This window comes from Callospermophilus lateralis, chromosome 1, assembly GCF_048772815.1.
Source record: "Callospermophilus lateralis isolate mCalLat2 chromosome 1, mCalLat2.hap1, whole genome shotgun sequence".
Taxonomy (NCBI): Eukaryota; Metazoa; Chordata; class Mammalia; order Rodentia; family Sciuridae; genus Callospermophilus; species Callospermophilus lateralis.
In genome coordinates this window covers 97933540-98005628 of record NC_135305.1, presented here as the reverse complement: position 1 = coordinate 98005628, position 72089 = coordinate 97933540, and positions in this window count along the sequence as shown.

Genomic DNA, 72089 nt, shown 5'->3' with positions numbered 1-72089 from the left:
GCATATTACTATCAAGAAGTCTGAGCCTAGTCTGATTTTCTTTCCATTTCAAATGGCATGGCCTTTTCTGCCTGAAGATTTTTTTCCTTTCTTGTTAAAGTCTTAAGAGTTTTGCTGAAATGTTTTGTGTTGACAGCAATGTATATTGTAACCATTTTCAATACATAGATTCAAATATCTTATTTTTAGAAAGTTGTCTTGGATTGCAGTCTTAAGTGTGCTCAAATAAAATACATGTTGGATTATCTATGCATTTTTTTCTCATATCCCTTTGATCTCTTTATGTGCTTTAGCTATTCTCCTCTTCAATGGTTTTCATCCACCTCTCTATTCCTTTGGGTACTTTCTAATTTGGTCTTCATTTCTGAATTGCTTTTCTTCATTTCATTTTTCATTCTCTTCCTTTCCTGAGTTTGATTAACCATTTCACATCTTTGTGCTTTCTATTCATTCCTTCACTGAGTTTTGAATATTTGATTTCAAAGGAGTACCTTTACTCCTTCATTAAACAAGTCATCAAACAAATATTATTATATAATAACATTTAACTTATGTTGGAATGCTGTGTTAAATTTCCTATATCTTCCCAATTTAGCATTGATTATGTGTTTTTAGTAGGTAAGGGAAAAGTGATGGATGGCTTGCTAGATTTTTATGATTAATTTTATGTTCCAAATTGTTTGGTCTATCAGGGGCCCAGGTAGCTGGTTGAACATTATTTCTGGGTGGACCTGTGAAAGGTTTCCAGAAGAGAATAACTTTGGAATTGGTAAACTGAATAAAACAGACAGAGTGCCCGGAAGTGGGTGGGTATCATCCAATCTATCTGAATAGAACAAAAAAAAAAAAAATGGAGGAAGGAGGGATTTGCTCTCTGCTTACTGTTTGAGCTGGTACATGAATCTTTTCTCTATTGGTGCTTCTGGTTCTTAAGCCTTCAGACTGGGATCTACACCACTGGCTTTCTACCTGTCAACTATCACAGACTTCCTTGGATCTCCAGCTTGCAGATAGAAGATTAGGGGGCAGCCATCATAATCTCATGAGCCAATACCTTAAAATAAATTTTATTGTGTGTCTCTGTGTGTAATGATCGTGTGTGTGTGTGAGATGATCGCATATGTGTGTATGTGTACGTGTGTGCATTATCTTCCTTTAGTTTCTGTAGGAAACATGACTAATGTCGTTCCTTAGTCGGAATGGCTGTCAGTACAGTGAAATGAATATTTCTTTCACAGATAATGTATTTTGGGTGGGTGAGGGGACATTGGACGATTTCCTTATTTTTACTTGAATTTTTCTTTTCTAGATATGACGTCCTTCTTGTCTTTCACAATCATGCTCCTAAGGGCTGCCACCCCTTTCTAAGCTCTCTTGTCTTCTAGAACTTGTGATTTTCCAGCATTGTCTCTGGCTCTTCGCACTTTCAACCCCCACCTTTATAAGGTCTGTAGCATACGTGACTCTCTTTTACCAGTGATCAGATCTGTTTTTAGTATTGCTTCATTCCGGGTGGGCTCCTGTGGATGACTGTATTTACAGTCTGCCACCAACACACCTTTATCTCCTCCTCCTCTTTTTAGCCCAGCCAGCCCTGCCTGCCTCTCTAAGCAGAAGCTATCTGATGTGGTCTGGTATGTTCATTTCTCCATTTTAATTAAAATCAAATTATAGTATTCATCATATTGTATGCCAGAGGAGTAAGTAATTTTATTTACCTCCTTTCTGATTTCCACGGTTTTGTGGTGTTATGATGCTCAGCTTTAGGGAGGCTTCATTAGTTCTGAGGAAACTGTCAGTCCAAGGATAGCCTTGGGTTGACAGGCTTTTTAAGAAATAAGATAAGACACGGAGTAATAAATGCCTTTATTGAGCAACTACCATGTCTGCCATTTGTTATCACATTCCCAAATATTTTGAGTTGGTCCTGGGCTATAATGGACATTCATTAAATATTGATGAAACATTGTCTATAATATCTGATTCCATATGGCAGACATTGTAATCACTGCTTTGTCAAGAAGAAATCAAGGTTAAAAAAGGATGACCAATTTCCTTTTGGTCACATAGCTAATAATAAATGGTAGAGCCAGAGTTTGAGCCTAGGTCACTCTGGTCTTTAAGTACACCTTCTTTCACTTATATGAAGCTTCCTTAGAGACCTTAGGAAAGAAATTCAGAATGAAAATTAGACAGTTCTTGCAAGTAAGAAAAAGGAAGGGGATGAAGAGGAGCAAGAGTTCTAAAGAGAGCAACACAGATAAAATTAATTAGGCAGTAATTACCCTTTTCTTCATCTTAACTTCTTATTTATGCCACAATAAGGGACTCTGCACAAAGGGTGGAGTTGCTGGTACATTATTTGTTGATGTGGTCACATATTAAATCAAGCCTATTTAAAGTCTGTAAACTCCTAGATTACTTCATCACATATGCCTTGAATGAGCGATCATTCCTCTGAAGACCATATCAAAGGTGCAGCAACAAAAAGTTATTGGAAGACATGTTTAGCTTGAAACCAGATGGAACTAGAAATTGTAGCTACACTGTCTTATCTCTACTATAAGCTTTATACTTACCAAGCATTGTCCCATAAATCATCCCTATTGATACATCTCTGGAGAAGGTGAAATGAATGTTATTAGGATAAGTATAAATGTAGAGAAACTCAATTTTAGAGAAATTAAGTGACTTACCTAAAGTTTACAAGACCTGGTAAAACCAAAGCTAGAATCTAGATGTTCCAATCTCTCAGAAATTTTCAGAAAGGGTTTTTTAATGGCATTTATAGGTAAATGAATGAAGCTGCAGAATATCATGCTAAGTGAGATAAGCCAATCTCAAAAAACAAAAGGGTGAATGTTTTCTCTGATATGTGGATGGGGATTCACAATAAGGTGGGAGGCTAGGGAAGAGTAGAGGTACTTTAGATTAGTTGGGGAGAGTGAAGGGAGGGGAGTGGGCATGGGAGTAGGAAGAATAGTAGAATGAATCTGACATTATTACCCTATGTGTATATATGACTACACAACCAGTGTGAACCTGCATCATGTATAACCACAAGAATGAGAAGTTATACTTCATTTATGTATGATGTGTCACAATACAATCTATAGTCATGCATAACTAATTTGAACAAATTTTAAAAAGGGTTTTTACAAAAAAGAGATAAACAGACTGATAACATCAATGAGTATCATCTTTTTTAGCCAAAAAAATATTTTTTCTAAAATTTGATGGATCTATTTTATTCTCTCATTTGGATGAACAATCTTCTCTTTTGCCTGAGAGTGACTTGATCCTTCTTTGTATTTTATAACATTATCCAGTTCCTGAAATAAGACAAGAAGTACTTTTGACAAAAATGAAAGTAAATATTTTCTTTCTTCAAGTTGAAAATGTCAATATGACTGATTTGTTCACTTTACAATGAAACATGTGATTGCAAGGACAACGATGACAGCAAATTGAAACACACGAAGAATTCTTTTGATTCACGGTGATCTGTGTGCTACTCAAACTGTTTGCCTGCAATATAGTGATCAGCACTTTTCTAGATCCCACCAGACTCTACAGTCAAGTAGGCGGTCATAAATGACACAGTGAGTAGGGTATTGCTGTGGATCTTGCTTCCATCTGCTGTTAAATGTTGTAGGATTTAACATGCCTCTTGTTAATACTTTTCCCAATTCATTCCTTATAGTTTTGAAAATATCTTTGGTGTACCCATAAACACAACTTCTCAACCACCCCATGGAAGCCACCATTTCCTTTGCTTTTCTATCACCTACTCTTAGGCTTTCTAATCCCTATGAAGCAGCATCCATCCACCCGGGACTCCCACTAGATTTTGAATGTTAGACAAAGGTGTCTCTGCTCATGATGATGCTTGTGTTATGTCCCAATTTTGGTGACTGATGCTTGCTCTCCAGGGCACAGGTATCAGTCTGCCTAAATGAGCTACTAGGAACTCCAAAGAGCATTAAAAAGCCCAGAGTGGCTCTGTCCAGCTCCCAGAACTTTGTGCTACAAGGCTCCAAAGCAAAGCCTTTTGATAATTCCAAAATCTTCCAGAAATTCAAATGCAATACTCATTCTGTTTTTGCTGACAGGGCTGAACCAAAACATCTTAAAAAGTCAAATTTATATAATTTTCTCATACCTCCTTTTCAGTTAACTTCCTATCAACTACTACTATAAACTTATCAGAGTTGTCATTATTTATCCCTCTTAGGCATTTGAAAAAGTGAAGTTTTTACTACCCCTGAAATTTCAGCCTGGGGAGTTCAGTGGTTAGTGTATGACTACACTAGGGGAACAAAAGGCACCTTTCCAATTAAAGTTAATAGTGGATAACTTCAGACACACAAAGGGAGAAAAAGGCACTTATGAGTCATGGTGAGTTCAAAAGGAAAGTGTTGAGGTGGAATCACAAAGCATCATGGGAAATGCTATTCAAGCTCCCATGTCAAAAAGGCTGATTAACAGCAGTTCCAAGTCAGCCTGATCACCAGGGAGTCTTACTGATAAAATTATTTCCCCTCCAGAGAGAATCTCCCTGAACTGAATAAATGCTTTACTTCTGAATAGGATTCATGAAAAGGCAGGGGGATGGTGGTGGCAAGAATAAAGAGCCATATTCATTGAACATCTGAAATGTGTGACCTGATATTGTTTATCAGTCTTCACATCTTAATGAATAGAAATTTATGCTTGTTTTACGTCATGAGAGTGCCAAAACTTCAAGTGACTTTATGAATGTGTAATTAATAATGCTCTAACACAGGAAAAGGTAATTTCAGATTATTTCATTGATTCTCATTTTTACAGTTAGTATTTTTGAAAAATTTGCTATTCATGAAGCTTTCAACAGCTTAATTTTTGTAGTAGTTAAACAATATTTTGAATTTTTGTGTTTTTTTGCTCTTAAGATCTACTTTGTTTTAATCTTTTTACTATCTTATTTCTTTTAAACAAGCTACCTTTTAATTTTCCTCCATATGAAATAAGCAAACAGTGTGCAATATATGTAGCAAATTATGCAAAGCCCAGGGGAAAATATAGCTGCAGGAAATAGGGTATTTGTGTGTGACATAGGAGCACATTATCTATAGGAATGACATTTTGTTCTGCAATATCATAAATATGTCATCGCTCTAATGAAATGGTAATAAGGTACTTGTGACTGAATATTTGTTACTGCAGCAAGAAACCATGACATCATAAGCACAAGTAACTGACATAATTGTTGGTGGCAGCTGGACGATAAAGGCAGAAATCTCATATATATCTAATTACTTTTGACTGCAGCAGCTGAAATAACAGTTACAAAATTAAGTGCAATAAAATTGCTTAGGAGAAAGATAACGATAGTGAAGGGTTGCAGGTAAAGTGAAGTTTTTCAAGTCTTTACCACATATGAAATCCCTTTATGAAGGAGAGTTATATTGCAAAATCAGCTTTTTCCCACAAAATCCTAGTCAAAAGTTGCAAATGGTCTTGTAGCATATGTATTTAGTAGTTGTCCAGACAAAGAGCTGAAAACATTGAGTGTGACCTGGAAAGACTGCTGGGAGTTAGCAGAGCAGAGGTTAGAGCTCTCAGCCATCCGAGAGAATTGCAGGAGTTGGGCCATTGCCTCATGGCCAGGGATACCTGCTCCTGCTAAGGGCAGTAGGTCATAGACATAGAGCAGAATCTGGCTGAAAGTTGTATGTTTCAGTAGTGTAACATGCAGTTACAAAGGAGAGAGCAGAGAGGAAGCAGATATAGACCTGGGCTGGGCCTCAGCAACTTTTGGTGTCGGAGCTCATTTTGAATACTGACAATTGAATTTTCTTGTTTTTAGCCCTTCATTAAAGTGCAATGTAACTTGGCTTCTCTTCAGAACCATAACCAGTTATTTCTCATTTGCTCAGTTTAAATGTGCTCATGTTGTTCTAGAAAATCAAAATGGTCAAAATGGTCCATAGTAATAATAGGTATTATGTCATGTTACAATCAATCCTTCTCTTTTCCACCTATCTCCCTGGTGCCCATGATAGGCCTTTTCTTCCCATATATATATTTTAACTTTTTTTCCCATATATTTTTAAAACAAAAGCCATCATCTGTATTAACTAAAGTGCAGAGACTCTGGCATGGGGTTGGCCTTAAACTCACAAACTCATTGTTTGTTTAGCTTAAACAAAAGCTGGCTCCGTGGCTGAAGCCCATGACTGCTTTGTAATTTCACACTTTATCATTAAAATAATCCATTTACCCCTAGCTACAAATCCCCATGTGAGATTTGTTCTTAGCTCTTTCTAATCTATCCCTAATCTAATCCTATCTCTAGTCCCTAAATACAAAGTTGTTATCATTTATTCCTAAAAAATACAGTATTTTTATTTCTTGGTACTAGAATGAAGAAACTGCTTGGACTATCAATCTACTGCTTCCCCTGGACGGTACCCATATATATTTTGGTTAAGTAGCCTTAGCTCAGAACAAGTACCCTCTTGCCTACTAAGAGCTGGTGCTCCCAAAGATTTCTTCATGTTACCTCTGAGCTTCTAGTTTACCTGTTCATAATTAAAAACCATTCTATCATGTTAGGAATGTATTTGGGGGCTTTTAACCTATGATAACATGTGCCTCCACTAGGGTATTATAGGCCCCTTTCTCTTCCTGTCTTTCTATTTGCTTCTGGATTGACATGTACATTGCTTGCTCCCAACATAAATTTATTTCCACTACTGGCATTTTCCATATGCTATGAGGTGATGAAGTCAAAAGTCAGCTCTCATGATGTCTACCTACTCTATAGTATGTGAACTTTGGACAACCAAACTGAACTAAATAAACCTTTTCTTTTTATGAAGTTAGCTGTCTCGGGTATTTTGTTGTAGTAACAAGAAGCTGAAAAATAAATTGTGATTATCTTAATGATTCTATTGTAGCAGATAAAGACTACTTTGCTTGGGTAAGGACTTTAGTGACAATCAGTAAAGAAAAATGTGACTGAATTTTCATAAATTAATTTAGCTCTGAAACAAATAAGAATAAATGGTAAGCAGTTTGCAGCAGCAGTTTTTTATGCTAACAACTCTAAGCAAGACCTTGGGTTTAGCACAAATATTAGACTATCTGTGGAACTGTAATTTGTGAATTTATTAGTTTTTCTTCCTTGCTGGGATTCTTGGCTATCTTTTTCTGCTAGGGCCTTGGAGAAACTAGTCTTATTATAGACACCGTGAACACTTGTACTCAATGAAGTCAAATCCTAATGTGGATTGGTTTCATACTATGAGCCCCACTGGGCTTGGTTTGTGAATTGTGGTACAAGCAGTAACATACACTCAACTAAAGTGAAGGAAAGTGTAATTGGATATTTTTCCTTTCTGACTCATTTCTGGGAATAAAGTCTAAAAATTTACTTAATGCCCATATCCCAGGTAACAATTCAAAATAAATCGATTAGCCTTAAGTAATGATGTTTATTGTTTAGCTTGAGAAAGATGTCTAATCATTGTTAGTTTTAAAATTCCCACAGAAGTGTGTATATTATTGGAAAACTTCTACTACTTTTCCTCTCTGGACCCTAATAGATTAAAAAGTCAATGGCCCAGCCATTCCACCCACAGAGATGCAGCTGAGGACTGGCTTCTTGCCAAGACTCTAGGGTGGAAATTTCAGGAGTTTCTTACTGTTTTTCCTGCTCCCTGTGGGTTGGTAGACTGGATTTCATGGAATCATAGCAAACTGGACGGTTTCTCACAACACTGCTGTCCAACCCCTCATTTTACAGCTGAGAAAATAGAGACTCAGAGGAGTTAAATGACTTGTCTGGAGTTGAACAGTTTGCTGGTGGCTGAGTCCAGTCTTGATTCTATGTTTCTGATTACAGAGCCATTATTTTGTCTTTTCTTCTTCTATTCTCCTTCCTCTGATGGTGACCATTGTCTCCCTCCCTCATTCATATAAGCATATCAAATCTCTCTTTCCTTTTAATATTTTTTTTCTTCCTGTAATAAATAGAGTAGTCATAAAAGAGAATTTACCCCATCTCTGCCCCATGAGATGTTCTCTGACACTTTAACTTTTACCTTTGGCATTTTTGTTGTTATTTTTCTATCTGTGCAAGTGTGGAAATAAGCAGAATGGAAACTTTTCGGAGCCAAATCAAGACTATTTCAATAACAATCAAAGAAACAATAAAAAAAACTGCAATTTTTCAACTTCATGATTACTTTAAAAAATATCCATAGGCACAGTTCTGTGAATAATTAATTATGTTATGTCTGTGAGGTAAACTAAGTGTTAGATGACCAAAGACACCAAAAAGAAAAAAAAATGCTTTCACAGGCTGCCAAAGCCAGCAGGGCCCCAGTGGGCATGTGTGGCTCTCTCCATTGGAAAATATGCTTCAGCCAGTGATGAAAATATAAACCACACAAACCACTTGGTTTCTAAGAGAACAAGTTTTGAGAAACCATGTTGGAATAAAGCCTCAATTTTCCATTTCACAACAAAACTCCTCAAAGAAATCTTTTTAAATTATAAGGGATACTGAGGGTAGCATGATTAAAGAAGACTTAAAATAAAGGAAGAGAAAAACCTGGTATAATCACCAAAGGCTTCCAGAACTATTGTGTAAAGCTGTATTCTTCATTTCCCCATCTTCCAACTCCTTTCATAAAACCCTGACACTCTGTCCAAGCTTTCCAACTGAAGGCTCCCTGAAAAGTTGACTCCCACAGCATAAGCTCCAGAACTCCATTAAACAAAATTCTTATAGAAAAGAAAACACTAGACTGCATACTGATGTTAACTGATTTTAAACCCTCCTTGAGCATAGGTTTTGTGGGGAAATTAGTATGAGAGTTTTTGGACACTCATAAGTCAATGGGAAAAGGAGACACGAAACTATTTTGCCCAATTCACCATGTCCAGTAGGGCTAGTGCTGCCAGCAGAACATAGTCCTTCCCCTCATAAGGATGGGATGGGAATAGGGCCAGAACTGGAACTCGGAATGCTAATTGAATAGCCCTGGGCAAGTGACTTAGCTTCTCTGAGTATCAGTCTTGCTTTATATAAAATGAAGTGATACCTGTCTCCTACCTAAAAGCATTATTAGGATCTTAATAAATTATCAAGTACTATTTATTCATAAGGATAAACATATCCAATTTTATTATTTTCAATTTTTAATTCAAATTTATTATTTTGAAAGGTTGAACAGGATAGAACCAACTATAAATAGTTTGGATGTGTTCAATTCCAGCAACAAATTGATTTTCACTTTTGGTTATTTTAAGCAACTATTGAATAATTTAAAATTATTTTAAATTAATAACTGTCTAGGGCTGGGGATGTGGCTCAAGCGGTAGCGCGCTCACCTGGCATGTGTGCAGCGCTGGGTTAGATCCTCAGCACCACATCCAAATAAAGATGTTATGTCCCCCGAAAACTAAAAAAAAAAAATAAATATTAAAAAATTCTCTCTTTAAAAAATTAATAACTGTCTAATTTTAATACATAAAAACAATATAGGAAAAATCCAAAGTCTTACTCAAAAATATGAAAATGTGATACTTGAAAAACAATGTCCTTAGTTCAGGTGTACCCTTTTCCCCACATCCTCGCCAGCACTTATTGTTGTTTGACTTCATAATGGCTGCCAATCTTACTGGAGTGAGATGGTATCTTAGGGTAGTTTTGATTTACATTTCTCTGACTGCTAGAGATGGTGAGCATTTTTTCATGTACTTATTGATTGATTGTATGTCCTCCTCTGAGAAGTGTCTGTTCAGGTCCTTGGCCCATTTGTTGATAGGGTTATTTGTTATCTTATTGTTTAATTTTTTGAGTTCTTTGTATATTCTGGATATTAGGGCTCTATCTGAAGTGTGAGGAGTAAAAATTTATTCCCAGGATGTAGGTTCCCTATTTACCTCTCTTATTGTTTCTCTTGCTGAGAAAAAACTTTTTTAGTTTAAGTAAGTCCCATTTGTTTATTCTTGTATTTAACTCTTGTTAAAACTAACCTACTATGTTTGTTCACATTAACTTCAGTGCCATCAAATTTTAAAACAAACCACTAGAATATATATATATATATATATATATATATATATATACATATATATATCTCCACTAGAATATATATATAATATATTCTTTTCATAACACTTGTTCAACATTGGATTGAGACTTCCCATAAAGGTAAAAACTACAGAAAAAGACAAATCATTGAATGCAAAATATCTATTTAATTTGTTAGAGGCAAACACTAAACTGTCACCTGTACAAACTGAGAATATTCCTAAATCCTACAATATCTTCTATAAACAAAAAAGACATAATTAGCAGAGTCAAAGAAACATGATGTTGTATTCTATGTCCAGGTGAATGATTATAGAGGCAGAATACAAATAATAGAAAGGAACATGGGAATACAAAGGGAAAATGCATATGAATGATAGATGGAATTTGATTGTTTAGCAACACATACACTGAAAGCAAAGCCTAGTAACTTCACAAGCTACTTCTGATTCTGTCTTATACCCATGTTATTTATTTCTTGTCAGGGAGTTTCAAAAAAGTTCTGATTTCCTATGGTAACTTTTTATGTAGAACCACAATAATTTGCAAATTCAAATTATTGTGTCTGTGAATGTCTTCAAATCTGGCTTGAAGATTGCCAGGGAATTTTGCATTGACTTATGAGTTTACCCAAGGTCACGAGATCATTCTCGAGGTCAAAAATATTTTCAATCTGGCATACTTGGTCAATTTTCTAACTTCCCTGTGATTACTAAGGTCTGATTTAGTCAGTTGTTGGTTTTTCCTAGTTAGCATCCCAAGACAATTGCAGACAGCATTCAATATAATTATAATCTCCTATTAAATAATTATTCTTTGTTTCCTGCTATTTCTTTGTATGAACTTTGCATTGACTTTTAAAATTAAGTTTGGAAAAAGTGCACATTTGCTGTTTCTCTCTATTGTGGATTTCTTTTGTAAAATATCCTTATGTGTTCTTCAAATTCAGTAAGCATGGAAGCAGCAGATATTTTTGGAAAAATGTTTCATTAACCTTAAAGAGATGAAAAGACTTACATTTTTTTTTTAAAAATTACAGTGTGTTGTGTACATTATCTATACGTCTGTCTTAGCCACCACCAGGGTAAGTGCCCTGAAAACTCAAAGCACGTAGCATGTCTGAACTGGAAGGGATTCTAGGACTTGGTTCAACTTCTCAGATTGAAAATGTAGGCTCCGACAAGTTTTTGAACCAACAATTCAATGCTGTGTGACAGATAAAGGACATGAACCCAGGTTTTATCATTCCACTAAACCATTCTAATTGAAAGAGATGGAGAGATATACAGGACACATCTGTTGCTTTACATTGACTCTGAGAATTTACCAGGAAATTGTTCCTGTGAAGAAAAGGTGCTGCAGACACCTGGCCCACAGTTCTTCGCCACTCACTGTTCCCAGGGGCTGTGTTGCCAATCTCTTCCTGGAAGTACCTGTGAGGCTTAGCCTAAGGGCTTTCAGGAGAAAACTCCAGGAGGATCCCTCAACCAATAATGGACTGATAGGTTATCCTTTAAAATGGGACAACTCTGGGGTGAACTGTGCATTGTCTTCCAGAGTCTCCAGGGGATTAAGTCCCAGGTGGTGGTTATGGTAAGTGACCATTTTATTTATGCACAATCTTTGGGCTTCTCTCTCTCTCTCTCTCTCTCTCTCTCTCTCTCTCTCTTTTTCTTTCTTTTTTGTCTCACTTCCATACTCCTGTGTTAGGCAGAATAATGACTGTCCTAACAATGTCTACACTTTAATTCCAAAGACTTGTGAATATGGCACCCTACATAGTAAAAGATATGATTAAAGCTAAAGAACTTGAGATGTGGAAATTATCCTAGATTATCTAAATGAGGATCAATCTAATAACATCGTTCTTTCAAAGCTGAGAGCATTTTCCTGCTGCAGTAAGAGACAGATGTACTAGCAGGAGCTCAGAGAAATGCAGTGTTGGTGGCTTTGAAGATGGAGAAAGAGCGCCATAAGCCAAGGGATGCAGGTGGCCTCTAAAAGCTGGAAAAGGCAAGAGGTGCCAATGTCTTCATTTTAGCTCAGTGATATCTGTGTTGGGCTTCTGACACAGAAAACTATAAAATAATAGAGGTGCTCTGTTTGAATGTCCCCCAAAATTCATGTGTTGAAAATGTAATCATCAATGAAACAGTGTTAAGAGGTGGAACCTTTAGGGTTTAATTAAGTTATAAGAATGGAGACTTCATGAATGAATAAGTGGCCTCATAACATGGCTAGAGGAACCTATTAAGTGCCCCTTTTGGCCTTGCATCCCTTCTGTCATGTGAGGATGTGAGGTTGTAGTATAGAAGACAAAATCTTGGAAGCAAATACCCAACCCTGACCAGAAACTATTGAAACTTTGAATTTGGATTTCCAGTGCTCAGAATTGTGAGAAATAATTTTCTGTTCATAAATTATCTGGTCTCAGATATTTGTAATAGTAGCATGAATACACTAAAACAAAATTCTATGTTGTGATAATCTGTTAGTGATGGAAAGCTAATTCCATCCTCTACTTTTTTGGAATTACATCCAAAATAAATTACTCGCATTCAAATCCTTGCATAAGGGATTATTTCTTAGAAATAACTTTTCAAATTACTATAGAGAACTGCTACCTCTTCTTTATGCATCTTTTTTTCCTCCAGTCAGGATTTATAGATTCAGTATTTGTTATGTACTTCTTACTTTTTAGTATAGTGTCTGGAAGTAAGAAAATATTCAATAAGAATGTTTTGGTTTATTTGAAGGAATAAAAACATTTACTAGTTAAGTTGCCCTATCAAGAATAATTGGCTTAGTGAGATAACACTTGAGGGCAAGAAATTACTTGATACCAGGACCTGCTGGGATGTAACTAACCAGATATTCATTGAACAAAATCAAATCTTCAAGCCAACATAGTACTAATAATTGTAGTAAAGAAACAGGAAACATACCTGGAATGCTTCATAGAGGTGTGGAGAACAAATAGCATTCCAGTGTTTCTAAGTGTTTATAAAGCTAGCATTCTTAAAATATTTTTGAGCCCTCTCTTAAGTTTGCATAAACATATTCATATCATCTTCATTTTGGGGGACAAATTGAAAATACAAGGTAATTCTTCATTTCTCATTCCATCATCTACTTCATTTCCTTTGCTTTTGAGTGCTTAAATGTAGATTAGAAATGTCTCTTTTGATCTTCATAATTCTTTTCTCCTTTTTCTCTTCTCCCCTGATCTTTTGGTTTCCTCTCTGACCCTCTCTTTTCTCTTTCTGTCTACTAGAACCATGAAAATAATATTGATGGCAGTGGTGGATTTCTGTTTGTTGTTCCTCTGTTGCTCCCTTAACTCTTCCCCTTTCCGGAAGGCATCTAGATTTTTCTTTGGTTGTTCAGTAACCACTATTTGTGGTAGGATTTTCTCTGCCAATTAGTCCCCTTGGTGAATCTGCACAGTCCTTACTCATACAGTATAATTTCATCACAATGACTCCAGTTAGCATTCCAGAGATTCTTATATAACTGAAAGTCAAGCAGCCATTGACTTTCTCATGGTCAAAGTGAAATGTTTCAAGAGTAGAAAAGTGAATGGATTAGAACCAAATAGAACAAAGGCCAGCAAGTGTGACTGTTGGTTGTAAGAGATCTTCTGGCTGGGCATGGTGGTGCACACTTGTAATCCCAGTGGCTTGGGAGGCTGAGGCAGGAAGATTGTGAGTTCAAAGCCACCCTCAGCAAAACTGAGGCACTAAGCAACTCAGGGAGACCCTGTTTCTAAATAAAATACAAAATAGGACTGGGGATGTGGCTCAGTGGTCAAATGCCCCTGAGCTCAATTCCCCCTGCCCCCAATAAGAAGAGATCTTTTTATATTTAGTGAAATAAAATAAGCCAAACTCAAAAGGTCATGGCTGGCACGTTTTTCTCATACGTGGAAACTAGAGAGCAAAAAGGAACAAAAAAAAAAAAAAAAGGAAAAGAAAGTTGGGAGAGGTCTCATGAAAATCAAAGAGAGATCAGTAGAGTAAAGGGATCAAGGGGAGGGAAAGGGGAAATACTGGGGAATGGTATTGGCCAAATTCTACTGTTATATCCTGTGCATGCACAAATACGTAACACAAAAACCACCATTAGGTACAGCTATAATGCATGAGTAAAATATATGAGAAAAGAAAGAGAAGTTAAGTAAAATTATGGAAAAAGAAAGAAAAGTAAACTGCTGCAGCTCTGTATGCTAACAGGAAACCTGAGGACAGAGCTCACACATGGAAGTGGGAAAAAGCCATGATAAGAGGGCCTCTGCCCTGTTTCACTGCTTCAACTCCATTGACCAGTTGTCCCAGAAAGAAAAATGTGTGCCCTGTATTACAGATGGTTCCTCACAGTACGTTGGGCATCATCTAGTAGTAGGATAATTACAGTATGATAGTACTAAATATCAATAAATGTCCCAAAAGATATTGTGGAAAGGAAATGTCTTCAGGGGGCAGAAGTTTGAGCAACATGTTCTGTTGTGGTTTTGTTCTTTTTTTTTTTTTTTTTGGCCTGGATGATTAGATGGCCATCGACGTACGTATCTGAATGGTTAATGTTTTGAAGAGGCATGTGGATGCACATATTTTTTAATATTTATTTTTTGTTTTTTTAGGTGGACACAATATCTTTATTATATTTTTACGTGGTTCTGAGAATTGAACTCAGTGCCTCACGCATGCTAGGCAAGCATTATATCCCTTGAGCCACATCCCCAGCCCTGTGGATGCACATTTTAAAATGGGAACAAAGTCTGAGGACATTTGTATTCCATGTGAATACTAAGCAGAAATCACTCTCGGCAGAGAAGGCTCTCAAGAACTACATTGACAGCGTGCCGAGGGCTAGATTATCCCCTGCTAGTGTCATGTGAACTTTCCACAGTGTTGGGGACTGATCGACCTTGACAACCTTGAAGAAAGGCCTTCTCTCCATAACCTCTCTGGGCTGTAGCTCATGCCTGGGGGCAGGCGTTGGTGCTGGCAATAGGAATCTTCCTGTCAGAGAAAAGTTACCTTTGTTGGAGTATATTCTATATATCATTTATTTCATCCTCACAATATTTCTATGAGGCAGATATATCATTACAGGTTTTTGATATGAAAAGAAAAAATAAACTTGAGAGGAAATTAATCAAGACAATAGAGCTGGTTAGCAGGGGAAGCAGCATCCAGGACAGGTCTGTCTGACTCACAGACTGAGTTCCTTTCATGACCCAGGATCTCTTGGCTGCATGGGACAGGTGACCCTTAGGAGAGAGTTTGGGTCTACCTGGAGGCTCCTCTGCCCTCCCTGGGATTCTTCCTATCTCCTTTGGGACTCGTCTGTGCTGCAATCCTGTGGGATCTTCACACATGTGGACTATGAGTACCCCCACCACCTTAACCTAGTTCAGGCCATAATCACCTCTTGCCTGAATCACTGTAATGCCTCCTAGCTGGGAGCCCTGCTTCCACCACCACCTTCTGTCTGTTCTCTACATGGTCCTGTCAAAATATGCTGCTCCTTCACTCTGAAATATTTTGACTATTCAAAATCCTATTTTGAGGATATTCCAAGCTTGGAAAGCCCTGATTCCCACTTCCCTTTCTCCTTCTCTGACTGAACTTTCTCTAGTGCACACTCTCCCACTATCATGTGTTTCACAGATGTCCTCTGCATGAGCCCTTCCTCCATCTCCCCATTTCACACTACAATGCTCCTGTTTTAGTCAACTTTTTCATTGCTGTGACTAAAAGATCTGACCAGAACAATTTTAAAGGAGGAAAAGCTTATTTGAGGACTCCCGGTTTCAGAGGTCTTAGTCCATAGAAAGCTTACTCCATTCCTTGGGACTCGAAGTGAGGCAGACATCATGATGGAGGAGTGTGGCAGAGGGAAGCAGCTCACATCATGATCAGAAAGCAGAGAGAAAGAGATTCAATTCTCCAGATACAAAATATATACCCCATGGCCACGCCTCCAATAAACCACTCCCTCCAGTCACACCTCACCTGCCTCCTGTTACCACTCAGTCCCATCAATTCACTGATTAGGTTTGAAAGACCCCAGCCCAGAAACCCCAGGCCCCATTGTGAAACCATCAGGGCGTGTTGCTAACCCACGTAAAGAGAGGTCTATTTGTTAATCAGTTAAGGGTAGTCTATTGTGAGGGGACAGGATGGTTGAGGAAGAACAGAAAAGCAGATCCCAAGGCATGCCTGAACAAACAGAAACTGATAATGATAAGCAGGAACAGAAAAACCAGAGTGTTAATATGTAACTGTCATGAGGTTTATCCAGGAACATAAAGTGAAAAACAACTTTGCCCTTTAGGTAATCTATATGTTGGGTTCAAAATAACCAATAAGAAACCTGTCACTTCCCGCACGCGCGAAACCTGCCCCATTATCCTATAAAAGACCTGTACCCCAAAGCCCGGTGTGCCAGTTCACCAAAGCTCCGGCTGAGGTTTTGCTGAGCACCCGCAGGCATCTGTGTCTGAATAAACCTCTTGCGTTTGCAGCCAGTGCCTCGTGCGTCTTTCTTGGACAGGGAATTGGTGGGTCTTTCAGGTTCAGGCTATAACCCAATCAGTTCTCCTCCAAACCTTCTTGCATTGTCTCACACGTGAGCTTTTAGGGGACAGCTTACATTCAAACCATCACAGCCCCCTTCCCATGGGCGCACACTTTATTTCTTCTATGTTTTATTTTCCCCCAAAGCACTCATCATAGTGAATCCTTCATTTACATTGTTTTGTTTTCCCACCGATTCCCTGCATGCTGTCTGCCTCCCCTCACTGGATATGATGGTTAATCTTGGTTGTCAACTTGATTGAGAGATAACTAGTAAAGCACCCATCTGAGTATGTCTGTGAGGGTGTTTCCGGAAACAATTGGCACCAATCAGGTCAGCAAACTGAGTGGAATAACCTGCCCTGAATTTGGGTGGCACCATCCAATAGGCTGGGGACCCAGAGGGAACAAAAAGTGGAAGAAAGGGGAAAGGCTCAGGAAAGCATGGGTCCTTGAGTCTTCTTGAGCAGGAGCATTTTTCTGCTGCTGCCATCACAGATGGACATCAAAACCTAGATCCTTCAGCATTTGAATGTGGATTTGTACCAGTGACTCCAGAGGCCTTCCAGGCCCTCAGGCTCAGACTGGAGCTGCATTTGGTCCCTCTTGTGCTTAGTCTTCCAGTTTCTTGGACTGAGCAGTTACTGGTTTCTCTTCCTCTCCAGTCTGAAGATGGCTACTGTGGGGACAATTCAGCCTCTGGTTATGTAAGAGAATCTAGTAAACCCCCTCTTATAACATATTCTGTTGGTTCTATTCCTCTGCAGAACCCTGACTAGTACACTGGACTATGAACTTCATGCAAGTATGATCTTTTAAATTAATAGATTTATTTTCTAAAGTAGTTTTAGGTCTAAACAAAGATTGAGAAGCAAGTATGTGCTATCTCAACTCCTCCCAACATCTTCTCCTATTTTAACATCATGTGGTACCTTTGTTACAACGGATAAGCCGATATTTATACAATATTATTTCCTAAAGTTCAGAGTTGGTTTTTGTGTATTGTACATTCCATGGGTTTTCTCAAATCTATAACGATACGTATCAACCATTACAATATCAGAGGGAGTAGTTCCACTGTCCTGAAAATCTCTCCTGCCCCATTGATTCATCCTTTCCTCTGTCCCTCCTCCTCCCAACTGAACTGCTAAATGTTGATCTTTTACTGTTTCCATAGCTTTGCTTTTTGTAGCATGTTGGATAGTTGAAATCATACACCATGTAGGGTTTTCAAATTGGCTTTCAAAAACAAATAAATACAACACACACAAAAAAAAAACCCTTAGCAATGTTTATTTAAGTTTCTTTCATGTCTTTTTATGACTTGGATCATTTCATTTTAGCACTGAATAATATTCCCTTGTCTGGCTATACCACAGTTTACTTATCCATTCACCTACTGAAGGGCTCTAAACTTTCAGAAATTTGAATAATGCTGCTATAAATATTTATAAGCAGGTTTTTGTGTAGACATATATTTTCAAATTTATTTGAGGAAATAATAAAGTGAATGATTTCTGGGTTGAATGGTAAGAGTATGATAAGGTTTTTAAGAAACTGCCAAACTATATTCCAAAGTAGGTGACCATTTTGCATTTTAATCAGCAATAAATGAGAATTCCTGTTGCTTCACATTCTCACCATTATCTAATGATGTTAGTACTCTGGATTTTATCCATTGTAATAGGTAATGGTCTCTCATTATGTTTTAATTTACAATTCCCTAATGGCATGTGCTATTGAGCATCTTTTCAGGTACTCATTTGCCATCTGTGGATCTTCTTTTGTAAGGTGTCTGTTAAGGTCTGTGGTCCATTTTATAGACTGGGTTGTTTGTTTTCTCATTATTATGTTTTAAGAATTCTTTGTGCATTTTGGATGCTGGTCTTTTAAAATCCATATGTGTTTTGCCAAGATTTTCTTCTAGTCTACGGTTTGTCCTTTTTTATTTTCTAAACAGTGTCTTTCACAGAGTACACATTTTTTCATTATAATGAAGTTCAACTTCATTCAATTTTTCCTGGTGCTTTTGGTATGAGGGTAGAATTTCTCATCTGTTTTATTCATTGCTTTATCCTCAGTTCTTAGAATATTTCCTGGCAAATAGTAAGGACCCAATAAATATTTTTGAATGACCAAAGGTTGTTTCCTCAGGGAATGCTTTCTTTCTTTCTTTTCTTTTACCCCCAAGGGAATAATTCAGTCACTGCATCACATTTGGGAAGTAACCACTGTCCAAATCCCATTATATAAAGGATCTATAATGCAGATGTGAAATGCTATTTTCCTGCATCAAGTGAATGGTAGCAGTTTAGAGTGTTCACATTATTTCAGGATGATAAGGTTTTCATTCACATTATTGCCTCAGCACTTCCCTTGTCCAATTTCACTCCCTCCTCCTTTTTTTCTCTTGCATTGACTTGTCCTCCAACAAGCCTTACTCAGTGTCTGCTTCCTGGGGGCCCTAACTGACAATGTCTTTATTCACCCCTAAGTTTTTTTTTAATTATGCATAAATTAAGCATATTGTAAAAAACAGTGTACAAGTAGAGAGTATGGTTAGATAAATAGTAGGTGTTATAGGGCTCAGACCTGCCACGAAGCAGAGGCAGCTGCAGAGGCACCCTCTTCACTGGCTCACGTCAAAAAGATATCAGACATGTTGCTTAGGGCAGCAGGCATGAATTTATTAGGAGGGATAGGAAAAGAGAAAAGGGGTCACTCTCAAAGGAGAAAACGGGTCCTCTCAAGAGAGGAGAAGGATAACACCCCTCCTTCCCTCTGGTTTTATTGGGGACCCAAGGAAAGTTTCCAGAGTGTCTCACCTATGTCACCTCTTAGCTTGACTGATAGGATGGCATCAGACTTTCAAGTCCCTCCTGCCTGCCATGACAACTTTAGATCACTCTGGCTCTGCTGATCAGTTCTAATTGGAACATGTTCTTACAGATTTTATGGTTAGGAGAGATTATCCTTATCTTCCTGAGTTCTGGGATCTGGTCTCTGTAAGGGTCACAAAAGTTCCCCTTTTCAGGGAAATTTGTGTTTTCTTATGGCATTTTGGACCTGGATTTCTCCTGCAGATAACAAGTTGTTTGCTGAGAAATGTATATCCTAAGCCAAGCAGGGCTGCAGGTAAATTGCTTTTTAAAAACATACAATGAAGAAAAGAGAGCCTTTTAAACAAACAGTGCTGGGAAAACTGGTTATCCATATGTAGAAAAATGAAACTAGGCCCTTATCTCTCTCCCTGCACACACACACACACACACACACACACACACACACACACACACACACAAATTGACTCAAAATGGATTAGACCAGAAACTATGCAACTCCTAGAAAAAAATGTAGGGCCAACACTCCAAATTTTAGTCACAGGCAATGACTTTCTCAATTGGGCCCCTAAAGCTCAGGAAACAATGCCAAGAGTTAATAAATGGGATGGCATCAAATTACAAAGCTTCTGAAAAGCAAAGGAAACAATTAGGAATTTGAAGACAGAACCCACAGAATAGGAGAAAATCTTTGCTAGCTATTCTTCTGACAGAGGATTAATACCTACAATACATAAAGAACTCAAAAAACTTCTCACCAAAAAAAATCAAATAATAAAATTAATAAATGGAAAAATGAATTAAACAGATACTTAAAAAAAAAGAAATACAAATGGCCAACAAATATATGTAAAGATCTTCAACATCATTAGCAATTGGGGAAACACAAATCAAATGGATAAGACTCTGAGATTTCATCTCATACCAGTCAGAAGGGCAGTCACCAAGAATATAAACAATCATAAATGCTGGAGAGAATGTGAAGAAAAAGGAACACTGTTACACTGTGGTTGGGATTGTAAATTAGTACAACCACTGTGGAAATCAATATGGAGTTACTCAAAAAACTAGGCATGGAACCACCATGTGATCCAACTATACCATTTTTCAGTATTTATCCCAAAGAATTAAAGTCATCATACTATCATGATACATGCATACCCACGTTTATAGCAGCGCAATTCACAATAACCAAACTGTGGAGCCATACTATGTGTCTATCAATGGATAAATGGATAAAGAAAATGTGGTCCATATACACAATGGTGTTTTATTCATCCATAAAGAAAAATGTAGTTATGTCATTTTCAGGAAAATGGATGGGATTTAAGGCCATTATGTTAATCAAAATAAACCAGATTCAGAAGGTCAAGAGTTATATGTTCTCTCTCATTTGTGGAAGATAGAAAAAGGGAAAAGAATAGGGTAGAAAGGAATTTTATGAAAATTAAAAGATCAATAGAGGAAAGGGATCAGGGGGATGGGAGGAGGGGAGAGACATGGGAAGTGCTGGAGAGTGATACTGGTCAAATTATATTGATATATTGTACGTATGGATGAATATGGAAGAGCAAATCCCAACCTTATGTGAAACTATAATGCACTAATAAAAACGTGGAAAAGGGAAAAAAAAGAAGGCATGTGGGGGTCAGCACAGAGGACTCAGTTTGTAGACTTATTCCATTAGTCTCATGTTCCCACTAGTCACGTCTCTATGATCCCTATCATAGGGATGTTTACATCTAATAAGTGGTAAGTGTAACTCTTGTCTATGGTTATCCCCAGCTCCAGTTCTATGTCTCATAGGACATTTGGGCTCGGTATACATATTTTTCCCATATTTTTCTAAGAATATACCAATATATGCAATTTTGTATTAAATAATTAAATTAACCCTCTCCCATTTGAGGCTATTATGTTAATCAAAAGAAGCCAAATTCAGCCATAAAGAATATATATATATATATATATATATATATATATATATATATATACACACACATAATTTTTTTCACCATGATTATTTTTAACAAAGCATTTCCTAAATACATTTCCATAGCAGGATAATAAATCATTCCCTTCTTTTGGACCACTGTATAATATTATGTTTTTCAGAATTTCATTTATGTTTATATCGTCTTTCATCCCATTTTATTGTTTTATTTTTCTTTAACTTTTTCTCCAAATAAAGCAATATAGAGATTAAAAATGCATACATTAAAAAAGTTCACACTATGTAAATTAAAGTGTAAATTTCACCTTTCTGTGCTGCTTAGCACACGTCTGACTCTCCAGAGACCAAAGCTTTCAATAATTTCTGATTTTCTTCTTTTGGTGCTGCCTGACTTTCAGTTATATATACTACTATTTATTTCTAAGATTTTTATCAAAATAATAGTTACCATAGCCAAATAATTAAAGACTTATCATGAGCACAGTCATTTTAATGGACTGTAGGATAAACTGAAGGCTGTCGCTGTGCTTAGTGCGCTGTCTTGATGGCCTGCCCAGGTAGGATGACATCATGGTTGATGCCATGAACTCTACAAGCAGTCTGAGTTCAAATTCTGGCTGTCATTTCCTGGTGGTTCCATATTAGGTCCTGTGTGCCTTGCTTTTTCAAATCTAAAGTTAAGATAAAAACTGTACATGAGTTGTAGGATTTTCATGAGTTAAAGAGACATTTACTGTCAAATAAATTAGGATTTGGTTTTCACCCATGGAATAGAGTGACCATTCGTCACCAATGTCATCTTGGACTCTTTTGGGATATCAGTTCAAATGAAACTGGTGAGAGCTCTCTCCTAAAGTTATATGAGGATTCAGTTAATGAAATAGGGTATGTGAAATTATCTGGGATAGAGTGCTACTATACAAATGAAAGCTTCTCCTTTTCAATCCTGTTGGGATGTGAAGATGTTGGATAATTTTCTACAGTATCACAACAGTTCATGAGTTTCTTGATTACATAAAGAATGTCCATAGAATACTGCAAGTATTATATGAGCTTAAAACTTCAGCCTTTTTTTTTTTTGCACTGGGAAATTAACCCATGGAGTCTTTACCACTGAGCCACATCCCCAGCACCGCACACCTCCTTTTTATTAATTGCTTTTATTTTTTAAATACATGACGACGGAGTGCATCACAAATCTTATTACACATATAAAACACAATTTTTCATATCTCTGTTTCTATATGAGGTACTTTCACATCAATTCATGTCTTCATACATGTACTTTGGATAATGATGTCCATCACATTCCTCCATCATTGCTAACCCTCTTGCCTCCTCCCTTCCCCTCCCACTGCTGTGCCCTATCTAGAGTTCATCTATTCCTCCTATGCTTCCACTCTCTACCCCACTATGAGTCAGTCATGTTATATCAGGGAAAAAATTCATCATTTGTTTTTCTGGGACTGGCTAACTTCACTTAGCATTATCTTATCCAGCTGCATCCATTTACCTTCAAATGCAATGATTTTATTCTCTTTTATTGTTGAGTAAAATTCCATTGTGTATATATGCCACATTTTCAAATACATTCATCTACTGAAGGGTATTTAGTTTGGTTCCTCAGTTTAGCTATTGTGAGTTGTGCAGCTACAAACATTGATGTGGCTATGTCCCTGCAGTAAGCTGTTTTTAAGACCTTTGGGAATAGGTCGAGGACTGGGATAGCTGGGTCAAATGGTGGTTCCAATCCAAGTTTTCCAATAAATCTCCATACTGCTTTCCAAATTGGCTGCACAAATTTGCAGTCCCACCAGCAATGTATGAGTGTGCCTTTTCCCCACATCCTCACCAACACTTATTGTTGTTTGTATTCTTAATAGCTGACATTCTACAGAAGTGAGATGAAATATTAGTTTTGATTTGCATCTCTCTCATTGCTTTAGATGTTGAACATTTTTTCATATATTTGTTGATTGACTGTATATCTTCTTTTGAGAAGTGTCTCTTCAGGTCCTTGGACCATTTGTTGATTGGATTATCTGTGTTTTTGGTGTTAAGGGTTTTGAGAGATTTATATATCCTACAGATTAGTGCTTTACCTGACATGCATGTGGGAAGAATTTATAGGTTCTAATTAATAGGTTCTATATTTACCTCACTGATTGTTTATTTTGCTGAGAAGAATCTTTTTAGTTTGAATCCATCCCATTTATGGATTCTTGATATTAATTCTTGAGCTATAGGAGTCTTATTAAAGAACTTGAGGCCTAATCTGACATCATGGACATTTGGGCCTACTTTTTCTTCTAATAGTCGCAATGTCTCTAGTTTAATTCCTAGGCCCTTGAGAATTGTGCATGGTGAGAGACAGGGGTTAACTTTCATTTTGTTGCCTATGGATTTCCAGTTTTCCCAGCTCCACTTGCTGAACAGGCTATCTTTTATCCAATGTACGTTTTTAATACCTTTGTCAAAAATAACTGTAATTATGTGGGTTAGTTTCTGTGTCTGTATGCTGTACCATTGGTCTACAGGTCTATTTTGGTGAAATGCCATGCTGTTTTTGTTACTATTTTCTGTACTGTACTTTAAGGTCTGGAATAGTGATGCCACCAGCTTCCCCCTTCTTGCTAAGGATTGCTTTGACTATTCTGGGCCTCTTATTTTTCTAGATGAATTTCATGATTGCTTTTTCTATTTCTATGAGAAATGCCATTGGGATTTTTATTGGAATGCATTGAACATGTACAGTGCTATTGGTAGTATGGTCATTTTGATAATATTAATTGTGCCTATCCAAGAACATGGGAGTTCTTTCCATCTTCTTAGGTCTTCTTTCATTCTTTAGCATGCTGTAGTTTTCATTGTAGAAGCCTTTCACCTCTTTCATTAAGTTGATTCCCAAATATTTTATTTTTCTGAGGCTATTGTAAATGGGGTGTTTTTACTAGTTTCTCTTTCAGAGGATTTGTCAGTGATACACAGAAATGCCTATGATTTATGGGTGTTCATTTTATATCCAGCTACTTTGCTGAGTACATTTATTAGTTCTAGATTATTTCTGGTGGAATGTTTTGGGTCTTATAGGGATAGAATCATATAATCTGCAAATAGTGATAAGTTGAGTTCTTTTTCTCCTACGTGTATACCCTTAATTTCTTCAACTGTCTGGTTGCTCTGGCTAAAAGTATAAGAACTAAGTTAAATAGAAGTGGTGAAAGAGGGCATCCTGTCTTGTCCCAGTTTTTAGAAGGAATGCTTTCAATTTTCTCCATTTAGAAAGATGTTGACATGGGGCTTAGCATAGATAACCTGTACAATGTTGAAGAATTTACAACTTTTTGCTACATCATATTTTGTTTCATCGAGCCAAATTCTGAGGTATGCATCTTTTTCATATGGGTTTCGTATGGGTTGGAGTTTTCTTCTATTCTGTCTGTTATATAAATGTATCATTTTTATCTTAATATAATTAAATGTAACAAATATAATCCTGAAAAGGGGGTTGGAGCTATGATTATTATTGCTGTTGATTACCTGATAGCATCAGAACAAAATACCATATGAAAAAGAGAACTATGGTAAACAAAGAAAAATTTATTTTAAAACAGTGCTACAGCAAACAAACACACACTAAAAATGGGGAGGGGGAGACAAAATACCTGGAACTTCTATGGATCAACTTTTTTCTTTGTCCCTACAAATACACCACTTCTTTTTGAAAAGGCCACTTTATAAAAAGAACAAAATGTTTATTTCTTCTTGAAAGTGCTAACTCATCCCTGGCTTGAGAATCACTTTAAATGGTTTTCAAAGGTCCTTTAGTACAACCCTGGCGCTATTGTCCGGCGACACTGGCAATGGTGTAAAGGTGGGCATGAAGTCTGCGATGGGATTCAAAAGGGGATTCCCAGGTCCAGCAGGTCCAAGTCCATCTAGGCTAATGAGTGGCACAGCCGCAGAACACGGTGCCAAGAATGGATTCACAGCCTCTCTTTTACCAGCTCTGAATTCTGCTGCGTCTGTCACACTTCTTGGCACATTGGCACGTTCCTTTCTTCTTCCTCTGGAGTCTAGACACTTCATGGCACTAGCAGAAAGTTTTGGTGATGGAATGGATGAATGAGATTCTGTTTCCAGAAATTGGACAAAAAGTTCTGAAAAAGAACTCTTCAGCCCAGGTTGCTCATTTGGTGTCAAAGGTGTGTTGGGGACACATTGGGATCCTCCTGCAAGCCATCCCGTCATCCACTTAGTAATACCACCATCATCTCCACTCAACAACTGCTCCATTGCCTCCTTTTGAATGCCCAGGATGCTTCCCATTAACCTTAACACTTTGGGATGCTGATTTTTCGGTATCTGGAAATGCCCAATGAACAGGTTTCTCATTAGGGCTTTGTCCACTTTTCCTTCTGTGCCATTTTCCGAGTTCATCCATTCCTTTTGGGCATCGTCCAGTATTTCTCGTGGGAGCTCACTTTGTTCAATCTGTTCTTCCTTTCGATGGAACTGTTGTGTAGGTCTGGTTGCTGAATCCAACACACGGTTGGCTTCATCCAAGCGTTCCTGTAATAACAATGCCTCTCTTTCTAGATTTTCTGCCTTTTCCTTCCATTCGGTTGTATGTTGTCTTTCCTTTTGTAATTCAGCGGAATACATAGCTTTTTCTTCTTGTTGGGAACGCTCTAGAACCTTTTGCAGGTTAGTGAGTGACATGGCATACTGCTTTCCTTGTTCCTGGTAGAGTGAAAGCTGCAGTGCGTTCTCATCCCTCTCTTGGGAGAGGAAACGCACCTGTTTCTGCAGGGACTCTACCTGCACAGTGGCTTGATGACTTGCATTAGAAGAGGAGAGCAGCTTTTCCTCCAATAGTGTGACTTTCTCCCTCAGTTTCCTCTCTCTCTTCTCTGCAGCCCCAATTTCCCGGCTGTAAGAATCTTCTGATTCTAGAAGATGGCTCCTCAGGCTTTGTACCTCCTGCTTCAAGTGTAATTCTTTGTCACGTAAGTGTTGAACCTCTTGCTCTAAGGTCCGGTTTGCCATCTGTTGGTGCTTTAGAGACAAGGTGACTTGGTCTCTCTCCTGCTGAAACAGGATGGTCTTCTCCTGCATGGATTCAAGTGCTTTTAAAAGCTGACTTACGTCCCTAGCCTTGCCATCTTCTTTTTCCAGTAACAGCTGCTTAAAGGCAAGAGCTTGCTCCTTCATGGACTGGCACTCGTACTCTTGTTCTAGCAGGATCACAGAGAACTTCAAGTTGGTCTCTTGTAATGCTTGATACTCCATTTTCTTTACTTGGGATGTTTCTGTCGTTTTTTCATTTTCCCCTTTGAGTTGAGAAATGACCATTTCTAAAATTAATGTTCTCTCTTTTAGGTTGGTTATTGCTTGCCTCAACAACTCGTTTTCATTCACTTTGTCTGTGAGTTTTTCATTGGAAGAAAGTAACTGTTCACTTCTGGCTTGGATGAAGAGGTCTTTTTCCTTCAGTAAAGTTTTTAACACATCTTGTTCTTCCTTGAGCTGTTTAATTTTGGAATCCATTTCTTCATGTTCTTTGTTTTCTCTGTCTGTGGCAGCAGCAATTGCATCAGACAACCTGTGGTTATTTTCCTGGAGCATCCTAATGGTGGCCTCTTTTTCATGCAGTGACTGTCTCAGCTCTTGGACCTCTGCTGACTGGGAGGTACGTGATGACGCAGCCAAGAGCTGGGGTGGAGTCATATCAAGTTTTCCTGAATAAGATTTAGCCTGAAGAACTTGTTGTGGGATAGCTTGAGTGAGTTGACCAACTTCATCTTCAGGCAGCTGATCAATCTGGTTGGTTAAAAACCTACTCTTTTCATTTACAAGTTGAATTTCAAGTTCCTGTTGTTGGATTCCTTTCCCTCCTTTTACAGTTTCATGGTTACACAGGTCATGTTTTTCACTTCCGTTTTCTATACGAGGACTTTTAACTTTTGTTATTTGGAAACTATCAGAATTGTCTGCTGGAGTGTTGTGTCTTCCTGCAACTGGGCTTTTATTTGTTCACTGGTTTTCTGTACATTCCCAATTTCCTCCTCTTTCTGCTCCATCACAGAAGGCTGCAATTGACTACATTCCAGCTTCAAGGTTCCACACTGTTCCATTATTTGTTGCTTTTCCACACTGAGCTGCTCTTTTTCTCTCCTCAAGACCTCTGTGTCATTTTGTGCCAAAGATAATTGTTCATTTTTGTCTTTTAGTTGATCCTCAAGTTCTTCAATCTTCCTGGCAGACTCTAGTTTTTCAGTTTGTAGAACCTGAATAGTTTTTTGCAAGTCACAGATTTTAGACTCATCAGTTACTGTTACTCCCAAGTCACCTTGCTGTAACTGATTTTCAAGTGTTTTAATTCTTTCTTCAGAGTCATTTAGTTCCTCTCGATACTGGCGACTCATCTCTGCCAGTTTCTGTTGATGTACATTCTGCAAAACTGCAATTTCACCTTGGTGATTATCAAGGTCTTGATTTCGGTTTTGTTCAAGTAGCTTAATAGTATTTTGTAGTTGGCAGATTTCACTTTGATCTGAATTATGTGTTTGCTGTGCCTGAGCAATAGCGCTCCAATGGCCAACTTCGGATTCAAGTCTTGAAACTTCAATTGACAGTCTGTTGATTTCTTGTTGTGCTGAAATGATGTCACTGAAGTCCATGTCATCACCGGGAAAGGCAGTGGTTGATGGTACACCACCAGCTCCTGAATGCAGTGGTTGGGCAGCTGACTTCAGTTGCAACAACTCATCCTCTAGTACAAACTGTCTTGCTTTCAGTTGCCTGATTTCGACTTCTTTCTGTGCCAGTTCATTTCGGTAATTTGCAGATTGATGTTGGATCCGTAGCTCGGATGCTGCATACCTTTCTTCCAGGTCAGTACAATAGTTTTTAAGTCTTACATTGTCATATCTGATCATCCATTTGGTATCTTCAATGTTCTTTCTCCAATAACTAGGTAAACCTGCTTCTACGTCCTTGAATTCATCGAGAACCGCGTCCTTGGTGACATTGGATGTATGGCTAGTGAGGGAAGCCAAGCTGTCCCCCACCTGACCCAAGGAGTGGCCCAAGCTGGAGCCTAGGCCTCTAAACCAGGATGACATCTCCCCAATTTCAGTGAGCCATCAGACCCACTCTGAAAACCACCTCTGTCTCTATCCACCTCTGAAAACCACCTCTGTCTGTATCCACCTCTGAAAACCACCTCTGTCTCTATCCACCTCTGAAAACCACCTCCGTCTCTATCCACCTCTGCTCTGAAACTCCTGGAATGCTGGGGGGTCAATTATGACCCAAGCACTCAGAATTCCACGAAGGGCGGGGCTTTGGGGCTCTTGCCAACCATTGATGTCTGCCTAGAAATGCAGAGGCCTGGCCTGGGCTTGCACCGGGGACTTGCCACCAGTGGCCCAGTTATGCCTGAGGTGCCTGGGCTCCTTTTCTCCACTTTCCACCCTCAGGCTTGGGTGACTTCTAGCCCAGTGTTAGCAACTTTCCCCAGCTGGCGGGCTGCCCCTGCTGCCTGGGCACTGGCTGCCATATCACCCCTACCTCATTCTTAATAATTATAAATTTGAAACTTTCCCCCTAAGAACAGGAACAATCAAGGGTACCCTCTCCTACTATTCTTTTTAACATCTTGCTGAGTTCCTAGCTAATGTCCTAAGTCAAGAAAATGAAACTAAAGACACAGAAATGGGAAGAAACATAAACATGCTAGTAAGGTGTCTTCTACTTAGGGACCATCTATAATTTTTACCTTATTCTGTGTTGGTAATTAATATCTTTATAGCAAAAGGAAGTTTACATTCAACTTCTTCAAGTGTCAAATCAGTTTTTATCCCTTCCTAACATGTTGAGCTTCCATAACTTGATATGTATGTGTCAAAACTGACATATATATATATGTATAGTTTTAGATGGACACAATACCTGTATTTATTTTTTTATTCATTGCTGAAGATCAAATGCAGTGCTTTTATACTAGGTGAGCACTGTACAACAGAGCCCCACCCCCAACCCTCAAACTTTTTTTTTAATGGGTTGTGAGTATATCAGTGTTAGAACACTTGCCTACTAGGTATGCATTCCTGGGTTTATTCCCCAACACCAAATATGATAATTTTTATTATTGATTTTATTTTTTTAAATACATGACAGTGGATTGCATTACAATTCTTATTAAATATATGGAGCACAATTTTTTATATCTCTGTTTATATATAACATATGGTCATACCAATTCATGTCTTCATAGATGTACTTTTGATAAGGATGTCTATCATGTTACACCATCATTGTTACCCCCCTGACCCCTCCCTTCACCTGTCACCACTCTCCTCCCCTGTATTCCCCCCATGCTCCCCCTCCCTGCCCCATTATGGGTCAGTTTCCTAATATCAGAGAAGTATTGGCATTTGCTTTTTGGGGGGCGGGGTTGGGATTGGTTAACTTCACTCATTATTATCTCCCCAACTGCATCCATTTACCTGCAAATGCCATGATATTATTCTCTTTTATTGCTGAGTAATATTCAACAATGGTGCTGGGATAACTGGAAATCTATATGCATCAAAATGAAACTAAACCCCTGCCTCTCACCATGTACTATACTCATATGAAAATGGATCAAAGACCTAGGAATTAAACCAGAGACTCTGCATCCAATAGAAGAAAAAGTAGACCCTAATCTCCATCATGTGTGAGTATGCCCCAGCCTCCTTAATAAGATTCCTATAGCACAAGAATTAAAGCCAAGAATAAATAAATATGATGGACTCAAATAAAAAGCAAAAGAAACAATCTGTGAGGTGAATCGAGAGCCTACATCTTGGGAGCAAATTTTTACCACTCCCACATCAGATAGAGCAGTAATCTCTAGGGCATATAAAGAACTAAAAAAGCTAAACACCAAAAAACTCAAATAACCCAGTCAGTAGATGGGCCAAGTTCATGAACAGACACTTCTCAGAAGGGGATATTTGTCGCTTTGCTCACAACTAAAACACTCAGGGTTACTCCAGGGGAACTGGGCTATGCAAAATAACCACACAAGAGACAGAGATATCTTTTTTTGGGGGGGGTGCTGTGAATGCTCCTCTGACATTAAGGGTCTGCAGAAAGAGAGAGAGAGCCTGCACATGCTGACCCTTTTTATTGAGGAGAAGCCACTCAAATGAGGCAAGGAGTTAGGTTTCAAGGGGCTGAGTCTAGCTTCTCAATGTCTGTTGTCAGCAGGTTGACTGACATCCAGAAGGTCACACCCAAGGGCAGAGTAAGAGAAGGGGACACACAAAGGGCATTTCCATGGAACATTCTATCCCAAACAGGGTAAGGGGTAATATCACAGAGGAAAAGGTGAGTGTAGCTTGACCCATGGGGCTGCAGGAAGGCACACCTTCACATGAGCACACATTTGTTGCATTTTTACTACTCTCAAAATTGGGGGTACTGTCTTCAGTTACTTAAAAATGGCCAGATCACGGGGAGTGACCCACAGTGCCTCAACTGATCAGGAGAGTGAAAAAGATGGTCACATGACGTGAGGGCCTCCCACAGATATTCAATCAATCAACAAATAAATGAAAAAATGTTCATCTCTAACAATTAGAGAAATGCACATCAAAACTACTCTAAGATAACTCTTTCTTTTTAATACAGTTCTCACTAAGTTGCTTAGGGCCTCAATAAGTTGCTGAGGCTGACCTTAGACTGGTGGATCCTCCTGCCTCAGCCTCCCTATAACTGCTGGGAGTATAGGCATACACCACCAAATCTGGAAAAACTTTAATCTTTGATAAAGATAACAAAAACATTTGTTACAATGACCTACCTTCTATTTGAAAATAATACCTGATTATTCGTCATATGTCAAGACTATAGACATTTTATTGACTTGATGAAGAAATGTGATTTTATTTAATTTTTATTGGCTTAATATTTTCTTGGCTACTACTTATTTCAGTGTTAAAATGAATTATTATTGACTTTAAGTTGCATGTATTTATGATTTTGATTAATTTGAAGAAAGCATTCTAAAGATGAAGAAACAGGAAGACTTGGTATAATATTTCCTTAGTTACCAATCTCCCCCACATATTCATTAGGATTAATCATAAATTTTTTAAAATTCCAAATTACATTCATGCCATAAAAGAAATCCATTACAGTTCCTAACATTTATGATGTAGTGCAAAAAAAGACATTTCAAAATTCTAGTTGATTGTCCAAAGTCAACAGATCTGTGAATTCTGGGAGCATTGCCCATTTCATGGAAGATTTATAGTTAAAGTGAAATACCAGCAGTAATATCATAGAACATGAACAATTTTATGTTTTTAGAAAAAGTAACAACAGTGTGAAAGAAAGGCCTTGATGACAAAGGCCCATCTGAAGTATGATGTACTATTCAAATTATTTTCAACTTTTATTTCTCTAGCTGGTTGGATCCGGAGACTTGGCTGACCAGCAGTTCACCTGAGCAGGATTGTCTGAACTCCAACTTGATTTATTAGCTATTTTGATACAATCAATGGTATTGGGAAAGAAAACTAAAGATGCTTTTGACAATGTTTATGCAGTCTGAAGTGAACAGTTTAGAGAGATAGACTCATTTTTGAGATTTCTCACTTGTTTATTTTGAAGTTCAGATTCCAATAGCATTTAAAGATGATGACTTACAAGTTTCATTTAGAATCAACATTGCCCAGATTTACCTTTCCCCAAATGGCTTATCATGTAGTAGGCCTGCCATTTCTCCATTTACAGAGAGAGATTTTGATTCACAGAAGCAATATTCACCAACAATCTAACCATGTGTCAGGTACCCTTCTTGTTACTTTATTTTTTTTCTTGTCTCAGTTTTCATTAAAAAAATTCATACATTATAATTATATAGAATAGTGGGATTCATTGTGATATATTTGTAGATGTGTGTAACATAATTTCATTGACTGCCAAGCACTCTTAAGAAATACAGACATTGTTCCAATTTAGCACTCTACTTCACTTCTATGACAAACCAAACTGGTAGAGAAAAGCCATTGTAAAATGCTCTACTAAAGGCAAATAGGGAGCACAGAGGGAATAGCAAAGAAGGATTAAGAACCTCTCCAGATTGCTTGATGCATTGAGTTAAAATTTTGAGCTAAGCCAGGCATGTGGTGCACACCTGTAATCCAAGCGACTCAGGAGGCTGACACTGGAAAACAGAAAGTTCTAGCACAACCTGAGCAACATAGTTAGACCCTTGTTTCAACATTTTTTTTTGAGTTATGACTATGTGACTTAATGTCCACTGGCATTATGAATCTATGTCTATATCTATATATGCAAATACTATCCAGATGCTGGTGAGCATCAGTTGTCATCCATGTAGAACATTAGCTTGGGGAGCTTGCTCCATTTCCATTCAGGAGGTCTCGGGTGGACTCTAAGAATTTGCATTGTTAAGTAGTTCCCAGGTGTTGCAGATGCCATTGGTCCCACAATTTGAGTATCATTAATATGAAACTTTCACATGTTTGCATTTTTGTACGAGGAAGACTTCAGTTGCACATCGTAGTCATTTTCTTATAGTTGATAAACTAATAGATTAACTTTGTTTTCCTTTGCAATTCTTGATGTGAATATGTTGATGATATAGAAAATTCATTGCGTCATTACATCTAATATAGTGAGGTCAGCAGTTGCATATTTAATTTGCAGAATACTAAGGGACTTTAGAAACAAAGCTTAAACTTCCTTTATCCTGCTGATCACTACTAGTCAGTTAATAAAATGATGTATTGTTTTTGTTTTTTCACTTTCAGTAAGATGGACAGGAGAAAAACATATTTAGTTTATGTGTTGTAGAAAAGGTACCAATTTTTAAAAAAGTATAATATAATAGCCGAAAAGATCAGTAGAATAAAGAGAAGAGAACAGAGGGAAGGAGTAGGGGAAGGAAAAAGGAAGTACTGGGGACTAAATTAGAACAAATTACATTCCACACTTTTATGATTATGTCAAAATGAATCCTAATGTTGGATATAACCAAACAGAACCAAATAAAAAGAAAAAAAAAAAAAAGCCTAATACTGAGAAAGCAGTTTCAGGTGCCATTAGATTCAAATGGAGCAGTATAAATAAACTCTCAAATAATGTTGGTTTATATGTTGACATCTTGAATTAAACAATATGTCTAACCCATGAAGCAATGTGGTTAGACATTCTAAACTGTAGCAGGAAACTGACTTCCTTTATTCCTCTCCCCACCTCACTCTCATTTCTGCCTAACTTTATCAAGAATTAGGGCCTATCATCTTAGTCAAGGACAACCTGGGTTCCAAGGTCACAATAAAGTCACAATGTAAAGGGAGTACATTTTATAGAGCAGGAATAGTGAGATTATAAATAGAAGTGGATTAAGGAAACTGCTTTTTTATGGTGTTTCTCATGCTCAAAAGGTTGGGCCCTGCAAGGGTCATGGGAGGTTTGGTAAAATATGGTTTGAGAACAACTGCATAACCTATGAAATGACACCACTTGAGTGATAACTTTGTGCTGAAAGCAGAAATGTAGAGGCTGAAATATTAATCACAAAATTGTTAGCAAGAAAATCTAAAATATGTTTATATTAGTTTGTTTCATAGTTGACATAGAAATAAAATTAAGCAAACAACTCTTTTTTTTAATTTGTTCTAATTAATTATACATGACCGTAGAATGCACTTTGACACATCATACATTAAATGGAGTATAACTTCTCATTCTTCTGATTGTACATGATGTAGAATCATACTGGTCATGAGGTCATTTATGTACTAGGGTAATAATGTCAGATTTATTCTACTATCCTTCCTACCCCCAATAACCTTCCTCTCCCATCACTCCCCTCTATGTAATCCCAAGAAACTCTATTCTTCCTTAACCACCCCCATTGTGATTTAGCATCCATAGATCAGAGAAAACATTTGGCCTTTGGGTTTTGGGGATTGGCTTATTTTGCTTAGCATGGTACTCTCTAGCTTCATTCACTTACCTGCAAATGCCATAATTTCATTCTTCTTTAAAGCTGAGTAATATTCCATTGTACATGTATACAACATTTTAAGCAAACAATTCTTGTAAAAAATTTCCAGACATCTGAGAGTGAATTTGTAGACCTCCAGAAGCCTCCTTTGATAATCATGTTTTGATGGGTCTTTTGGATCACATTCCTTCTTTAAATTGATTCCCTATTTCATCATTTATAGGACTATTATAATGAGAAGGCTGGTTCTTCTCTCTTCTAAAGGTGTAGTACCCCTACCTTGGCCTTTTGTCCCTCAACTCAAGGAGAACTTTGGGTGATGGGTTCAAGGGAAATGGAGTAAAAAACACAGGCCTGCTCAGTTCTATGATATAGGAAGAAGCATTTTCTCTTGAATTTAGCTTCTCGTGCCTTTTCTTTATCAACCTTGAAGGCCATGCTCTGACGACAAAGCAGAGGGAAAATGTCTAAGCAGAAGCTGCAAACTACTTGATGTTCTGGCAAAAGGATCTCTCAAATCTTATACAGGATCCTAGTCTCATCACCAATGTAGGAGAATAGAGGAATTGGGAGCTGAGGATCAATCTGATATGTTTTTTAAAGGTTTGTTTTCTATAAAAGGTAGTCATTGGAAATCTGTAGTCATGGAATGTGCCAAAAGGTCCTGGTGATATTCATCATAGTAAATAAAACATGTGTAACTACCCGTGAGTGGAGTTTCCTGCCACAGAGGTCATGCCAGAGTCATTACTCTGCCTTATTTTCCCATCACGGAAGAATTGTGGAAACATTTTCCATTTCTCTATTTTTTAAAGCTCAAAATTTTAACCTGAGCTTGGATGGCTGACAAGTCAGCATGGTTTCCAAGTTGTTGATTTTATGTGAGCTGAGTTTTTATCCAGTGTGGATTGAATGAGGAGTCTGTGAGTAGCTTGGGGACAAGCTGCAAGAATTGGGAATTTGGTCAGGATTACCATTTAAGACAAGAGGGTCTTTGAAACGGCGGGCTTTGTTTCAACTAGAAACTACAATTAGGAAAGTATATAATTGCAAAATCATAGAATCTCAGTTCCAGACCTCAAAGAACATTCGATGGGTGTTTGGATATTTTCTATGACATCAACCCATCTTTACAACATATTGTCTAAACATCTGAGCTTAGGAGAGATTTCCTGATGTAGTTAATACATTTTTTTCCATAATTTTTTTCTTATCTAGATTACTGATAATTGCTGTTTGGAGTTACATTTTTTGAGAGATTCATAGTACTCTTTTTCCTCTTGAATTCTGTAGTTTCGTTCCACGTAATCATGACTGGAATATTTTCAATCTTATTTTCCTAATGTTGATGACACCATTGACCTTTATCTAGTTTTTCAAAGGTGATAAGGTCACTCTCTGTCTTCCTTTTCTTAGCCTTATTTCTAAATGCAGATCAAGATTAGTTTTATCGTATTTATTCTTAAGAAATCCCCACTATCAAGAGATGGCCAATAGTTTAGTTTTTGTTTTTGTAAACCTTGCTTTTAAATTGCTACAATACCTTTGGGGGGTTTTGTTGGTGGTGATGTCATCTGCATCAAAACCCTGGAGTCACCTTTTGAATATGGTAATAAAGGAATATTAATCCCATTTTCAGCCAGTATCTCTATAACTTTCAAAGATGAGAGAAGAGTCAACAAATTCTTAAGGGATTTTATAGAGGATTGAAGGCACAGAGTTAATACTTATATCACCACCAAGGTGTCTGCCACATATGTACAGATGTAAACACCAGAAAATATATGGCTTTTAATTTACACATTTTGCAAAGAAAATAGAATTATATACTTTTGGCAGTGGGAAGAAATGCCAAAATAAAAAAAAAGAAATGAAAATAGAATTATATACCACCTTGATCCAGGTAAAAGCTGTCAATATTGGCTATAAAGTCACGTTTTAAAGTGGCTGTGTACACAGAATTTCTGTTCTAATTGGTCTGCCATAAGCTATTGGGAAATGGAAAAGAGCTTTCAAATGGTTTTGGATGAAAAATCAGAATGTTATTCTAAGTTTCACTAGAGGTTGTAGATGCCATAGGAACTTTTTTCTCTAAATAATTTGAGAAGAGAGCTTGCTTCCTTCTTTAACCAGTTAGGCAATGGGAACATCATGCTGCCCATTTCATAATTATGTAATTTACCTCTATTTTAGAAACGTAGTAATTTTAAAATTAGGGTGCCAACTTATTTATTTTCCAGAGTTTGAGCAAATGAAAAACCAGAACTCCAAGGCCCTGTGCTGCTCAGGCTTGCCTGCTTTGTCAGCTTGTGGATCATCTCCATGCAGTGTTGGAATGTCACCCATTTCCCTCCAACTCAGAAGCAGTCAGGGAACAAAATCGCTGTCTCAGGAGATAAGCTTGTATCACATCCCCCAACATTCCCCTAAAAATACTCCCTGGGTTCATTTTGAGTAATGGAAAAAGAAATCAGACACAGCCTTACACACTCCTGATTTGGGTTCTAAAATGATGAAATGAATGAGGATAAAGGGGCTTCTGACACATCTCTCAGTCATGGGCACTGACCTGTCATACATCTGTCGAAGTCACACTGAAATAATCCCAGGGACTTAATATCTTTGAGGTAATAGAGAACTTCTCTTTCAGTTGGACTTAAAGAAATGAATTAAGGCTTGTCAGTGTGAGTTTTCAACAGACACAACTCCAGTTTAAACCTTCACGCTGGAAGACAGATGGATACCCAGCGTCCTAAGTTCAGAAAGAAGTATTCATTGGTTGTGAGAGCCAATGAGATAGAAAAAATGATAAAAGATCTCCAGGGGACATCAACCGATTGGCCTGCTCTTTGAAACTCTTTCCCTCTGCATGATCTGGAGACTCATCCAAAGCTGGGTCAGCTGGTGCCTTTCCTGCCTTTTGCACCCCTCCTCTCTTGCATTGCTCAGCACTCACCAACCATTCCAGAAAATTCTCTGTCACAGTTGCTCTTTCTCAGAAGTGGGTATTAACGTCTGCATCCATTTTGTGTTTTTCCTCTAATAGGTATGACAGTTCTAATTCTGTATAAGCAAAGTAACAAAATGGAATTTTCTTTGGGAGGAAATAATTTGTATTAGAAAAAAAAATAATGTACCACATAAAGTTCTTCTTCCTGGGAAGCTGATTACCAGATCTGGCCAGCTCAGGCAACCAAATCTTGGACCCAGTAACTGGGCAGGAACTGATCAATGGTGGTGGTGGTGGGTGTTGATATATAAGAATGTCTGGAGGAACTACTTAATTTATGACTTCATGAAAAAAGAAGTATATAAATTAGTTGATCAGAATATATATGGCTTTAGCTTTTAGTTTGAAAACCTATAAACATGTAAACAATAATCAAGTATGATAATCACAGATTTTCCTCATAAAGAAAAATCTGATACATTTAAGAAGTTGGGTAAGATATAGTTCCCTTGCTCGCCTCCCCAAGACAAAATAAGAACGTGGAGATTGATGAAGTCTGTCTGGAGAGGCAAAAAAGAAGAATTCCAAAAGTAATCAGTGTTTTAAAGAAGTGAGTGAAACAATTAGACCTGTTGAAAAGTCATATAAGTTGAGCACCAAAAAGTGACAACTGGACATGAAAAATATCCCTTGGAGGGTTTATTTCATTTTAGGTCACCTCTGGAGCTCAGAGTTACTTCTAACTTCGGGAAGGGTTTTGCCCTTGGTTGTTCTACCAACTCCAGAGACCTCTGGTCTCCTGTCCTCACAAGAAGTTCTCTTGGTTCCAGGCTGGTGATAGCTCCCTGGAAACCAGAAAGCTGACCACCCCCTCTCACCCAAGCCACCTGTCTAAGATCCATGGACCTGCTGCTGCATGTGAGGCTGTGCTCTGTTCTCTCTGTGCAACCTGCTTTGGATCTCACTGTCTTTTTCTAGCTGTGTGATTGCCTTGGTCTATTGGCATCCCACCACTCTGCCAATTTGGAGTCAGCTATGGTCAGAACATTTCTTATGGCAGCTCTGCTGATTATGATCTTTCTTTGTACATCTCTGCCAGAAATATAGGTTTCCATGAGGTTCTCCTTATCTTGGTAAGAAACCAGAAGCAGTGTAAAACTGAGCATGTAAGACCTAAGACCTATGTGAACTTTGGGAGGACTTTCCTGGCCTGCCATCTTCCACAAGGTAATTGGGTTATGTCCTCAGGCCTGCTGCCCATTGGAAGAGGGAATGAAGGCTGGGCGCTCTTCCTTGTGTACTCATCACTGGCAGGCTCTGATCATTCTTAAATGGGCATCTTGGAGGCTCTGTCTCCAGAACCAAGACCTTCACCTCTTCATGTCCATGTTCCATGTAGCTACCCTTTGCAACTTTTATCAACTACCAAGGCATACTCAACCTTGAGCTACAAGTAGACCTGCATTGATGACTTGAATATAAGTAGTCTATTTGAGAAGTGACTCCAAGAAACACTAGTACTTAATCCCACATGGGAAGTCTGGGAGCCAGTGTAAATCATGTGACTCAGAATGACTGCATTGGACAGGGAGAGTCACACCATTGCTGGGGAGCTGCTGAATGAGGGGAGTTTGAACTCTGGCATTTCCGGCCTACTTCTTGGGGGGCCCAATAAGGCACTGGCAGCTACAGGAACTCATGGGCAGATGGCAGCAATTGGAAGACAGGTTGGTATGCTCAGGTGGGGATATAGAGAAGGGACATGGGCAGGGTCTTCCACTCTGAGCTCTCCCTTTCACACTGCCTATACCCATCCTGTCACTCACTTCAGGCACTCTCGGATCAGTGGCCGGAGAAGGTTAGGCACTGAGAAATGGGCCTGCCACTGGCTTTCTATGTATATACCCCATGGTGTGTGTGTGTGTGTGTGTGTGTGTGTGTGTGTGTACTATGTTAGCCAGTTTATGAAGCCCACACCTGCTCTTGGTTCAACTGATTCAACTGAGATTAGTTTTCTAAAACAGGTAGCTCCTTCAACATACCACTAGGGGTGCTCCTCAACCATAACCATATTTCTGATACCCTAACCTGCTTGGACTCCCCAGTCATCATAGCTCCTTATGGAACCTTCTTGATGTGTCTGTACCTCCAACAAGATTTTTTACTAACTACCATGGTCCAGTATGAAAGGTTACAGCCAGGATTTATTGTTTCTTAGTCTACATGCTGTGAGTGGGGGTTTGAACTGTTTGGAAGTTTTTTGACACATTGGTGGACAAGAAAGGCAGGGAGATGAGGCTGTACTTCCAAGAGTTTCAGAGTGTGGCAGACAGTTTCCAGCCCCCAGTTTCTAATGTACGTCTTTTGGCAGGACTGTCAGGCAAAGATGGTGCTCATGGTCTTAAGTCCGAGGGTGTGGTCTCCAAAAACTAAGAACTGGACAGCCTTTACTTCAGCCTCTTGTGGCCTCAAGAGGAAGACTTATTGCTTTTTAATTAATTAGTCAATCAATTAGCAGAGTGATAAATGTTAATTTGACAGCTGCTTTGCTATACAGAGCTCCAGGATGCTTAAGGAAATGTGGACGTGGGAAAGGATTATTAATTTTGGCTTTTTGGCACATTTGCTTGAAGTGTTCACATTTATAACGTGCAACTCTAAGGTAGCATGACTGAATTTTTAAAATAAACATGACAGAATTTTTATATAGCTAATGACCCCTGTCTGCTCTTATATTAAATATTATCACTTCCAATTATGTAATATTTATATTATAGTTACACAAATTTACACTGCATTGTTTAAGGTAACTATGTTAAATAGCAAAAATGTGAAAATAAAATGATTTTTCTCAGCTACTATTTAACCTGAGGTTATCTTCCTTGATCACTGGGCAGTAATGCAACCTTCTATGAAATCTACTGAGAGCTTGAAGACAAAGCTAAAGTGCTCATAAACCAGTAGCAGGACATGGAGGCAAATTGACTTCACCATTATTGCATAATACAATTTGAGCTGGTATAGAACAGGGGTTTTTCCCCCTTTGAAAAAATTTATGATGATCCTTTCTTTACATAGAGGGGAACTGATTTCTAGAGACACAGAGTACTAAGGTGAGATCAGTATTTTCTTTTGGCCTCATACAACCTTACTGGGTAAATTTCATTTGCCTCTGCTTTTCAGATGAGGAAACTGTGGCTCAGGGAGTTTAGATAATTTGCCCAACATGGTTTACTCAGAAGTCAAGGCAGGTCTAAATGCTGATCTGTGGAACTCCAAGGTCATCATCATACATGCTTTTTCCTAGTGAGAAGTTGTATCAGCAATGGCTACAATTAATATAGCCCTGTGTCTTTATTTAGTTGAAAAAGCAAAAGCTCTGTCAGAATTTTTGTTTCCAGAAAAACAAAGTTGGAAACCTGCCAGAGGCTGAGCAGGGACGCTGGCAGGGCTGCTACAGCGTTTGCTCTCTCACTTTGCAGACCCAGAGGCTGAAGTGGCATCGTCTTTGGAGAAACTGAATCTGTGCCATCAACACAGATTCTAAACTCTGAATCTAAATCTTGGTGTGAGAGATACAGAGCAAGGTGAGAGATGTCCTAATAAAGGAGCCAGCGCCGCGTGCAAATTCCATTTCTTAGAAAGAATCTTAAGAAGTTCTTCCTTTTGTGTGCATTGTCATCACCTTTCCGCCTGCTGTGATGGCTTTCTTCCCCAGTCTCCCTTCCCCTCCATATGCATCTCAACTTCTTTCTCTCTTTTGTTCAGTGTAGCAGGAATGATCTTTGGAGAAGAAGGAGTGGGCGCCTTTAGCAAGCTCAGATATCAAATAATTTTTCACCTCCCTGTAATTGAAATCACAGGATCAGGATTTTCTTCCTCTTATTCTCCAGGATCACAGGTGGAGTGGGGCGAGGGTGCTATTGACTTCCACACTGCTTGTCATGTGGCAGACGGACGGACGCTCAGGCCAGGAAGGGATCTGACTCTTAGATGAATTCTTTTATCCTCAAAGGGGCTTCCTGCAAAGGAAACCATTAGTGTTTTGCTATTGGGTTTCTACTCCCTGTGGTGTCTAAGAAACCATTCATTTAATTTTGTGACATTTTGAGTGGATTTGGAGAGCTAAGCCCATTTGAAAGAGCCTGTTCCTGTGGAGGAACACAGAGGGAATGCAAATAGAATCCAAATGGCCAAACCACCAGCGGCTGACTGTGGTCTGCCTGGCCCTGGGGGCCTTTCTGCATCCTCTTCAGCCTTCCAGACATCTGTCATGGGTTACAGTCCTAATAGTCTAGTTGGCGATGCGGTACCCAGCCTCTTCCCTTATCATGACCAGAAACTGACCCCAGAACATGAGCAAACTGGAAGTTGAACAGCCGAAGCAGTTAAGAAATAAATCTCATGTTTTAAAGAGAGCCATGTTAACTTTTTCTAGCCTCTGGAGGTGAGGAGGATGTCCAGGTGGATGACAGCACATGCTTCAGTCTCCAGCAAACCTGCCACTCATTGGCTGTGTAACCTGGGTGAGGTCACAGTAATGCTGTTGAAAAATGTGGGGGATATCTGTCACATGGGGTTGTTCTGAGACCAGAAATGGGATGATTTATGTCACACAGTTAGCATAGTTCTGGTACATAGTAAAATTGCAGTAAAAGTTCATTTTGTCACTCATATCGTTTCTGATATTCACTTACTTTTGTTTGTATCCAAGGGGTTTGTCTTCTATCCCTCTTTCCCTAGATCAGCTCTATCTAATAAAAATGTGATGCAAGACACATGTATAATTTGAAGTTCTTTACTAAGCCACATTAAAAGGTAAGAAGAGCCTGATGCGGTAGTGCATACCTATAATCCCAGCAGCTCAGGAGTCTGAGGCAAGAGGATCACAAGTTCTAGGTCATCCTTAGAACTTAGTGAGGTCCTAAGCAACTTAGCAAGATCCTGTCTCAAAATTTAAAAATAAGTAAACAAAAGGGCTGGGGATGTGGCTCGATGGTTAAGTTTCCCTGGGTTCAATCTTGGGTACTAGGGGGTTGGGGGTGAGAATAAACAGGCAAAATTAATTTTCATAGTAAATTTGAACCCCTCAAATAAAAAAGGCTGCCATTTTAATATGTAATCAATATAAAACTATTAATGCGATATTTTACCTGTTTTTCATCCTAAATCTTTTGAATATGTATATATTTCCATGTACAGAACATCTCAATTCAGTCAAGCCACATTTCAACTCCTCAATAACCATATGGAGCTGGTGGTTACACTATTAGCACTGATGTAGGCTCTGTCACCTGTCAACTGTAGCACAGGAAGTATATGTCTCTCGACATTTGTTTTAAAAAAATATCTTATGCAAAACCACAAAGTCGTTCTTTAATCCATGTTTTTTTTCCTTTTGAGTCAACTTTAGTGATTTGTATTTTTCTAGATATTAATTTATTCCATTGATATTTCCAAATTAGGTATTCAATGTTTGACATATTATTCTCTTTTAGTCTAAAAACTCAGTCTAAATAAAACTTTGTTCTAAATATTTCAGTTCCATGAGATAAGAGGTGTTATGCCCATATGCCCCAGCAATGAGTTGTGGAAGATAATATGGACAAGGTTCTTGTTTTGGAGACTATTAATGAATTTCTATTTTAACTCTGACAGGGAAGCATCCTTTGAAATCTAAACCAGGAAGCCAGTGACCACCCTGGTAAGAACAGATCTGAAATCAGAGCAGAAATAGAAGTGGATTGAAGAGAATAAGAAAGCCACAGAGGCAGAAGCAGACTATGTGTAGGTTGCTCAGTGTGGGGAAAGGTAGAGGTTGAGATTAACAAATGTGCCACTAGTAGTCAGCGACTCCCCAGTGAGTGGTTCTTGTCCACCCAAACATGCACTCCACAGAAAAACTTACCTAACCCCAGCCCCAAGAGATATTCTTTACTATACTCTTTCATGGAAGATTGTGCGTATCTTTGGTAGTTTTTAAATATTTCTGGTGATATACTTATTTTGTGTGCTTTACATATTGTTTCTCTCCATTGGACCCTAAGTTCCATGAAGGTGTGGAACACATTTGCTTGGTTTGCCTGTAAATTTTTTATACCTCTTATCCATAATCAGCAAGCTCCCAGTAAATATTTCTCAAGTAAAAAGGTGTAAAAATTCATTTCAGCTTTGATTTTGTGCAAGAGGGGAGATAATTGTAGGGTATGGAAAAATTACCAGCAGCTACAAAGAGGTAGAAACTGAAAGAGAGTGAAAGACAGACAGATAGATAGAGAGAGAGAGAGAGAGAGAGAGAGAGAGAGAGAGAGAGAGACAGAGAAATCATGTCAAGATTCTTCACAAAGTGGGATTAAATGGGACTAAGAACAAGAAAAGAAAGGAAAATAATTAAGGAGGAGGAAGAAAAGAGATATCCATATTCTGAAGTAAATTAAGCTTGGCATATGGGTTTATATGTGAGAGAAAGACATGTTGGGCCATCATTTCCTAGTAACCCTAATTATCCTGGGAAAATGAGATGAGAGCTGATGTTTTGAGAGATGGATGAGAGAAGTAGTGAGAATTGAAGAGAAGGGCAGAAGAAAAGCGAATAGACAAGGCCAAGGCCAAGAACCTGTGATGGACCTCAGCATTCAGTGGAAGATGGAAGGCATGTTTTGATCTGCTCAGTAGTTCGTGGGGAAAAAAAAAAGAGTAGATTATGGAAAGATCTAGGGCAACGTTTCAGCTGGTTGGGTGCAGTGGAAGTGCAAGGGAGCAAAGGTACTGAGGAACTGGTGAGAATTTAGGGGATTAACCCAGGGGTATGGACGGAACATCTAAGAAAGTGGGACCAGGAGGCTGCTGATTATGTGAGGTGTCAAGAAGTAGGAGGATTTGGGTCAGAGAACTGGATATTGGAGTTCATGTTTTCAGAGGCAGAGCTATTCCGGGTGATGGTGGGGTCCCTGGAGTAGGTAACTGAAGCCAGTAGAAATGAGGATCAGGTTTCAGATGGTTATCATCCTGACCATTGATGCTCTCGGCATGACATCACAGCATGCACTGGAAAGGAAGATTAGGTTTCATGTCTTGATGATCATACAATAGGGGTAGTTGATGTTTAATAGGACCCAGCAGAGGTGGAGCCAGAGAAGGATCAGCCTCAAAACTAGAGGGCCCTTGTAAGAATGGAGAGCAAGTTGTATGACAGGGATTTAACAAAACCAGGATTTAACAAAACCAGAGGAGCGCAGATCCTGACTTTGAGGCTAGTGTCTGGAAAGTCATTGTGGCTCTCACAGGTGCCTTCTGAAGCACCCTCTCCGAGTGGTGACTCTCATATAGACAGCTGCCATGTTTCCTATGCCCAATCTTTCTCAGTCACTAAAACATCATCTTTCTGCCTAACTCAGAAGGTATCCATAGGGAGACTTATAAGCCCAGAAAGCCATTAGGTTTGATTAAGGGCTAGGGATTCTCAAAGCCCAGAAACTAAGATGTTGAATGGAAACATGGAAAAACATAGTCAGAACTACCTCCTTGAAGTCATTGCCAGCAACCCATGTGCTAAGAACTTTGTAGTCCAAACACCCACATCATTTCTCCATCTGAGGAATGTTTGTGCAAATAAAAGCCAGTTTGTTCTCCTTGGTGTTCTCATCACAGCTTGAGGGCAGTCGTCACTCATCTTAGATATTGTGTTAATAAGCCCATGAAATTCAGGGTCATAAAATGCACCATGCTACTTAAAAGCATTATGAGTCTGCATTTCCTCTTGTCCCTCATTTTTCCCAGGAACATCTATGAGCTGTATCTTGCCTTTTGTCCCACTTGCTATCTATATTTCCCATGAGTGACCCCAGACTGGAAGCCTTGTGTGACTCCATCACATGCATAAAGGTCTGAAGTGAAATAGATGCCTGTCGTTCAATTGCCTGCTCACTTTTGGAAAAGTAAAAGAACTTTGCAAGCTTAGCAAACTTTCAGGCTTACCTAAGAGTGATAAAAATCTTCAGGGAAAAAAAACTATTTGGGATGTAGTCTAAAATATCTTTAGATTAATCAGATATTCACCAGAGGCTTGGATGGCCTGTCAGCCAGTTACTGAGAGAAATGAAAGATCCCATAGTTTGAAAAGGAGTCAAGGGACTTGATGGACACAATCTGTTCTGTCTAAAGATGCTGCTTTTAGGGCTGCAAAGTCCATTTCTCCAGGGAGCACTCCTCTCTTTCATGAACATAAGAGAAAGGAGTCATCCACAGGGAGTCTTCAGGAACCTATGACATGATCTGTTTCTGCCATTATTTGGCAAGTCTTTTGGTTCTTTAACCTTTTTTTCCATCTAGAAAGTGGAGCTGGTGACCAAGATATTATATATATATATAAATTTAACCTTTAATTAATTAATTATGTGGTGCTGAGGATCAAATTCACAGACTCACCCATGCTAGGAAAGTGTTCTACCACTGAGCCACAACCCCAGCCCCAAGTCTGATATTTTTTTATGAGGGTTCCAGTTAGAAAGCTAGGAGATATAACAGCACATCTCATGGTTCTTGTTTTCAACTTCTTGACTTTAAGATTCTTGGTCTCATGGTCCCAATTTTGATACTTTGGTCATATTTGAGTCTCTACTTTGACACTTTGGAACATGTCTCATCACTTTGTTCTTGCCTGTGCTTATTTTTCCAGCACAAGGATCCTTCCAAAACTCCAGAAATTGGATCCTCTTCATTTTCTAGAGAGAACTTAGATACCCTACCACCAGAAAGCCCCTGTGTCCATGGAGGGGCACCCAGGCGGGTTCTGTACCCCAGCTTACCACTAACAGATGTCTACCTGTCGGTCCACATCATCATAATACATTCCAGAGCAACCATGGGCCAAGTTCTAGCCCCTGGAAGGTTTCATAAGAGCCTCTGACATCCCAGTGGTCACAGTCTGTGCCTCAGTCAAGAAGTGTGTTTTGGAGTCTGTCTTTCAGAAATCCCATGTTTAGTTGTGTGCTATACACTTTTGAAGGATACTTTTTATAATATCATGATGCAAAAGGCATCCCTGAGAGCTAGATGGGGCATGTATTGCATGGCCATATATGGAAGACCTTCCATTCTTACCCTTGGAACATAGACTTTCATTAGGCTGTTTGGAAAAGAACTCATGGTTTTATTAGGAGGACAGATTATTTGATATGTGGGAGTTATCCTCTCTTGATGGTTTAGAGGTACTGCCTTAAATGGTGTAGTATATTGTGACATTATGATCCCATTAGTTATACCTGAAGTTCAGCTATGGCCAGGTGTGGTTGGCCATATCTTCTAAATAGTTTGATTTTGATATTATCAATCATTTAGCATCCCAAGACATTGATCAGAAAATTCATGATGAGTCAGAACACCAGATGGAAACCCAGAACACTAATAAACCCTCTGTTTTGAGAAGCTTTTTCAGCCTTCTGAGACTGTAAAGCAGCTGATAGCAATAATTTAGGGATTGGGACAGACACGGGTTTACTCACAACAGCTCAGGGCTGAGATCCATCCAGTGGCAGAGGACACAGAGCACTGGATGTCCAGAACAGACAGTTCTATTTCCCAGAAGGGGAAGTATGCATGCAAGGGCTGTGTCTCTGCTTTAATACTTGCACATTCCAAGTTTCTTGAAATGGTCCATGGAGTGCTATGAATCCTATTTCAGAAATGGCAACTGCCAATTCTGATTTCCTCATGAACCATGGAAAGGTAGAGGTCTGTTTGTAAACTGATCTATCCCAAGGCCTAAAACACAGTAGGTGATCAATAAATATCTATTGAATAAATAAATGAATACTAATCCATAGTTCAATGATGGCTCTGGACTCCCCAAATTTTTTTTTGTATTTTTTTTATTGGTTGTTCAAAATATTACAAAGCTCTTGACATATCATATTTCATACATTAGATTCAAGTGGATTATGAACTCCCATTTTTACCCCAAATACAGATTGCAGAATCACATCGGTTACACATCCACATTTTTACATAATGCCCTATTAGTAACTGTTGTATTCTGCTACCTTTCCTATCCTCTACTATCCTCCCTCCCCCGCCTCCCATCTTCTCTCTCTACCCCATCTACTGTAATTCATTTCCCTCCTTGTTTATTTTCCCCTTCCCCTCACAACCTCTTATATGTAATTTTGTATAACATTGAGGGTCTCCCTCCATTTCCATGCAATTTCCCTTTTCTCTCCCTTTACCTCCCACCTCATGTCTCTGTTTAATGTTAATAATTTCTTCCTGCTCTTCCTCCCTGCTTTGTTCTTAGTTGCTCTCATTATATCAAAGAAGACATTTGGTATTTGTTTTTTAGGGATTGGCTAGCTTCAATAAGCATAATCTGCTCTAGTGCCATCCATTTCCCTGCAAATTCCATGATTTTGTCATTTTTTAGTGCTGCGTAATACTCCATGGTGTATAAATGACACATTTTTTTTTTTTAATCCATTCATCTATTGAAGGGCATCTGGATTGGTTCCACAGTCTAGCAATTGTGAATTGTGCTGCTATGAACATCGATGTGGCAGTATCTCTGTAGTACGCTCTTTTAAGGTCTTCAGGGAATAGTCCGAGAAGGGCAATGGCTGGGTCAAATGGTGGTTCCATTCCCAGCTTTCCCAGGAATCTCCATACTGCTTTCCAAATTGGCCGCACCAGTTTGCAGTCCCACCAGCAATGTACAAGAGTACCCTTTTCCCCACATCCTCGCCAGCACTTGTTGTGGTTTGACTTCAGAATGGCTGCCAATCTTACTGGAGTGAGATGGTATCTTAGGGTGGTTTTGATTTGCATTTCTCTGACTACTAGAGATGGTGAGCATTTTTTCATGTACTTGTTGATTGATTGTATGTCCTCCTCTGAGAAGTGTCTGTTCAGGTCCTTGGCCCATTTGTTGATTGGGTTATTTGTTATCTTATTGTCTAATTTTTTGAGTTCTTTGTATATTCTGGATATTAGGGCTCTATCTGAAGTGTGAGGAGTAAATATTTGTTCCCATGATGTAGGCTCCCTATTTACCTCTCTTATTGTTTCTCTTGCTGAGAAAAAACTTTTCAGTTTAAGTAAGTCCCATTTGTTGATTCTTGTTATTAACTCTTGTGCTATGGGTGTCCTATTAAGGAATTTGGAGCCCGACCCCACAATATGTAGATCGGAGCCAACTTTTTCTTCTATCAGACGCAGAGTCTCTGATTTGATATCTAGCTCCTTGATCCACTTTGAGTTAACTTTTGTGCATGGCGAGAGAAGGGGATTCAGTTTCATTTTGTTGCATATGGATTTCCAGTTTTCCCAACACCATTTGTTGAAGATGCTATCCTTCCTCCATTGCATGCTTTTAGCTCCTTTATCAAATATAAGATAGTTGTAGCTTTGTAGATTAGTCTCTGTGTCCTCTATTCTGTACCATTGGTCCACCTGCCTGTTTTGGTACCAGTACCATGCTGTTTTTGTTACTATTGCTCTGTAATATAGTTTGAAATCTGGTATCGCTATACTGCCTGATTCACATTTCCTGCTTAGAATTGCTTTTGCTATTCTGGGTCTTTTATTTTTCCATATGAATTTCATGATTGCTTTATCTATTTCTACAAGAAATGCCTTTGGGATTTTGATTGGCATTGCATTAAACCTATAGAGAGCTTTTGGTAATATCGCCATTTTGATGATGTTAGTTCTGCCTATCCATGAACAGGGTATATTTTTCCAACTTCTAAGATCTTCTTCTACTTCTCTTTTTAGGATTCTGTAGTTTTCATTGCATAAATCTTTCACCTCTTTTGTTAGGTTGATTCCCAAGTATTTTATTTTTTTTTTTGAGGATATTGTGAATGGAGTGTTTTTCCTCATTTCTGTTTCAGAAGTTTTGTCACTGATATACAGAAATGCCTTTGATTTATGCGTGCTGATTTTATATCCTGCAACTTTGCTGAATTCATTTATTAGTTCTAGTAGTTTTTTTGTAGACCCTTTTGGGTCTTCTAGGTATAGAATCATGTCATCCGCAAACAGTGATAATTTAAGTTCTTCTTTTCCTATTTTTATGCCTTTAATTTCTTTCGTCGGTCTAATTGCTCTGGCCAGTGTTTCGAGAACTATATTGAATAGAGGGCATCCATGTCTTGTTCCAGATTTTAGAGGGAATGCCTTCAATTTTTCTCCATTCAGAATGATGCTAGCCTGAGGCTTAGCATAGATAGCTTTTACAATGTCGAGGAAAGTTCCTGTTATCCCTAGTTTTTCTAATGTTTTGAACATAAAGGGATGCTGTACTTTGTCGAATGCTTTTTCTGCGTCTATCGAGATGATCATATGGTTCTTATCTTTAAGTCTATTTATGTGGTGAATAACATTTATTGATTTCCGTATATTGAACCATCCTTGCATCCCAGGGATGAATCCTACTTGATCATGGTGCACAATTTTTTTGATGTGCCTTTGTATCCGATTCGCCAGAATTTTATTGAGGATTTTTGCATCTAGGTTCATCAGAGATATTGGTCTGTAGTTTTCTTTCTTTGAGGTGTCTTTGTCTGGTTTTGGAATCAGGGTGATGTTGGCCTCATAGAATGAATTTGGCAGAGCTCCCTCTTTTTCTATTTCCTGAAATAACTTGAAAAGTATTGGTATTAATCCTTCCTTAAAGGTTTTGTAAAACTCCGCTGTATACCCATCCGGTCCTGGGCTTTTCTTGGTTGGTAGTCTTTTGATTGCTTCTTCTATTTCATCCATTGAAATTGGTCTGTTTAAATTGTGAGTATCCTCCTGACTCAGTCTGGGTACATCATATGACTTAAGAAATTTATCGATGTCTTCACTATCTTCTATTTTATTGGAATATAGGTTTTCAAAATAATTTCTAATTTTCTTCTGTATTTCTGTAGGATCTGTTGTGATATTGCCTTTTTCATCCTGTATGTTAGTAATTTGAGTTCTCTCTCTTCTTCTCTTCGTTAGCATGGCTAAGGGTCTGTCGATCTTATTTATTTTTTTGAAGAACCAACTTTTAGTTTTGTTAATTTTTTCAATGGTTTCTTTTGTTTCAATTTTGTTAATTTCTGCTCCGATTTTAATTATTTCTTGACTTCTGCTGCATTTGCTGTTGTTTTGCTCTTCCTTTTCTAGGGCTTTGAGATGAAGTGTGAGCTCATTTATTTGTTGGTTTTTCCTTTTTTTGATGAATGACCTCCAGGCGATGAATTTCCCTCTTAAAACTGCTTTCATTGTGTCCCATAGATTCCTATATGTTGTGTCTGTATTTTCATTTATCTCTAAGAATTTTTTGATTTCCTCCTTTATGTCTTCTGTAACCCATTGATCATTCAGTAACATATTGTTCATTTTCCATGTGATGTAAGATTTTTCCTTCCTTCTTTTATCATTGATTTCCAGTTTCATTCCATTATGATCCAATAAAATGCATGGTATTATCTCCACCCCTTTATATTTACTGAGGGTTGCCCTATGGCATAATATATGGTCTATTTTTGAGAAGGATCCATGTGCTGCTGAGAAAAAAGTATATCCACTTGATGATGGTTGATATATTCTATATATGTCAGTTAAGTCTAGGTTATTGATTGTGATATTGAGTTCTATAGTTTCTTTATTCAACTTTTGTTTGGAGGATCTGTCCAATGGTGAGAAAGGTGTGTTGAAGTCACCCATAATTATTGTGTTGTGGTCTATTTGATTCTTGAACTTGAGGAGAATTTGTTTTATGGACATCGAAGCACCATTATTTGGTGAATAAATATTGCTAATTGTTATGTCTTGTTGGTGAATGGATCCTTTTAACAGTATATAATGTCCTTCCTTATCCCTTTGGATTAACTTAGGTTTGAAGTCGATTTTATTCGATATGAGGATGGCCACCCCTGATTGCTTCCGAGGACCATGTGCGAGGTATATTTTTTCCCACCCTTTCACCTTCAGCCTGTGTATGTCTTTTCCAATCAGATGTGTCTCCTGGAGGCAACATATTGTTGGATTTGTTTTTTTAATCCATGTTATCAGCCTATGTCACTTTATTGGAGAGTTTAAGCCATTAACGTTTAGAGTTACTATTGATATATGGTTTGTACTGCCAGCCATGTTTGATTATTTCTCTCTCTCTTTTTTTTTAATTTAGTTTGTTTCTCCATGATTAGCTTTCCCCCCTGTCCTCTGTCATTACCGAGGCACTTCCCACTGATGGTTTTGTTTGTTGTTTTTAATTTCTTCCTCGTGTAGTGCTTTGCTCAAGACGCTTTGCAATGCTGGTTTTCTGGCTGCAAATTCTTTTAGCTTTTGTTTATCATGAAAGATTTTTATTTCGTTGTCATACCTGAAGCTTAATTTTGCTGGATACAGAATTCTTGGTTGGCATCCATTGTCTTTCAGGGTTTGAAATACGTTATTCCAGGATCTTCTTGCTTTCAGCGTCTGTGATGAAAAATCCGTTGTTAACCTTATTGGTTTACCCCTGAATGTAATCTGCCTCCTTTCTCTTGTAGCTTTTAATATTTTCTCTTTGTTCTGTATATTGGATATCTTCATAACAATGTGTCTTGGTGTTGGTCTACTGTGATTTTGTGTGCTCGGTGTTCTGTATGCATCTACAATTTGTATATCCATTTCCTTTTTTATTTCTGGAAAGTTTTCCGTAATTATTTCCTTCAGTAGGTTACTCATTCCCTTGGTTTGAATCTCTGTACCTTCCTCTATCCCAATGACTTGTAGGTTTGGTTTTTTTAAGTTGTCCCATATCTCTTGGATGTTTTTCTCGTGATTTTTTACCAGCCTTTCTGAGTTGGCTAGACTCTTTTCAAGATGATATATTTTGTCTTCATTGTCTGACGTTCTGGCTTCTACTTGCTCCACTCTGTTAGTGATACTCTCAATTGAGTTTTTAATTTGGTTTATCATTTCCTTCATTTCTAGAATTATTGTTTGATTTTTTTTATAATCTCTATCTCCTGATAAAGATGCTTTACTTCTTCTTTTATCTGTTTATGTAATTCATTTTCAATGTGTTCTTTCACTGTTTGAATTTGCTGTCTCGTATCCTCTTTAAGGTTCCATTCCATCTGTCTAAGGTATTCCTTGAGTTCTTTATATGACCATTTTTCTGGTGACTCTAGGTCCTCCTGAATATTTAGGCTGTCCTTCATTGTTTGTACTCCCTTTCTTCCTTGCTCTTTTATGCTGCTCATGTTACTTCTTGTTCTGTTTGACTGCTGAGTTACTGTTTACTCTTATAAATTTATTTGATGCTTGGGAGGAAAGATATTAGAAGGGAAGGGAAGAAGTCACTAAAGAGAATGAGGGTAGGCAGGTAGAATTCAAGGAAGGGGGAATAAGAAAATTGAAAAGAAATGAAAAGACAAAATAAAAAAGAATAGAAAATAAGTGAAGAAAGAAAAAATTAAAAAAATAATGATAATAAAAAAATGAAAATTAAAATTTTTTAAAATAATAATAATAATAAAATAAAAAATTAAAAACATTTAAAAAAGTTAAAGAACAACAACAACAAAAATGAAAATGAAAGAAAAAAAACCCAATTAAAAAAATAATAATAATAGTAATAATAAATGCAGTCATAGAGATTGATTAACTTCTCTTCCAGAAGGTGGAGCTGTGCCCACTGGGTCAAGCTTCTCCTCTCAATAGGCGGGAACCAATCACTGTGCAGCAGCTCTTCTTCCCAGACTGGGCGGATCTCCAATCCTGAGTGTCTAGGGCCTTCTCTTGTGTTTCCTCGAGCCAGGCCCCGCTCACCTGTGAGGCTCACCACAATACTGGCTACACGCCAGGTCTGCTTCTCCTGGGAGCCCTGTTTTCATTAGCGCCTGGGCACACTCTCCCTGTTTGCCTCCCTCAGACCCTAAGTTTGTAGAGCTTGGGGCTGAGAACCCCCATCGAATTTGCTTACCTTCTGGTAGCCACGCCCCCGGTATCTGGTGCAAGAGACCTCAGTTGTCAGCCCTGGTGGGAGCGGTAGCCGGGAGTTCCGCGCCGTGAGTCCCACGCCACTCCTGATTCCCTCGGTCTGGCTATCGCGCTCACGGGAGAGCTGGGAGGGGCCCTTAAGGTTTCCCCCTGTGTGGAGAGGCATGGCTAGGGGATTACACACCTGTCGTTGCTGGTTTCAATGAAGTTCTCTCCTCCGCCCGTGCAGTTTTCTGCCATGGTGGTATCCCATGCGAATGGTGACCGTTCGTTCCCTTTCCCAGGTGACCAATGCAACAGGTGGGTCCTGACTGTCTCTCTCCCAAGCCCCGTTTCAATCCTGTGGCCACTGCCTATGAAGGCTCAGTTGGCTTTTACCTCTGTAAGTTAGAAGGGCCGACCAGTTATTTCAGCGGGATCGTTAGTGCTGAGTCACCAAAAGCAGGCGAACCTGAGCTTGAATGCAGCCGATCCGGGCTCGGTGTGTGTTCTCCGCGGGTTCTTTAGCACTGAGCCTGAGTAATTTGTCTGCGAGACGCAGGCGAATGGCAGTTTCCGCAGGTTCTTTAGCCCTGGGCCAGAGCAGTTCTGGGAGCCGGAATTCGGCCGTTCCGGGCTCGGTGTATGATCTGATAGGAGCAGGCTCCAAGAAGCAGGTTCCGCAGATTCTTTAGCACTGAGCCTGAGTAAATTGTCTGCGAGACGCAGGCTAATGGCAGCCTGAAATTACCTGTTCTATAGCTGAAAGAGCTGCGATGAGTCGAAAACAGGGATGGTGATGTCAGCTCTTCAAGATGGTGGCCACTGGCTTCCTCTGTGTCTGAGCGGTGTGGAGAACCGAATTGGACCGCTTCCTTCCCCCATCTCAAACCCAGAATTCAGCTCTGAGTACAGTAATTGCACAGCTGGCAGGAGCCCGCAGAATCCGCAGCGCTGTATCTTTGCGTTGCTAGCTCATCGTTTCCCAGTGCTCGCCGCAGACTCTAGCCGCGGGGCAATTTGCTGAATAAGCAGCGTGACCCTCCGTGCGGACAAATCTCTCGCGTTTGAGCCCCAGTAGCTGATCCTCATGCGATGGAAATCCTTCCTCTAGGTTTCGGAGCACCCCAATTTTGCTGGAAATTCCTAACAAGCTAGCTTTTAGCCATTCTACCTCATCAATCTCCTGCTCAGTGATGCGGTACATGGGGGTGATGCACTCCCTTCGCGCCATCTTCCTGTTTCCCCCAAATTTTAAACATGTATTCCGACTCCTGAAAGTGTCCTAGGGTACCATCTCAATGCACTGTTTTGAGAAGCTGACCTCAAGAGAAGACTCGATTCATCTCAACACTGGCCAGATATTTGCATCGAATTTAACTTTTCTGGTTACTACAGAGATCTGAGTACATAGACAATCAAACCCCTTGATCTACAACCATGACCACTTAGACCCACAATTCTTTTTCTGATTTCAAAAAACATCAGCCATAGATGTCCATTTTTGGACCCAATAGTCCACTTTCAAGTGCCACATGGAGTTCAATGACAGGTCCATTGATATATTATCAACAGGGGCATTACGCTGTACAAGTCTCTGTCTTTGAAGATGGTACACAGAAATCCATTCTCTATCTCTGTAGTAGGCTGAAGAATGGTCCTCAAAGATATCTCTGTCCTAATCCCTTGAGCCAGTGAACATTTTTTTATATGGCCAAACAAAAAAATGAACTTTGCAGGACCTGGGTTCAATCCTCAGCACCACATACAAATAAAGGCATTGTGTTGTGTCCATCTACACTAAAAAAAAAAAAAAAAAAAAAAAAAAAAAAAAAGAGCATCTATAACCACCAGCATCTTTATAAGAGAATTTTGACCAAAGAAGATAATGTGAACATGGAAGCAGAGATTGGAATGATGTGATCACAAGACAAGGCATGCCACAGCCACCCCAAACTGGAAGAAACATGAAATAGATTCTCCCGAGAGCCTCCAGAAATAACCAGCCCTGCCTTCATATTGATTTTAGGCCCATAAGACTCATCTGGACTTCTGGTCTCCAGAACTGTATGATGATATTTGTACTGCTTTAAATCACTAAGTTTGTGGTAATTTTTTTTTCAGCAGCAATGGGCAACTAATACGGTCTCCATGTAAGCAGCTCCTTTTTCAGATGCTGACAGATATATCATAGCACCTCTGAACACCATAATTTCCACTCAGTCATCCAGTTCCTAGAAGACTACAAATTGCTCAAAAGAATTATGCTCTCTGACCTGTCCAACAAGGACATCAGTCACAGAGAGATAAGAGCTAAAAGGGCCTACACAGAAGCTTATTTCCTGCAAACTCCACCACTCAGGGCCAACCTTTGGCACCAGTCAGGTTTCCAACAGGCCTGCCCATCTCCAATCTGTATGGAATTTGATGACATCTATCACTGGTGTGTATATACCTACCTGTAGCTTGACAATGAAAGATGCTCTGATTGATAAAACCCAATACTTTTAGAGGACTGCTGTCTTACTTTTATCTAGGGCCAGTCTGTTCCCTGTGAGAATCTGCTTCCTTCCTTTTTCATATGACTTTGAAGCCTTTTGCTGTTCCCCAGCATCTCTCATGTGAGGCAAAGAGAGAAAATAAGATTCAACAGGTTCACTTACATCTTTGTTAAAAAGCAACCCTGCTTTGACTTTAGGTTGAGGCTAACAATTTTGTGATTTTTAAGCTTTTTTTGATGATTTTTTATGCTCTATATAATCTTCACTTTTTCTCATTTAGTTGAAGTTCTGATGGACTACCAAAACTATTTTTTTAATTAAGGAATATAGTCAGAAAATATTTATTAAGGATAAAGAGGTACTGAATTTTTTACCCAGATGTAACTGATTGCGCCCCAACTCGGAGCCAGCCACTATAGATACTTTAATATGCCACCTCACTTAATATGTTCAACAACTCAATATAAGAGAATTATTCATGTTTAAGATAACTAAGTCACAGGGACTTGAAGTAACTTGTCAAAGTCTGCACAGATAGTGAGAGGTAGATCTTAGAATTTGCATTTTTGTTTGTTTGCAAGCTTCTGCTAATTTCACAGCACTACCCACATTGCTGTGGAAATGTCCAGATAACTACAGTCATCCAGGAGTCTCTATTCAAACTCAGATACTCCCCTATGCACAACATCCTTTGCACTCTTGGCCATTTTGAAGTCTCTGAGATGGTGATTTTGGCTTGGAACTTTCTAGGGATTCCCAGGAATAATTCTAGCAGGTGGAAAATAGTGAATGACTAACTAGAATGAAGATTGTTGGCCTAAAATATTATCACATATTCTATTTCCCAGTACAGCTGAAGTTTTATTCTGGAGGATTAGATGGTCCTGGGGAAGGATGGTCCTTCTTGGGTATCTATCAATTTAGGTTCCCATAAGAGGCAGATGTGGTTGAACAGGATAACTAGTTGGGTATGCTGCCATCTTGCTCCCATCCCTACCCTGGGCAGAGTACCTGCTCATGAAGGAATGTCTGACAGGGTCAGCTGTGAGGGCATGAGGGAGTCTGTGCTTTGTCAGTACCCTTAAGCTGATGAAAATAAGGAGCTGGGAGATGTCCTGAAGGAGTCTGGGTGGTGAGAAGGTTTTAACATTCTTTTTTGGCACACCAATTTAAATTTCTTGTTATCTTATAAGTGACCGGCTGATTCTCTCCATCCTGGCCTTCTGTCCTGGGATGACTGAGGTTTGAGAAAGTTCCAATGTTCTCACATATGCCCAATCAGGTGGAAAGGACCTGCTGTTTCTAACCTGGGTAGTTCAATATCAAGTAAAATGTACCCAGTGTTTGTTTAAATATTATACCATTCAAGCAAGCCATTGGTAGCAGTCCTGTATCATTTAGGAAAAAATGAATCTCAAATTACATATTTTTAAAAATTCACTGAGTGGTGGTACCCAGAGTTAGTTTTCAATTAAGCTGAATCTGTGACTTCTGTTGTATATTAAAAAGAATGCTATTATCAAAAAAAATTTGAGGATATGGTATCTTCTCTATCTTTCTTTTAAATCTTGGATTAACCTTCTTTAAGATGTTGAGGGATCTTTATTTTATTCATTTATTTATATGTGGTGCTGAGAATGGAGCCCAGTGCCTCACAGGCAAGTTCTAGGCAAGCGCTCTACCACTGAACCACAACCCCAGCGCCTCTTCTGTATCTTTTTGGAGATTGACAATGGCAAAATAAGGTCCCTTATAAATTCTGCAATCGACAAACTTGTCATGATTTAATGTTTTCAAGCACACTTGGCCAAGGCATTCATTTAGGTATATTATCTATCAACATATCTGAATACCTGTATTCTCCAACATTATCTTTGGGAAAGACTGGGAAATGAATATCTTATAGGTGGAAGCCTGAACCCAGAAGTGCAGTGATCCCTAAGCCACTGTATACTTGTCTCGGCTACATACAATGTACACAAACAAAGCAAAACTTCCCAATCATGTGGGAAATTTAATCCACCAACAGCCCTCCTGCCTCATCCTGAGCCCTTTGGGTGTGTATTACAGGGCGTATTACCTGGTGAGGCTGTCCACACAGATTACATTTTACCAGATGACTGCCAAATCTGTACTTCCTTTGAACTCCATAATGCTCTAATGGGGTAAGTGAAATAAGTCTTTTTATTTTTTGATACCTAAACTTCACCATCTATAAAATGGGACCTACACTTATATTTCTGAGAGGTACAGTGAAAATGAGGTGAAAGATGCTTGGAAATCGCTAGACTGTGTAGCATTATCTCAGTTCTGAGTACCACTCTTAGAGATAATGACCATTATCAGTATTGTGGGGGAGGTGAGGCCCATTTAATGTAAAGGAAAGAGATGCTATTTTGTACCATGTTCATACGGGTACTTGTTATATAAAATTTAGCTTGAAGTTAGAGTGATGAAGACAGAGGAAATGAAATAATTCTATCAGGCTGCAGAAGAACTCCATGTCTGTGCTCCATATGAGGGTGCAGTGACAATAATAAATATTTAGTTAATGAGAAATCAAAATGCGTCTACATTTTAAATATTAGGATATAGAGGAAAATACTGGTGACTTTGGTTTTTGTGTTGGTCCTCATCTCAACACAAATAAATCTTTTCCTCTTTTGGGATCAGTGTGGTTTTAGTCTACCTTTCTGCACACTTTTAAAACTGATATCTGCATTTATTTTATTACACTATAGGATTGATAATCTGAGATGTATAAGATTCTAAATCTTCCAAAATATGTCTCTAGGATTGTTTGACTACCCAAAGGAAACATAGAGAAGCCTTTATTTACCTATTATGCCCTGCCTAGTCCCAAAAAGAATTTATAGTAGTTTACAATAAAATGTATAATGAGAAATATTTAGAACATATTTAAATTAAGGTTAAGAGAAAATAAAGTAGAAAAAATAGACCAAGCCAGAAATGACATTAGTAAAAGACATATCCATGCAATTCTCTATAATTTTATTTAAAACTAAAGATTCCATCAAAATTGACAAGCTGAATCTAAAAAGCATGTAGGACAGTAAAGGGTAACAAATGGTCCAAGCAAACTTTTGAAGACCATCATGAGGAAAGATTTTGCCCTAATAGGTAGAAGGCAGGAGAAAGCTGGAGGACTTCAGGCAGCATCCCAGCTTATGATCTTTTTGTTTTGCTTATTGTTATTTCTTGAATATCTGTAAACAGCACGTATGTTGACAGCATTGTTGGTATCATGAGCAGATGATTCTAAAAAATTACACATTTTTTGTGTACATATGCAAGAACCCCATCACTCATCCAATAACATTCTTCAAACATTCACTGAAGTACTAAGTACTGAGCATTGTTCCAGACAACAGAGTTAGTTTTATGCAAAAGGCTAACATGCTCATGTGCATAGATTGCACATCAGTGTCTTCATTTAGTCCAAAGGGTGATTCAGATTGAAAACTCTTTCATCCTCCTTCTGGGGACCTCAGAAGTGTTCTCTTGCCTTGCTGACTCCAGAGCAGAGGTCTGTGGATCTATTTTTTCTGTTTGTTTGTTTTTTCTGACTATGCTCAACACAGCTGTGCATGGGCTTTATGTCCATTGAAAATTTTGAGCTGCATGGAACAGAAACCTATTTATGCTACCTCAAGTAGTGGGATCCTATGGGGATACAGGTGATACTAGGAGAGACGAAATCTCAGGGGAAGAGGTATTAGAGCCAGGAAATGCACAGAAGAGATCTAGATGCTCCTTGTGGAGGCCAGGAGGCTGGAGAGCCCACGTTAACCCTTTACTTTCCTATTGCTTTCTGTGGATTGCTGCCACATTGACACCATGAGTCACCTACCTCATTGTTGAGAAATTTCTGGGTTACTCTCCTTCTACATGGGCCTATTGTTAAGATTACATGTGTTAATAAAGACATTAAAATAGCGTCTGGCATTGTATAAACACTATACATTATTACTTTTTATTATTGTTATTGCTGTTGTTGCCTTGAAGTTTCCACCTATGAACTCTTGAGTTTGCTTAGAACTTGAACTTATTTGGTGGGTCCCAACTTTCCTTCTCCTTATTAATTTATCTTCTACTCATACTAAAAATGAATAACTAAATCTCATTTTCAAAGTCCCTAAAGAGGCAATGTCACTTGTGCAAGTTCTGTCAGGCCATCTCACAGTTGGAAGGTCACTTTGATGTTGAGCAATGGAGATGGGCCATGGAGGTAGGATGTCAGGGGAAGTCAGAGCATCATGGTACAATGGATGGTACCCAGCTCACAGGACAATCTGGGGCTCTTTATGTAATACAGACAGTGGCTTGGACGTTTTTTAGAAGGGACTGAGGCAGTCACTAAAACTGACCTATTTGTCACAAGCCTACTGTTAGGTATGAGGTATCATCCAAAAGTTCATGAGACAATGCAAGAAAGACTAGAGGTGAAATGATTGAGTTCTAGGAATCCTAACTTAATCAGTGCATTAAACCCCTGATAGGAATTAATTGGGTGGTAACTGTAGGCAGGTAGTGTATGGCTGGAGGAGGTGGGCCATTGGGCATGCCTTCAGTGTATATATTTTGTCCTTGGTGAGAGGAGTCTCTCTCTGTTTCCTGGTACCATGTTCCCCGCTACTTTCCTCCACCAAACCCTTCCACCAAACCCTTCCACCATGATGTCCTGCCTTTTCTCAGGCCCCAAAGAATGGAGTCAGCTGTCTATGGACTAAGACTAATGAAACTGTGAGCCCCCTAATAAACTTTTCCTCCTTAAAATTATTTTTGACATTTCTTTTGGTAACAGCAATGAAAAAGCTGACTAAAATACTTATCCTTCTTTGTTAAGATCTTTATGTCAAAAAATTGCTTACTGGAGTCTTAATGATCCTCAAATAAGGAACCAATGGTATTGATTTGAAGTCATCATACCCATATACTACAGTAGCTTTAGTATTACTTTCTTCTGAGGGGGAATGATTTCAATTTGTGCAGAAATATTTCTATTGAGGAAAGAACCCTAAGTTGTCCCCTGAGCTGGGTGTCATTCACTGTACCAAGAGTCTCTTTCCAGACATCTTGTTTTGTTCCTCAATCAACTTGAAAGTAATTATGAGTAATATAATAACCCTCAGTAAATTTTAGACTTACTAAGATTATTGTCTCATAAACAACAGCTTGGAAAGCTGATCTCATACTTTTTTTTCCATGTCTACACGTTAGAAATATTCTGACAATACTATGATTCTTGGTGTCAAAGAACTTGAGGTGGAATTCTGAGTGTCACTCAAGAAATGGGGACCATTTTGGTATTTAGCCTGAGACTAATAAGCTTCGTTTCAAAGTTTTTCAATATTATTAGCACAGTCATTTTATAGAAATGTGATATAACATGTTTTTCAAAGGGAGATATTCCAAGCCAAATACCGGAGATACAGTAGGTTAAAAAAATGAACATAAAATTATAGACCTGAAATATTTTATTACATCATATTATTTATTTTTAAAAATTATCTCCAAGAACATGATATAATTCATGAGAATAAAAGAGAGTGTAGAAATATGACCTAAACATATACTGAATGAACAAAGTACAACAAAAAGTTTTGTTGACTTTGAATTACTATAGGCTACATCTTTGTTTGCAGTAGGAAGAATGATTAATTGGTCACTAAAAGATCTCCATTACTTTTATTTCTATTTTGTCAAATCATATAATTGTGCATACTGAGGATATGCAAAACCCAGGGGCCAAAAGGATTCCTGAACAGATTGGAGCCTCTTATAGGCCAGAAATTTATTTGCATAAGGGTATGACTCTTTCCTAATTTATGGACACTACAGTTGTGTTAATACTCTGTGGTTTTTATGTCCTATTCTTAAATACTGGTATAATTTGGAAGCATTTTCTCCTTGGAGTAAAGACATTATTACCTAATAGGATTGAATTAATTTGTCAGAAGGTGAGTTTAGGATACATTTCAGCACTGATAGGTTTTCTTCAAGGTTGACACAGAGTAGGAAGGGGAGAGATGGGAGTGGCACTGCTGAACTGTCTGGCTCCCCAACTGGGCCTGGGGATCCTTTGCTCATGGAAGAGCCCGCTACTTGCAGTAGCTAAGAACATGCTGTCTGAAATCCAGGTAAACACAGGGTATTTCTGTTTCCTATCGGCATATCCTCAGAACTGAGATGTAAAATGAAACTTGAACTTAGAAAGACTGATTGATGGGAATTTTGGTGGTGTTTTATTCAATACTTTTGTTAGCAAATATATGGGAATTTCCCAGTCTCCTTGCTTTCATCCACCTCTTCTTTATCTTTTTATGCTGAGGGCTTTTACAAAAAAAACCTGTTATCTCTATCTTTAACTTGCTCAGAAATTATCATGAAAAATAGAAGAAAATTATTAATAATGGGCATATACTGAACATGTACTTGTTACCAGAAATTATAAATAAAATGCATAATTTAATCCCAGTGAAATTCCACAAATAGCTGCTTTAGATTTATTTTACAGGTGAAGAAATATGAGACTTAGAGATGTTAAATTTTAGAAGGTCAAGTTTGCATAGCTAGTAAATCACCAGCTCGAAGCCAAATTGAGGCCCTTCTGTTTCCAGAGTCTGAGTGCGTGTGCTGTTGCTCTGAGGAGGCAGGGCAAGTGGGAGCCTGTTAGTCAGCTTTGTGTCACTATAACAAATGCCTGAGATAGTTAATTTATAAAGGGAAAAGATTTATTTTGGTTCTTGGTTTTGGAGATTTCAGTCCATGACCTATTGACTCTGTGGCTTTGTGCCCATGGCAAAGTAGCCCACCATAGTGGGAGTACATGGTGGAGCAAAAATGCTCACCCCATGGCCAGAAAGCAAAAAAGAGAAGAAGGAAGGGGCCAGGGTCCCACAATTCCTGTTGAAGACTTGACTCCAATGACCTAAAGACCTCCCAATAGGCCCCACCTCTTAGAGGCTCCATCATCTCACATTAGCTCCACCTTGGGGATCAAGCTTTTAATACATGGGTCTTTGGGGGAACATTCAAGATCCAAACTACAGCAGAGCCTTTGCAAAGAAGTGTGGAGAGGGTGGTGGTTAAAACTACTTTTCATTTCTAAGCACAGCATTTGCAAATCTGTGTTTGTTTTCTACTTAGTTTTTTTTCTACTTAGTTGTTTTCCCTTAATTTTCCTACAATTAGAGTTGTCTCTTGACTTGGGTGAGTAGTGAAGGTGAATACTTTTGACTTTGTGTCTTGAGGCTGGCCTTTCTAATAATGTGGATTATTAGGAGAGAACTTGGCATAGCTTTTCACATAAATGTCTTTACAAATGTTTGAAAAAAATATCTTCTTTGTTTCAGAACTGACATTACCCCAAATTGCTAGTTTCATCAGACAGTCCCCAACTTGGAAACACTACCATTCACAACTCATTTTTCATTTGGTTGTTTAAAAATTCAGACCACATTTTAGAAATAGTATTATAAATGGCAGTTAGGTTTCCAGGCTACCTCATAAAAAAAAAAACTACTTAATGCATAACATAGCTGAAATATTTTGTGTTTATAATAAAATAGTAGAGAATAATGCCATTGTAATGCTAGAAATTAAGTAATAATAGTGGGCTAATTAACTTTTATGTATTTTGTGTGGCCTATAGCTTGAGGAAACCCAGTATATTATGAGAGCTAAGAGCTCATTCAAGTCAAAACATCTGGTTTAAATATTATTAGCTCTATGGTCTAATGTCTGAGTGGGTAGGGGACAAGGTATGACTCAGTTTACTCAACCATAAAATAAGGGTGAAAAATAGTTCATAGAATTGATGTAAGGATTAGGTGAGACAACATGAGGAAAGTACTAGTATTGTAGAACTTGACACTTACAGAATACTGGATTATGATAACTCTCATAGATATGATTGATGTCTGCTGTTTATTGAACCCTTCCCACTGGATGAACAGTGTGCCAAAGATTTTGTCTATAGTTTAAACCTAATAGTCCAGTGAGGAATTAGTTCCAATTCCACAAAAGACATAGTTGAGGTGCTCTAAGATTAAATAATTTACCCAAAATTACATAAAAATTTGTCAACTTGTCTAGGCTACAAGGTGCCCAGATAGTTGGTTAAACATGATTCTGATTGTGTCTATCAAATTATCTTTGGATGAGATTAATATTTGAATCAGTAAGCTGAGTAAAGCAGATCACCTTTCCTAATGTATGTGGGCCTTGTCTAATATGTAAAGGGCCTGAATAGACGAAAAAGATCAAGGAAAGGAAAATTATATATTTCTATTTTCTTCTGCCTTTAAAGTTGGACCATCAGCTCTGTAGGTTTTCTCCTTGACAACTATAGATTGTGGGACTTCTCAAACTTCATAATTGCATGAGCCAATTCCAAATAAAAAGCTTTTTAGATGTGTAAATAAGGGGGGAAGTGGTGGGGTAGGGTTGGTGGGGAGATCCCATTTGTTCTGTTTCTCTGGAAAATGCTGACTAATAAAGTCACATAGACAGAAGGTGGAAGAATGAGACCTGGCAGCTAGGTATGTAGGTTTGGAAGCCAAGAATCCTCTGAGGATTTTGACTTCCTATGGATCCACAGAATGGACTGCCCAGCCCTTATTCTGTGCAGGATGGTGCTACTCAAAAGTAGCAGGGAAGGGGAAGTCAGTGTTACCCAGGCCAGGAGTGGGAAAGAAAAATAGTGGGGAAGAGCATTCCAGGTTGAGTGAGTGGTGTGCTCCAAGGCAGAAATGGGTCTCCAATTCTTATCAATTATTGCTTAATTTAACTTTGGAGTTTCACCAGGGTTTATCTTTGGAGTTCCTCCAAGCTAGAGATTTCTTTTAAATTACTCCAAAACTTAGTGATAGAAGTCCAAAGTCCTGCCATGTCCACATGACTTTAGATCCTCTAGCACCATGCCTGGTGCACAGTAGGCATACGATAAAAATTGTAACTCTAAATAAACTGTGATGACACTTACATAATTTTGTCTGCTACTTTCAATGACTTTAGGCTTCCTTAAGAAGTAGAGATGAAGCATTTTATTTCTGGAGATTCCTAAATGGTAGAGCCACATCACTACCACTGACGTCAAAGTGACTCCTTGTGTTAGGAGCAGGGAAAGACATGATTTTGCTAACTACAGATGCCAAGAAATAAATTTTAAAATGTGACACTTCATAGTGCACTTGAACCCACCATCATGTTTTTCCTGGCCAGAAAGAGCTCCCCTCCTGCTTTATTAACCTGGCTCCCAGCTTTTCCCTTTCAGAAATTGATCTTTCCCAGGTGGTGTTACATTATCTTCAATGCAATGATTATGTTAATTTATTTAGATGTCCCTCAAGTTTCAACTCACAAACTTGATTTTATTCATTTCTTTTCTGACTCCGAGTAAATTCTTTATTTACAACTAAGGTTTAACCAAACCTCAGCACACAGAAACATGGCACAATTTTGAGAGTACTGATTAATAAATTCAATCTGAACATGAACTGTATAGAGACTAAAAAAATGACAGCCATCTTAGAAAATCTGGAAAAACACAAAGAAGCCAAAAAGAGATGCTTTTTAAAGTAGCACTAGCCAAAGAAAACCATGGCCATACCATTAACACTTTATTATAAATTAAGCATAGAGGGTTTTTAAAAAATGTATTTTAATGTGAGGTTCTCAGTGCAAGGTGTCAGCCACTTCTTCTATCTCATTAGACATCCCTGGCTGCCTTTACCACCAACTCTGCCAGGCCTTGGTCTGCAGGTCCTGGGTGCTGCGTGGCACAGGCAGTGTGGGCTGCAGCTGCTTACCCCTGTCACCAGTGCCTTTCTTTCTTATGGAAATACCAGATGGCTGGTATTTCTGGATGCTGAAAATACCCAATCAGGCTCTCTCTACTGGAATGCATAGCATCCCCTTGTTTCCTGGTCTTCCTGAATGGTGGAGGTCAATCTTAAAAAGGTGACAACCTTATCTACGAGGACCCAGTTGCCCTGTCCTCTCTTCCCTTCCATGTGCTTTTTCTCCCTACAGAACTTCTGACACAGATATTTGTACATGGAAATGATACTCAGAAAGCTGAGAGACTGGAATCTCTCCCCTTATCTACTTCCTTGTGGCTGCTGACAACAGAGATATATAACTCCTGGGGTACATCCAACACGTTAAGGGCTGGAACATCCATATATCACCCACTACTTTCTTTCAAGAAGAGTTTCCTAATTTTTGCAATCACTTGGCAGCTCTATATTTCACTGCTTCATCCACTTTCTCCCCCTCACTGATTGCTGATATAAATGTGGGGAGAAAAGGATCAGTCTTAAGACTTTTGCCTGGTCTTTGCACATGCTACCAACTATTTTGCCAGAAAGCTACAAATAAGAAACAGGCTCTGTAATGAATGAAATAAACAGAGGTTTTGTAGCAATCAATGAATTGGTGCCTAGAAATACATTTTTCCTTTGTGTGCAGCCTCTTGGCAAAATGAGCACATTTTCACTAACCTATATGCTTCAATTACAGACTTTTATTGCATTTTAAAAATTATTGTATATCCAACCCATAGTTGCAGAGAGATGTGGCAATGATCCAATTTTTTCTTTCTTTGCTTTAGTTTTCTTCTTCCATGGATTAGGACAAAAGCAGGCTTAAAGTAGAATTTTACTGGGGAAAAAACATACACTTTGGCATAGTTTGGCATAGGCCAACTGCAAACATAATGCTTTAGTGTTTAGCAGTTGCCCATTGAAACGTAAAATTGCCAAAAAAATGTTTAAAATGATTCTTTACCCCTATTAATGAATGACTCCCAGGAGAAGGAGATAATGTAAAACTCAGCATATGCCAACAGCTGGTGTGAATATGAAGAGTCGTTGGGACTTGATTAAACTCATCAAATTTAGTTCCCTCATCCTGCCATACATTTCAAGTAGAGTGATGCCTGAGCTCTGACAAATGATAAAGAGACTAATATTAAAACTGAACATCTAGATATATGTAGCCTATAAGGGAAATTGACTTGAATGGTTATTCTCACATTCCAGTGACCACATGCATTCCTCCACTTCTCTGAAATTTCTCTTTGAGTCAGTTTGAGTCATGTGGGAAAATTATGCTTGCTATTTTATGATAATCAAACCTAATTTCAAAGAAAAAAATATATTATTGTCATCGCTAATATTCCTAAAGTTGGATCTATTTAGGGATTATCAATAGGTCTACTAAAACCAACCAAGGACATATAGTAGTTGACTCTTTCAATTCTTGTCTGTAAATGCATGTTAACCTATACCACAGAGGTCACACAATTGAGTCCTAAGTTTGAAATCATCAGGCAGCTCTGGAGAGACTGGACCTGCCATGGTTCTGTTGGCACTGAAATAGAGAACCATCAAGAAGACAAGATTCATAGGAAAGACTGCATGCCCTTAAGCTGGTCCAAGGACAAGTTTTCAGTGTTAGAGGGGTGACACACCTGAGACTCATGTGATACTGATCACTTATGTAAGTTCTGCCAAATCGGAAGAAAAGATTGCAATTAAAACTGAAGGTGCTGCTTCGCTAAATGGCTGAAAATCCAAAGCTGTGTTGGTCAGCTTCGTGTCTCTGTGACAAAATACCTATGAGATAAGCAACTTTTAAGGAGGAAAGATTTACTTTCACTCAGAGTTTCTGTCTGGTCATTCTGCCCCATTGCTTTGTGCTCATGGTGAGGCCAAGGATCATGACAGGGAACACATGCTAGATCAGTGCTGCTCACCTCATGGTGGCTGGGAAGAAAAAGAGAGAGATGAGATGGGGCCAGGGTCCCATTATATCCTTCAATGGCACATTCCCAGTATCCTTCCTCCAGCTAAGCTTACAAAGCCTCCACTGCTTCCCAACAGCACCATCAACTGGGAACCAACCCTTTGGGTCCATTTGACATCCAAACTATTTCAATAGTAGAGTGTAAGTAGCTAAAAAAAAATAGAGAAATGCTATTTTCATTGTAATTGTGGATCTATTGTTTATCTCTCAATAATTATAATTATCCAGGAAACACACATTAGAACCATCTATGTGGTAAAACAACACCATAGACCTGGTCCTTCAACATTTATTGTGTCTTCTTACAAATGCTTTTGAAATATTTGTCTAAAGAATCTAGATTATCACAGGAGTTTTATCAACAGGCACTCTTGTGGTATAGTAGTTAAAGAGAACAGGCTTCAAAATGAAATTTTTTGTGGGTTTGAATCCTGATGTATATGACCTCAGTCTTGTTACTTATCCTCTCTAAGTCTCAGTTTCCTATTCTGTACAGAGTGTTGATTAAATACCTAGTATATTATCATATCACAGTTGAATTTCTGGGTCATCCAGTATGAGTCCTGGGGAACTAAATCTGTCTCCACTTTTCTGAGAAAATTTTCTAACTACTAAGAAAGGCTCAGATAACTGTCTGTACAATAGTCCTGTAGATAAGAATTGGCTGGGGTAAAAGAGAAAATAAAATATTGACCCTTCAGAACATTGTCCTGAGATTCTTTGTTTATGCCTCTTGGGAGCAGCAACTGTACAATGAAGTAGAGATTGTTCCTAGGAGGCACAACTTAAAGTCTAAATCTCTTTTAGAAATTCTTATTTTTTTTTCTTCTATAAACCCTGTAATCTTTCTCCAATTTCTCATGTATGCTGTTTATTTTTTAACATTCACCTTCTTTAACCTCTTTCCTACTCTCACAGAGCCTAACTTCACCCACACTTTGGAAATGTTCTAGACAGATTGAAAGGGAGAAAATAAATTCTTTACTTCTTTTATCATTTCTTTCCTGAAAAGCTCTTCTCTGATCTCCCTGCCTCCCATATTATAGCCCTCTAAACTAGAGCAAGAATAATTTTTCTAAAGACAAAAGTGGCCATTTCTATTCTCATTCTTCCTTCTCAAACTCTTTCAGTGGTTCCTCAGGTCCTCCAAGACAAAGGTCACACAGCTGTGCCTGGCCTGGATGACTCTTTGCAATCTAACTCCTGCTTCTTTCTTTCAATTGCTCTATCTGAAAGCTTCTGCAGCACCTCCTGTCTTGTTTTGGAAAATTCTACTCTTGCTCCTGGTCTGCCCTCAGGAGCACATCCCCTTTCTTCTCCCTGCCACGTGGCTGACCACTGCTCCTCATTCAAGAGTCAGCACATGCCTGCTTATTCTAGAAAGTTCTCTCTCTCTCTCTCCCTCTCCCTCTGTGCAGTCTGGTCAGGTGTCCTTCACTACAGGGATGAAAGAAGATAGAATGCTTGACCACACATGACACGTAGTAGGTCTTCCATAAATGTTAATTTTCTTCTAGTGTTGAAGAACCACTCTGAACATTCTGTATACTCATTCCTGCATGGCTTTCAGAATTTCTTTTGAAAAATGATTCCATCTTTCTGCAACCTAATGCCTTTCCATCCCTTGTTCAAACATGCTGTGTATCTTGTCAGGTGTATGAATTACTATCCAACTGAAATTTATTTTCCAAAACATCCTTATCAGTCCCTTATACCAGGATAAATGTGGCCTTATCTATACCCTTTAATAGATAAGGTTCTAAGGATCTTTTTAAAGGTCTCTTCCAACTCTAACATTCTTTGATTATAAGATTTATTTTTTAGAAAACCTCTTAACTCAGATGAAGTCAAATTTCTGGAACCTGATTATACAATTTAAAGATTATCTTGGGCCTTAGTTCCTCCTCCACCTCCTCCTCCCTTTGCCTCCTCTTCCCTCCATGCCCTTTAGTCATTCTTACTCCTCATAAGATCTCAGGCAGGAAGACAGCAGATGCAGTGGTAACTAGCAGCATCCGGAAGATTCATAATGGGAGAGGTTGAAACTGTCATTTGAAAAAGATTTCTCAGGCTCATTATAGCTCCACCTCTTTAGATCAGAAAGTTTAGCTGGACTATTACTATGTTTCTTCTAATGTTTTAAAATAACAAATACTTGGTCCAAATAATTTGTTAGCTTCCCACCATGACAGTTACCATTGCATCCCATTCCATTGTCTTCTTTCCAACTCTCAATCCTCTCCCCTAACTAAGCCACCTTGGGGATGTTTTTCTTCTGCTTCTCTCTGTGTGCTCTGTCACACTCACACTCCTCTCCTTGGTGAAATATGGAAGGAAGGGCAGGAGGACTTGGAGTCTTGGAACACTTAGCTGTTTCAACCTGGCACCTTCTATTCCCTCAGGAAACCTGACTGAAATTGCCAGTGAATGCTATAAAGAGATCTCCTAGTTGTAATGTCTGAAACTGACCTGGAGATTTTTATGTAGAACTCTGCAATGTCAGCAGCTGCTTAGCTACACATTATTCCACACACAACCCCTTTTATAGCTTTGACTTAGAGCCAACTTCTGTTTCCAGCTCCAGTGCCAAAAGCCAATGGCTGCTTAGGTTCAAGACAGCTCATTCTGTCCTAGAACTTTCTTTTCTATTCAGCTGACAGAGGCAGAACTTTGGGGCCCTAAATTATCCTAGGGAACATCCTGATGCTGCTTGCAGCATTAGACTGGGTCTGGGTAGCAAGTCTGAAGTCTGCTGTTCTCAGGAATTTGCTGCCCACTTCTACAGTTTGTCCCAGGTGTCTTCACTGTGGAGAAGCCTGGCAAAGAAAACCAGTGAGTCCAGTTCTGGTTTGTGTTTAACCATTACTAATTATTTTTTCTCTTTTAATTCATGGCCAAGTATGCTTTCACCTCATGTCACTTCATAATATGGTGACCCATAGGGATTGGTCTTGCTCCCAGCCTATGAATGATGAAGGGAGGGGTCAGGTCAGTGGCCCACTATGGCAAGGATAGGAATGTGGCCACGTTGTCAGAGCAGTGTCCTTGATTAAGGTAGTGTCCCTGCTTTTGAGTGTTGATAGCAATATAATATTTCTTAATTATGTTCTATATGCATGTGTGATTTCACACATTCTTCACTATTTTATTCATGGCCCTATTAGTATGGTAGCAATCTTGTCCCCATTTTATAACTGGCATAAAGAACATACATGGTGTTTCTAGAATCATGTGGCTGGTATTAGGCAAGAATGGATCTTGAACCACATGACGTGTTTTCATAGATTATGTTTGTACCGTATTTATACTATTCCTTGGGGGTATTGCAACATGGTCTTTTCCCTCTTCTTTGGTCATTTCTCCAAGTTACAGTTTTTGTATTCAAGTTTAATGCAATCTCTATGTTTCAAACATCCATCTTTAACTCCAGGTGTGGTGATTGGGTGAATTCTGTCACTAATTCAATAGATCTTTGCAAATATTTTACCAAAGCCTGAGGCAGAGTGGGATCCCTGTGGCCATATAATGTTATGGTGAACACAGGATCTAAGAAATTTGTTATAGTTGAGGTATAAAAAGGAATCTACCAGACACTGGAGCAGGTCACCATGAGGATCCTAATCCAGGGGATCAACTGGAGAGTGGAGGATGAATAGGAGTTAGTCCCGGGACAAAGCAACAAGGACATTCTAAATTGGGCAGAGTCTTGATCAAAACTGGGAGCTCAATTAAAAACAGCTTTACAAGGTTCCCCCAAATCGTATCTGGAGTCTGGAGTACCTGGCTATGACTCCTCTGAGGCTACACATTGGCATCTGAGTGAACATAACCTGTGGCCTGGAGCCAGATGGGCTCAGCAATATTGAATGAGTGCCATCCCTGGTCAGCCTCCTCCCCAGTGCATCTTTGTGGAGTGGGGAGAAAGCTGAGAGCCTAATTTCGAGTCTCAGGGAGATTCCAGGTAGCATAAAGGGGAGAAAGGGCAGACTGACTCCAAACCATTGTAGATTAACAAAAGATCCCTGGGAGAATGGAAGTCAGGATGGAGTGTGAAATAAAAATAAAATAAATCCACCCAGCTCATCATTTAGAGAAAAAAGTCAAGTGTCCTGTTGGGTTATGTGTTTCTTTCAGAATTTTTTTCAAAGTATGTGTTATTCATTAATATTTAAAGTGGGGTGTGTGCTATAGGATAGATCAGGACTATTCCCAATGAGGAATAGGAAAGAATGATCCTGATACACTTTTACTTCTGGCAACTTGGTGATACTTGAGTCACTGGGTTCTTGCTGTTATGATGAAAAATTTCTCTTTTGAGTGAGGCATTGTCTCTATGAATATCCTTGGTTTCGGTAATGCTAAGCCAGAATTTTCT